General features: G+C 38.8%; 6 protein-coding genes and 3 long non-coding RNA genes across 9 annotated transcripts in view; 1 reads left to right on the forward strand and 8 right to left on the reverse strand.

The window, feature by feature from the left end:
- Positions 1-7072, forward strand: part of LOC146474601 (uncharacterized) — a 7810-nt gene extending 738 nt beyond the window's left edge. Inside the window, exons 3-4 of the long non-coding RNA XR_014866034.1 lie at positions 1681-1824; positions 6722-7072. This is a non-coding gene — a long non-coding RNA (uncharacterized LOC146474601). The remainder of the gene's footprint in view (positions 1-1680; positions 1825-6721) is intronic.
- Positions 7073-7971: 899 nt separating this feature from the next.
- LOC146474602 (uncharacterized) lies at positions 7972-10212 on the reverse strand. Its single transcript, XR_014866036.1, has 2 exons — positions 9661-10212; positions 7972-9482 (listed from the first exon to the last, which is right to left on the reverse strand). It is a non-coding gene; the product is annotated as an uncharacterized LOC146474602 (long non-coding RNA).
- A 3579-nt stretch (positions 10213-13791) lies between these two features.
- On the reverse strand, positions 13792-25501 carry LOC146474603 (uncharacterized). The gene is made up of 3 exons (XR_014866033.1): positions 25258-25501; positions 15186-15231; positions 13792-14279 (listed from the first exon to the last, which is right to left on the reverse strand). It is a non-coding gene; the product is annotated as an uncharacterized LOC146474603 (long non-coding RNA).
- A 3762-nt stretch (positions 25502-29263) lies between these two features.
- Positions 29264-30902, reverse strand: LOC146474604 (uncharacterized). Its single transcript, XM_085116378.1, has one exon. The coding sequence runs from the start codon at positions 30760-30762 to the stop codon at positions 29401-29403; it is 1362 nt and encodes a 453-aa protein (XP_084972504.1). The 5' UTR covers positions 30763-30902; the 3' UTR covers positions 29264-29400.
- Positions 30903-32088: 1186 nt separating this feature from the next.
- Positions 32089-34317, reverse strand: LOC146474605 (uncharacterized). The gene is made up of 2 exons (XM_085116381.1): positions 34111-34317; positions 32089-33079 (listed from the first exon to the last, which is right to left on the reverse strand). Exon 2 carries the CDS (start codon positions 33066-33068, stop codon positions 32613-32615), a length of 456 nt encoding a protein of 151 aa, XP_084972507.1. The 5' UTR covers positions 33069-33079; positions 34111-34317; the 3' UTR covers positions 32089-32612.
- A 1180-nt stretch (positions 34318-35497) lies between these two features.
- On the reverse strand, positions 35498-54062 carry LOC146474606 (uncharacterized). The gene is made up of 14 exons (XM_085116366.1): positions 53874-54062; positions 48725-48919; positions 46187-46482; positions 45263-45359; positions 44497-44787; positions 43798-43871; positions 43256-43438; positions 42681-42854; positions 41327-41473; positions 40552-40632; positions 39446-39620; positions 38548-38608; positions 38356-38422; positions 35498-37828 (listed from the first exon to the last, which is right to left on the reverse strand). Exons 1-14 carry the CDS (start codon positions 54000-54002, stop codon positions 37780-37782), a joined length of 2019 nt encoding a protein of 672 aa, XP_084972492.1. The 5' UTR covers positions 54003-54062; the 3' UTR covers positions 35498-37779.
- Positions 54063-58276: 4214 nt separating this feature from the next.
- On the reverse strand, positions 58277-59203 carry LOC146474607 (histamine N-methyltransferase-like). Its single transcript, XM_085116832.1, has one exon. It carries the CDS (start codon positions 59201-59203, stop codon positions 58277-58279), a length of 927 nt encoding a protein of 308 aa, XP_084972958.1.
- Positions 59204-61084: 1881 nt separating this feature from the next.
- LOC146474608 (histamine N-methyltransferase-like) lies at positions 61085-62023 on the reverse strand. The gene has a single exon (XM_085116833.1). The coding sequence runs from the start codon at positions 62021-62023 to the stop codon at positions 61085-61087; it is 939 nt and encodes a 312-aa protein (XP_084972959.1).
- Positions 62024-66327: 4304 nt separating this feature from the next.
- Positions 66328-71329, reverse strand: part of LOC146474609 (diamine oxidase [copper-containing]-like) — an 8129-nt gene continuing 3127 nt past the window's right edge. Inside the window, exons 2-3 of the mRNA XM_085116362.1 lie at positions 68762-70877; positions 66328-68126 (exon numbers count right to left, since the gene is read on the reverse strand). Of these exons, the coding sequence (XP_084972488.1) occupies positions 67806-68126; positions 68762-70877 (2437 nt within the window). The 3' untranslated portion in view covers positions 66328-67805. The remainder of the gene's footprint in view (positions 68127-68761; positions 70878-71329) is intronic.

Consider the following 71329-nt stretch of genomic DNA (forward strand, 5'->3'; position numbering starts at 1 on the left):
TTATCTAGTATAGTTGACAAGCGTAACAATTTATATTAGTACAGTGCGCGTGCCTTAACATTATAAACACAGCAGTCTCCAGTAAAAAGTTTTTTTGCACCACGTAAGTTTTTTTATTTTTGTGTACAGAATAAAAATGAACACCACACGGGGCAGTCTGTTTCGCAGTGGAATAAGCTAAAATGGTATACATTTTGAAAAGTCGAGAACTACAAACTGGTTTGTTAAACGTGAACTAATATTTTTCATCTTGGTTCAGAGGAATGCTAACCGGGAATCACTTAAATTCTAAAATCATTGTTATTATAATATGTGATCGTGTTGCTCACCTCGATAATTGGAAGGTTCTTTGATATTGACTTTCCCGTCTATAAACGTGGACTAAAATTGATAACTTGCAAGAATCATTTCGTTTTACAGCAGACCAAAGAAGTCCTCAGAGTTCTCGATCAGAGTACATTTATCGCGACAAACTTCAAACATCCAAGCGGCAACACACAGTTGGAGACAATCCAAAGGAACAGTCTGTTGTTTACAAAACGGCCGGGTGCAGATCTTCGCTTCAGAAAAGCAAACATTAAACTGTTTCGCAAAGTGATAAGAGAAGATACTTCGCATTGAAAACGTTCCCGCTCTTCTAAGTCAAATTATCAACAGTCAAGTTTATTTTCAGGACAATTTTTGTAATGCGATCAGGAAGAGGTAATTCGAAACAGGTTCATGATATTTGGCCAATAAGATTAAACACGCAGATGTCTCAAGAGACCTTGTAGAAAAAATTCCGGCACGCACGTGTCACGGAATTCGGAGAAAAGGCGTTATTTTTCTCGAAACTGAAGTTAGAATCGTATCTAATGGTAATATTTTTCAGTGCTTCGTCGGGAACATGCAAAAAAGCAGCCTTGAATTTTCGACTTGGATCGAGTAAGTGAAATGAATCGAGCATAGAAGGCAACATATGCTACAACATATCAGGATTGAATTTGCATTTGATCGTCCAAAATGTAAATATTCATTCTTAGTCGTTTAAAAAGCTGATGTAAAATGTTGTACAGGACTGATGAACGGAGAGAAAACACGTGAAACCATGAAACCTGTGAGTTAAAGATTGAACGACACGCAGTAAAGAAAGATTCAATTGTCCCGAGTTTTAAGCGCGGTTAAAGTCACGGTGCCCGCTAATGACTGATTATTGAACCACATCTTTAATTTACTAGAATAAGAGATTTTTTACTCCATTAGTGTTACAGATATTTTGGACCATTTGAATGAGATTTATATGCAGTTTCATTGTTTTTGTTGTCCAATTTTACTCTAATGAATAATGTTTGGACAGTTAAGCCATCACCGATCATACGTGATCACGCCATCACTGTAGAGAATCACGGTCACTGGAGTGATCACACCGTGATCACGGGTGTGATCACTCCAATCACGCCTTGCTGAAGGCGTGATCAAGGTGAAAGGAGTGATCACGCCCGTGATCACGGGCGTGATCTGTGATCACGCTGTGATCACAAAATATTTGTACTGGGGTTGCTTTCTTTTCTTTGTGACGCGAAATTTGGACTGTTTATTCTTGTTTTATTGCAATTTTTGTCCTGCTCTGAGCTGTTTTCGGTAGAAATGAGAAATATCGAGAAGCAATGTTTTGTTTATGTTCGTGCTTCTTGGTTCTAGATAATGGACGATTCCAGTTCGGGGAAAAGACATCACATAGAAAGTGCGACAACACTTAATAAGCCAGAGAAAAAGCGATCAACGGTACATTGTACGTGTGATGCGTCCAGTAAAACCCTGTTGACTGAAAGGCCTCTATCAGACGTAGGACACTGTACATGAACCAACATTTAATAACAATGAAGCTTATCCATTTATTATTGTCATCTGTAAATCCGCTCTGATCTTTAAACAGATTAACAAGTACAATTCTTTATATATTACTGTGTTTTGTTATGGATCAGGTCAATTTCTTGATGATCAAGTTTGTAATTTGAAACAACTGCTTAAGAGTGATTGTCAGTAAAAATCAAAGAAATCGTGGCCACGGACAAAAAATCGATTTCGCTCATACTTTGTCAGTTTGAAGGCCTAGGTAAGTAACTGAAGGATATGAGGTTAGTTTTTTGAAATATTCCATTTAACGGCAGAAAACCACGAAAAACGGTCACCCTACCAGAAGCTGGGATTTCACCTAGCGGAAACTCGAAATTTTACACTTTTCAGCTTCTCGCTACACAGATGTTTACGTAGCTGTGAATCTTTCTTAAGTATAATTGAATACATTGATTCTTCCTTAGTCAAACCATGACAATAATTTTTATCTCTACTCATTTGTGAGCGAACTGAGACCCGATTAACAAGACGCACTTTTCTCATTTACGCGAAGGTGTAAAATAATCCAAACTCAGCGGCGAAAAAACCTGACCGGTAGTTCTTCAAATCCTCTGATATTATAACCAAAGACAGTTCAGTCATTGAGTTTTAGGTCTACGTTTTTAAATCTTTAGGATCTAGTAGCACTTTTGCATGAACGCCGATCAAAATTCGATAAAATTCCAATTGAGCGCCTTTGAAATCTACAACTTTACATAACAAAGCACCATTGAATAAATTAACTCCTCGGCCAAAATTTGTACATAAAACATGAGGGTTTTACTTTTTTAGCGGTTTGAACCGTTTTAAAGGATTTATTGATGTTAAATATTGTCTACACAGGTAAAACAAACCATGAAACGCCAAAATTACCACGAGCTGAAATTAAATCTCACAGGCTCGCTCCCTAATCTGTGTCACGCACGAGCGACTTAGCTACAATTAGTACAGTAACAAACAGATATTTACATCTGTTGATTTAAAACAAGTCTTATTTAAAAATATCTTACTCAACGATGTGCCAGGTTCCCCAGTTAACTTGCTGAAATAAAAATAAAAGAAAATATCAATTCAAACTGAAACGATTAGAATTGATTTTATTAAGAATGAGAAGCTTTATGCCGTCGATAGCCAATCAGAAGTACCTGTTCTCACGAAAAGTGCATCGTTCTCTAAATAAATAAATAAATAAATAAATAATAGATAAATAAATAAATCGAATTATCTTTATCTGTGAAACATTGCATCTAAAACCAGAGTTTATTGTCGGGGAAGTTCATAGAACAACGATGTCTTGTTCGTTCTTGAATATTGTTGGTGGGATTTGCGGCGCAGACGAACGCACAAGTTCTTCAACTTCCGTCACGCCACTCACGCGGTGTAACAGGGATATCAAAAATCACAAAAAGTCGTTGAAATTTTCCGGAATTGAAACGGAGGTAGAATTAATTTTGGCGAGATGTGGATGTTTTCAGAAGCCGGCGAATTTATTGGATAAGACTATCTGTCCGGTTCATCGTGCCAAGTTAGGTATAGGTTGGCGAAGGACGGGTAATCTTTGCACCATCCCAGAAGTTGTTTCTGGTCACTGCAAGGAGCTGAGGAAGGCACCCGCACTGGAAAAAGGAATAGATTTATTCCAATCCATGAAGATATTTGAGCTTTCAAAACAGCTGGTCCCTGTGGGCTCAGGTAAGCAACCAACTACTTGATGTTCTACCAAACAGAAACTGTCTCCAATGAATTATTTTTAGTCTATTCATTCTGATAACTTAAGATTATATAAAAGAATCATTTGTTTAAACGACGGAGAGAAATAAGTAGGGGTGGTGAGGGTCATTTCATTACTTATCTCTTCATTCAGTTATCCAATCCAATATTTTTATAACAACCTTTATTTCATGCTTCTCATTTTTTTTATAGATTGCCCTTATATTAGTGTGTGCACTGTATAGTGCCCTACCCACTTTGTCCTCAGGTATGTGAGTGAGTGAGTGAGTGAGTGTCCATAACAAACAGGTCCGCAGCGCGTGCACAGCACTACCCACATGTATGCAATGTGTTTTTTTTTATCTCTCAGTTCGTACGCGCAGCCCGCTGAACTTTAAGTAGTTTCCATTACCGTGCGCCCGATTGACCTCACACACATAATAAATATCTTACTAGCCTCGTTTCACGGTCCGTAACTTACAGTACGGACCTGGAATTCGGTTAGTAGGAGTTAATTTACTTTGCTTAAAAATATTTCAATTTCGTCTCGCAAAAAACCTCTGATACCACCGATATTTCATATTGTATAATAAAGGAATAATCAAATATTTTAAACAAAGTAAATTAACTCCTACTAACCGAATTCCAGGTCCGCACTGTAAGTTACAGACCGTGAAACGAGGCTAGTAAGATATTTATTATGTGTGTGAGGTCAACCGGGCGCGCGGGAATGGAAACTAGTTAAAGTTCAGCGGGCTGCGCGTACGAACTGAGAGATAAAAAAAAGACACACACACATTGCGTACATGTGGGTAGTGCTGTGCACGCGCTGCGGACCTGTTTGTTATGGACACTCACTCACTCGCTCACTTGCTCACTCACTCACTCACTCACATACCTGGCGACAAAGTGGGTAGGGCACTATACAGTGCACACACTAATATAAGGGCAATCCATAAAAAAAAATAAATAAAAAAAAATGAGAGGCATGAAATAAAGGTTGTTATAAAAATATTGGATTGGATAACTGAATGAAGAGATAAGTAATGAAATGACCCTCACCACCCCTACTTATTTCTCTCCGTCGTTTAAACAAATGATTCTTTTATATAATCTTAAGTTATCAGAATGAATAGACTAAAAATAATTCATTGGAGACAGTTTCTGTTTGGTAGAACATCAAGTAGTTGGTTGCTTACCTGAGCCCACAGGGACCAGCTGTTTTGAAAGCTCAAATATCTTCATGGATTGGAATAAATCTATTCCTTTTTCCAGTGCGGGTGCCTTCCTCAGCTCCTTGCAGTGACCAGAAACAATTTCTGGGATGGTGCAAAGATTACCCGTCCTTCGCCAACCTATACCTAACTTGGCACGATGAACCGGACAGATAGTCATATCCAATAAATTCGCCGGCTTCTGAAAACATCCACATCTCGCCAAAATTAATTCTACCTCCGTTTCAATTCCGGAAAATTTCAACGACTTTTTGTGATTTTTGATATCCCTGTTACACCGCGTGAGTGGCGTGACGGAAGTTGAAGAACTTGTGCGTTCGTCTGCGCCGCAAATCCCACCAACAATATTCAAGAACGAACAAGACATCGTTGTTCTATGAACTTCCCCGACAATAAACTCTGGTTTTAGATGCAATGTTTCACAGATAAAGATAATTCGATTTATTTATTCATTTATTTATTTATTTATTTATTTATTTAGAGAACGATGCAATTTTCGTGAGAACAAGGACTTCTGATTGGCTATCGACGGCATAAAGCTTCTCATTCTTAATAAAATCAATTCTAATCGTTTCAGTTTGAATTGATGTTTTCTTTTATTTTTATTTCAGCAAGTTAACTGGGGAACCTGGCACATCGTTGAGTAAGATATTTTTAAATAAGACTTGTTTTAAATCAACAGATGTAAATATCTGTTTGTTACTGTACTAATTGTAGCTAAGTCGCTCGTGCATGACACAGATTAGGGAGCGAGCCTGTGAGATTTAATTTCAGCTTGTGGTAATTTTGGCGTTTCATGGTTTGTTTTACCTGTGTAGGCAATATTTAACATCAATAAATACTTTAAAACGGTTCAAACCGCTAAAAAAGTAAAACCGTCATGTTTTATGTACAAATTTTGGCTGAGGAGTTAATTTATTCAATGGTGCTTTGTTATGTAGAGTTGTAGATTTCAAAGGCGCTCAATTGGAATTTTATCGAATTTTGATCGGCGTTCATGCAAAAGTGCTACTAGATCCTAAAGATTTAAAAACGTAGACCTAAAACTCAATGACTGAACTGTCTTTGGTTATAATATCAGAGGATTTGAAGAACTACCGGTCAGGTTTTTTCGCCGCTGAGTTTGGATTATTTTACACCTTCGCGTAAATGAGAAAAGTGTGTCTTGTTAATCGGGTCTCAGTTCGCTCACAAATTTATTGCCATGGTTTGACTAAGGAAGAATCAATGTATTCAATTATACTTAAGAAAGATTCACAGCTACGTAAACGTCTGTGTAGCGAGAAGCTGAAAAGTGTAAAATTTCGAGTTTCCGCTAGGTGAAATCCCAGCTTCTGGTAGGGTGACCGTTTTTCGTGGTTTTCTGCCGTTAAATGGAATATTTCAAAAAACTAACCTCATATCCTTCAGTTACTTACCTAGGCCTTCAAACTGACAAAGTATGAGCGAAATCGATTTTTTGACCGTGGCCACGTTTTTTGAATTTTGCTCGATTTTTACTGACATTTACTCTTAAATCATGTTTCCTAAAATAAGACCTTGAAACATTTGTTTAGACTGTTTGAATTTTTCTCTTTCATTGCATTTCCTCTTCAGTATTGTGAACTTAGAACTTTTCATAATAGTGATTATTTCAGTTTTTTATGACACAAACTTGACTTGGCTCTATTAACACATTTCCATAAACAAGGCATCATTAGGGACTCTAATTTAATTTGGCAGTGAACAAGGAGTAAATGAATTTTTACCTTCTCACACAAGTTATTTCTAGCTTAGTTCCAGTGGCCATGAGCCAGAGGAGTTAATGGTTACCAACCTCAATACTATGATTGAGCATGACTGCTTTTTCGTTGAGGAAATACTTGACAATAAGGTTTTGTTCCTCTTGTTTTTTGGTCTAGACCCATCAGTGGCATCAGAGGATTTTCCAGTGAAACTGTGATTGAGGTGACAACCAACATTGAGTGTCAAGAGTTTCGGCGTTGCCAAAATGTGGAGATTGGCTATGAAGAGAACCCCCGTGGTTCAGAAACTGATGATCTAGAATGCCTCTTTTGCATGTGCCACAGCTGGCTAGGCCTAATTTTACACTGAAAGAGTTCAAATTCAAATGGAGAAAAATTGAGCGGTATGCACGTGAAGACCAAAATTGAACTTATTGAAGTTATGTGCACTTGAGGAGGCTAGAAATGATTTTCAAATTTGGAGCAGATGGCATAATGAAAAAAAAAAAAAAAAATAGGGAAATATTTTCAACAATACTACTACATTGACAACTGAGTGCCTCCTTGTCTTTTGGTTCGAAAGCCACCAATAATCATAACTTTTTTCAGACAATATAAGAATCATTTGAAAATAGTTTGGTCAACAGCTGATAATCCTCCTTACACGAATACAAGTACAAATCTTAATGATGCTGCAAATGATAACCCTGCTAAAAATCCATACCGGCTTCACCAACTTGTGCGAAACACAAGAGAAGACAGCTCAATTTTCACTGCAGGAAGGTCATTCTTACCAGCAAGAGATAGAGTGTCAACCAGGCAAAGATTTCATCGATTTGACGTTGATTTACCTCCTGTCATTTAATCAATCTGACAAGTTATACTAATACTGCCTCCTCCACAGCCTTTTTTTGGAGATTTCTTGGGGATAAGATTTATTGGAAACATCTATACCAATAGACTAGCCAGTAAGCTATGAACATCTCATTAATACAAAAACGAAATTAAGTCAGTCATTGAAGACTAAACATGATTTACCAAGCTGGTGAAAGGTTACCATAGTTACCTCCAATGTTCAAACTGGTGACCTGTATGTGACACGATGTGATATTGTGTAAATCTTGTGTAAGTTGAAGTAAACATACTGTTTATGTACCGTCGAAAATGATATATCTTTATGGATTTCTTACTCTGATACGATATTTAATTGTATGTTTGAACATTCAGAGGAAACTAATTAACAGGAATTTACAGACTTGCCTTTTTCCTGTTTATGCGAGGCAAGTGCAAAACCTTTCATATGAAAATGATGATTTTAGTCACTTGCAAATAAGAGTCATTTTCATAACAAAGGATTTACTGTACTCTTTGACACATGCAAATGGAAACTCTAAATGGCCTATTGTGGAAGAAAAATGGTTCATCTGTTGAGTTGTTTGGACAGTTTATTTCCTTTACTCCAATGGTTACTTTAAACAAAAAATGGTGGTTTCTAAACTGCCTCACAATTTTGCAAGCTGACATCATTTTCCTAATTTAATATAACAAATTCCAAACAAAATTTTAAACAATTTATGGCTACAATGAGCATGGGGATCATTGATGGTTCACAAAAAGAGAATAATTAGACCCCCCCCCCCCCCCCCCTGGAAAGTGTCAATCCTTTTGGACGAGTAGAAATTCACTGATAAATTCGCTAAGAATGAAATGTCCAACTCGGTATTATCATGACTGCCCTACTGAGTTACTGGAAATCCAAATCTACACAGGGCCAGTACAGGCAACGTCGTGGAGTGTGCCATCCTCATTGATAGTTTACGATTCTATTTGTCATGTTGTACACGTAGTCAGTGTGCGAATAAATTTATAACATGGATTCATCTATTTTACCAATCGTCAGTAATTGATGGCACATTTATCGATCAACTACCAATATTGATTGACTTTACTTGGTGCAACTTTGCTGGGAGTTTGATGTGATGTCCCCCTTACCCTACATTAACAATGTAAAGAACTTCCACACTGCTGGCAATGGGCAGAGGAAAGTATATTTTTATGGCCTGATTACATGAACCAGGCTGGCTTGGTTTGCTGGGATCTCAGCACATGAGAACCTACTCATCCCGGATAGCCAGGTTCTCAGTACCCGTGCTAGACTGGCTCATGTAAATCACGACTCAGGACCTAAATGTCATCATTATGCTGGTTATCACGAGGCAATCATTTACAAGTCTTGGTGACTAATACTGATGCTGCGTAGACCCGAGTAGCAGCGTCTGACATTAGAGCCTGGCATTTAATGTTTTTGAATTTGATAATTTTTACTTCATTGTTTCTAATAGCCACAGTAAACTTTCGCACTTGTTCCTTTGGGATATATCCAATCCTATCCCACTGATCATTGACTTTGGCTTGAATAATGAGTGCATTTTTGTCCCTCACATTATCAGGTTCGGGCAGGGCTCTCAGTTCAATTTCCTCTTTACTGCAGAGTTTATCTCGGCACTTCATAAGAGTGCTCTAGCAGTCTTCGTGCCAAGAACTGCCACGTAATCCGACATACTCTGTAAACACTGGAACTGAATCCTCTTCCTTGTCACCCTGCTCGTCGTCTAGCTCAGCTACATCATTTTCTTCGTGTTCTTCACGGCCTTGTTCCTTATCTAAATGCTCCGATCCGTCCTCTGATGATCCATCTTCGTACACACTGTCAATATCAGGCCTAACTGAATTTATGAGGACACTTCCTAGAGCAGGAAATTTACACTGGCATGTCGTAAATTCGAGCCACGGCCAGCAAATTATCGGGAAGGGGATCTTCCGCCAAAGAATTTTCCAACTCTTCCATCGATTTTGGTTGAGGAAATCTTGTGGGGGCGCTTGTGGAGGACACAATGTCGAAATCGACGATAAATGAAATTTTTCTTTCAGTAGATTCCTATTGTAGAGTCGGGAGAACAAGCAAATTATTATAGCTTAAAGTAAAGCTTAGTGGTGAAACGATTGAAGAATATGTAGAACAAACGAAAGCGACATTACAGTACGAATCGAACTGCCGCGGTACGGGTAAATGGCGAATAAATAACGTATAAGATAAAGGAAATATTATTACTTACCGTGAAATAACAGGATGATTTCACATTCAGAAGTACTGGACTTCGAGCAGCCGACAGTTTCCCTTCAGACCGCGCTCCACACAAAACAACAAATGCGTCGAACAGCAAGCTCGCTCGGAAAACTAACATGCGGCTTGCCCAAGCACATATAAGATTTCCATACAAAGGAAAATTGTAATTGGTACAAATTTCTTGGTCCTCTCATCGATAGAGTGAAGATAAACTAGCTTGTTTACTTCAAAAGGACAGTCGGAGCGCTCGACAATGCGTACTGCATTCATTGTGTTTGAGTCAAAATGTGAGATCACGTGAGCAACGACCGGTGATGACATAGTTGGAAGCAATGCATCATGGGAATGGCCTTATGGATCCAAGCATTTCACCGGAAGTTGCATGATGTCATCGCTTTTCGGAGCCGAGCGGTCCTGATTCACGCGCGTGTGCATCGCGCGCTTGCCCTGCTGACTAAATACGCGTGTTTCGCTATGTTTTGTAGCCACCTCAAGCTTTACAGTAATTTACCGGTTTCTCCTGTTTGTCGTGGTACGGTCGTTCCTGAACTTTATACAACAAGAATTTACTACGTCAGGGACTTGGGAAGGAAGAGGAGACAAACTTGGAATTGGGATAGGATCCAAAGGAGAGACGGAGGGAGACAAGGATTCCACCTAGCCTGCGTAGCTGGCGGTTTTTGTAGGTGGGCGGGAAAGTTGGGCCGAAACGAGTGGTGCGGCTGCGGGGGAAATGGGGCGAGTGTACCATTGCAGTTATGTCCTCCGTTGCAGACATGTCCTCTGACGTTACCTCTGACGTCATGTGATATGATGGGCCAATCACATAATGCGATCTATCTTGGCCCACGCGAATTAAGACTGGTAAAGAGACTCCGTTGCAGATCGGTCTTCGAGCAAAATTGGTTATTCGACGGGGTGAGGGTAAGTGGCAAATATATTTGACTTGATTTGAAAGCGACGTAACTGAGCGGCTTACATCGACCGACTTCGTTTAAAAATCGAAAGCAACAGTGTGTGCGTTGGTGTTCAGTTTCCATAAGCCTCTAAAGTCTTGTTCATACTATCCTCGTAAATAAGAGGATAAATCAGAGAAGGAAATGCTAACATTGAGCTTACGAGCTAACCGACAACAGGTCACAAGAAGGAGAACGCTTCTTTCCCGACAAATGGGAGAGCTTCAAACTCAACGATTCTCCTTGATCTTCGTATCATAGCATTCCAATTTTCTCTAGAAACCTATTGCACCCAAATTAAAAAGCAAAATTGCTGTGACTTAGAGCGCAATATGTTCGGCAACGTTCTGAAGTTTTATTACAATAGTACCGTTTCAATTGTTCAGTTGTGTCCTTAGTCTATATACATTTTTGGGACATCAGTTGTCCGGTTTTCAGTACCATTTATTTGTCGCAAACAAACACTCAGGGAGCCCAAAGGAGAAGCGCAACACAAATCTCAGTACTCACGTCTGTCTCATGTTTTTAATCTACCGTCGCCTTACTTCTGTTACTTTAAAACTAACTAGCGGAATTTGCAGATTTATGTCTTTTTGTCTTCACTGAGAGCGTTTTTTTAAGTCGTTTTATACGAAAGTCATAAAGCGCTTTGTGATGTTTTATCTGACAATTACCACAGTGCGCTTTGTGGTTTTGTATGTGAAGCCATAAAGTGCTTTGTGGTCAGTTTTAGGGCATTCAACAATGAAAACTGGGTGTTTCCTTGACACCTACAAGCATATCACACGATCTTGTGAACATTATATGATTTTTCCAATTTTATCACCAGAGAGCGCTTTGTGGACTAAAGAAGGTGGCACAGAGCGCTTTGTGGCCTAATCAAAACACCACAAAGCGCTCTGTGGCGCGGTTATTACAACTGGAGATACTAGTGAATATGGGGTCTCCGCGGATAAGCCTAGAAAGGCTTGTGAGCTTTCCAGCTCAATATCATGACTTTTGTTAACCCTTTAAGCCCCGATAGTGCCATATGGCACAAGATGCAATTACATGCTCAATATTCAGTCAATTTGTGTGAAATTTGCACAACTAAAAGATCTTGGAAAGATCTGCATATGGAAGGCATAATATCATGCCCCACTCCTATACAAGACTTGATTTACCACCCCTGCAACTTTTGGAACTTTTTATCTTTGTACTTTTTAGGCCAAGTTAATATCTGACAACAACCAATGTACTGAGAGCTGCAAATTAAGCTACAGTTTAGGGACATACCCAATCTGTACAAGGAACAGGAAAATTTTAAACATTTTTATTTTTTCATTTTGGGCACTCTTCAATTCAACCTGTGACCTCCTCCATTTCTTTCGGTGTGATTTATAGCATACCCCAGAAAACACCTTTCAAATGGTATATCACGTGTGGTCTCCTGGTTTATAGTTACCGATTTAGAAAAATTTGGCATTTCCCTCGGGGCTTAAAGGGTTAAGAAATACTAATGTAACGATACCTGTCAGTGATTTTGGGCAATAAATAAAGTTGAAAAGTTAAGTTGAAAGTGCGTTGCTTTGTGGCACCTAGTGAGTCCAATTCAGACTGAGTAATTCGGAACACTTGAAACAGCACTGAGAAAGGAGCTCAGCAATTGGCAGCACGATGAACTATCAGTCAATTATTTCATTTTTTTTCCATTATAATCCAGTTTTTCAAGTGATTTCAAATCAGATAAATCACTGCCACCCAGCGCAAGTTTTATTTTTTATTTTGGAGGGAGGTGAAGGGGAGTGGAAATAACAGGCTCTTCTACAGCACCGGCCGATTTCTTTGACCCTCGAGCAAAGTTGTTTTACGATGACGTACTTTTTGGTAATTCGGTTCTCATCAGAACAGCAATCTGTTGTTATCTGATTGACTTCTTAACAATGTGCGATAGGCCCTTCATCAGTACAGATATCATCCTGTTATTTGTTTGTACGTTTTGTATTTGCTGCTGCTTCCCAGTCGTAAATGATTATACTTTGTCGGGAAAAATGGTCTACTATCGGAGCACGAATTAAGTTCTCATGATGATTTGCCATACCTTGTAATCAAATGATCGAAAATCATGTATTTACTGGTAAAATAGCCTCACTCAACGCGTGAAGAATGACACTGAGCTTAACCAATCAGGGAGATCCAGTTTCTTAGGATCAAAGCCGTCGTAATACCTGGGCGCTGAAAGCCCCGGGAAAATAAAAACAAGATGGGCTATTTACATCATCCAAAAAACCTCAACTTCGTGAATCAAAAAAATATCGAAAAGCAAAAGGACTCGAATGACAAATGAAAGGGCCCAGTAGTTTACGCCATAAATGAGTGAAGGTGTACACGCTCTCCCCTTTTTCCCCTAGTCATACTTTTCCCCACACGTTAACTTTTCCTCCCCCTCCTTCACTCTCTGATCACTCGGAATACTGTGGCTTCTAGGCGGAACCCTTAGCACATTGTACAAGCCACAACTTGTCTAGTAAAACGCAGAGAAAATGGTATTACAAATCCTCTGTGTTATAGACAGCACTGAATTCTGGTAGCCAAGATATATTTGGGCAACAAAAATTCTAAAACCGTCTCTGTTCACAAACGACTAACAAGTTCCATTAAATTGCGTTCAGCGCCCCTTACAAAGTTTTGTCCGCGCGCCGGTGTCTACCAACAGCGTTGGTCAATAGGGTTGCTTATGACGATCAATAGAAGTCTTTCCTCTCTTCAATTAATGAAAAAGTGTGTTCAGCATTGAAGCCAGCTGGAACATCATGAAAGTTAATATATTCACAGATAGAAAGGAAAATCGTACCTCAATCGAATTTTACAACTCATTACTCGAACGTTTAGCGGGTTAAAGAGGCCTCATCAAAGCAAAACCGGCCGCTGATTTTCGTTAGCATTACGAGCAAGAATGGAAAACTACTAAGAGCCTTCATAAATAGTTCTTTCCGCAAACCAATATTTTTCCTTTTGCAAATCTACTGTTCAGCTAACTCAACGGGACAAATAACATATGGTCGATGGCTGGTGAGATCCCTCAAGAATTTGTGCCAGTGAGATGATCTTTTCATGTTCCCTGACTCATCAATAGCTCAAAATCTTGAGCCCCTCCTAGACATGATATGACTGTCTATCTCCAAAACCTTTCAACTCTCTGTTTATTCTGTTATCTATGACATTTGCAACATTTATCAGTGCACCAAGCGCTGCAAAACAAGCTATAAATAAGTGTATGGATATAGATGGCGACTTCTTACGTTTAAAGCAAATTTATTCCAAAGCTATAAAGACTTCATTCAATTTTGATGTGTTTATTTGTTTGTTTGTTTTAAAATCTCGTAAAAAAATGGCTCTCTTGGTACGGGCGAAAGGATCAACTAAAAGAATTAACGAATCGCTTAAAGTTTAAAAGTGTGAATGGTTTACAAGCAGCGATTCTCTCAGAATGGTACAATAGATTGACTTCAACTTGATGCTGGCCGTTCAATGTGAGTTTCTTTAATTCAACAAACTTTTTTGCACAAAGTTCCATTATTTTCATTATGTCCTCATAATCTGCCTCTTAGTCTTCTTATGTATCTTCTGCGGTGCTTCATCCAATTATAACTCCAGTTATGTTTCTGTCAATCTATTTCAGAAAAGCGAAATAAATTAATCAAAAAATATCCTCACTACGCACACAGATAAGTTTTCAACCAGTATTGAGTTAGGAAAAGTACGTTTGTAGCCCACGTGGCAGTTATTGGAGGGATGGTGAAAATTAGAGTTTGTGTATTAGTCCCTAAAGTGGAAAACGGTCTTCGGAGCGAGGTAATGTCTATTTTGTCTAACATTCCCTTCAGCAAGGGTAACGGCTGGTAAGTATTGACCAAGCGTGAATCTGACAATGACAAGTTCTGTTAATATAGTTGCGTTGCCGTTTTAGCCAAGGTTAAGTATACCCAGGTGTGATGTCACAAGGCATTGAATGACCTATGTTGCTAAGAAAATGGTTGGAGGACAATGTCAGTTACTTTAAGTAACACTTTCATTGAAGTACCTAGATGCACTTTCACACATGCAAGCCCAAAAATGAAGGTTGCAGTTTTGTTAAAAGTTACAACACTATAGTGTACACTGTGATTACACGTAATTACAAGTCTGGCTACAGATGGCGAGGATAGAAGTGGGTTGTAACTTGAAAAAAACGGCCAACTTTTTCAAGTCCTCTTGTGTCTTTGAAAAATTGCTAAAAATTGAAAACTTGACATCTTCTTTTTATTGGTGCTTTTGGGGGCATTTCATAAACAGGAATAGGTACTTAGATTCAGTTGCAGCACAATTCTTGATCAAAACACATAAAAATCCCCATGATATAGCCCCTTTAAAATGGATTGACTTTTCATAATTAACTTACTGCTCTCTGTGAGGTAGTGAATTGTCTATAATGCATTTACAATAGTTTCGTTAGATAGGAGCTACTGCCGAACACTTACAACTACTGTTTATTTGATCTGACTACTTTGTCCTAAGTAGCTTCCATGTTTGAACTAACCTGTTCAGCTAATTCTTGATCCCAATGTCATCCATCTGCCCTTAATCTACATAAAATCAGAAATATCAAGAAACTTAATTGATAAGAAGATGATAATGATGATGATGATGATTAAGATTGGTTATTATTATTTCAGAGTGGCCTATCTGAATAGACAGGTTATTTTTCATCAACAATGATTGAATTCTTGACTTGACAAAGCAGACAAAGTGCACCAAATGGCCTAAGGAAAACAAACCCTGCAGTCTTTTATTTTGCCTCTTGTAGATTATAAAGTTATTTCCTTTTTTTTTTATTGTAAAACAGTCTACATGATTTCCTTTTCCGAGTATGCCTGTTTCACTCACCGAATAATACAGCATTCTCGGTCTAGATGTAGGTGAAAACTTTTATTTGCTCAATATACAGAGAAATTCAGGTTGCATAAATCCCAAGCTGTTTAACATGATTTTTGTCTTTGCTGTTCAAGAGTAGGACAGTTTCATGCAGCACATGCACAGTTCACTAAAAGTTGAGACTGACCATAAAAAGAGAACTGGTCAATTTCTTATGGATGTCTGCATGTATAAAAGATAGAAACTTTAGTACACTTGGAAGTGAAGAACTTTAGAAAAGTGAGTGACCTAGCTGAAAAATAATTTATAAAGGAATATTTAAGTTATTAAATCTGAAGATCATAGCATGAAAACATTTTTAAAAAACATAGCTAAAAACCTATTTGGTATACATAATAAACACACACGAATAATATTATTATTCTGACTTGTATTGTATTAACAGTGATCAGTATCAAATTTCCCCTAGTAATATCAATGCTTATTCCACCCCTGAGGTCATGAGAATTAAGGATATGATAACCCAAAATGAAATTTCTTGATATTTTAATAACGTCTCCCAAGTACTTTTATAGGAAAAGTATGGGAAAAAGGTAGGAGAATTTGTTCTTTGATATTAAGGGTTAATAATTCCAGTGTTGGTTTGTGTTATTGGCATTCTTCCCAATATTATACAGTTGCACAGCATTCTATCTAAAAAAGGTGACCACCCAAGGTTGTCTTCTGGCCAATCTTCTGATAATAAGTTTACCAAAAATACATGTATTTAGTCTATCACTAGGTCAATTAATATCCACAAACTTACAGGGCCCCTATGGATACCAGCCTTGCTGCTGACTGGGCCACCCTGTAAAGATAAAGTTTATTAGCCCAACCCAAGGGAGTATCATTATTTGATCTAGGGTTGGGGTTTGAAGTTATTTGATATTGGTCAAGCTCTTTTTTACCAGTCAGACAATTTACATTACCCTAGCTACATATACCCTGTCTCCTGACTAGTTCAGTTTCTTGTTTAAAGAATTCATGATGTTCTATCTGGAAAAAAAAGTATCCGGTTTTTTTCACAGAAAATCTTCAGTGAATAAGTCAAACTTTTCGTTGACTTTGATTTTACAGATAGCCTCAAAAATCTCTAGCCGTTTTTAGGGGACTCGTATTACCTCGTAATACGAGTCCCCTAAAAACGACTGCGTGGGAGGCTACAAAAATCTCTGGACTCATTAAAAATTCTTGACTCATGTTTCATGTAAATCAAACTTACAACTTGTTGTGCATGACATATAAAATATTGTAGGATTGTGAAACATATTTTAAAATCCTATATGTATGACAGTCATAGTTGTAGGCAATGGGCATGTTGAATGACGAGAGTTGTGTACAATTTTTTTCATGACGTGAGCAGCGCACAAAAAAGAAATTGCATGCAACAGTCATAAGCAAAAGCTGTACTGTCTAAATTGGCCTTAAAAAATAGAGCGCCTATAGCACTCATTCTACTGAAGATTTTGCGGGCTATAATAAATTCAAATTTTTACAGTACAAGTGTATTGAGTGACCTCCATTGCTTTTCATTGTGATCAGGATCATTGACAAAAATTGCCATCACAGCACAGTCAGTGTTCTTACAATTTTACCCAGTCACCTTGAAATGCATGGGTTGTTGTTAGGAAGTGCTGCTTTCTTGCACAAGAAACTTATGCAACACAAATCTCTTTGCTGAAGGCAACAATTATTATTTTATTGTAAACTTTGGGAACATATTTGTTCTTTCAACAGGGCTAATGAAGTTTGGTTGGTCTAAATAGATTGTTCCCAAATTTTATGATTTTTATTACTTAAGAGTACAGAATCTTAAATTTTATTAGTACTACAAAAGTTGTTATTGAGATCACTACACAGTACATCTCCAGAACAATGGCTGCCAAGTAGACTAACAGCCTGTTTACATGGATCACTTCTCATTCTGGGACAAGTTCAGCTTGGTGTCCAGTCATTTCCATGATGTTGTTTACATGGTTTTGCTCTCAGATTAGCTCATCCCAGAATTATTTCACCCGTGTTTAACAGTGTAAGGACTGGCATGAACTGTGACAAACGTTTTCAGACTGCAGAAATCATGTCAAGCCTTTGAGGTCTCTATTAAGTCCAAACTTTTGGCCTAGTCACTCTGGTTTTCTGTCATTAGACCGGTTTTGATAGTGCACATATCATTTTTAAAATAAATTAAAAACTGAAAGCCAAAAATGAGCCCACTGCACCAAGGCAAAACAATTTCTTATAAGCTTGAGAGCCTCGATGGAGTAATGTTTTGAATCTATGCTTAATAAGACTTCATCACACACCTCCACTTTTAGAATGCTAAAGCAAACACACTTTGAGGAATACTTGACAGCTTAAACATGGAATTAAGAGTCAGAGTTAAAAGCAAAGAAATCATTCTTTGATAACTGACTTATGATGTATTATTCTAGAAAGTGACACAGGCACACTCGGAAAAAAGAAATCTGAGTGCTCCTATCAGGAGTTGAGCCTAAGACCTTCCGAATACTAGTTCAGATGCTCTACCACTGAGCTACAGGAGACTCATAGGAGCAAAAGCCATTAAACTAGGTTCATGGGGCAAATATCCTTCATACTGCTAGGATTTGAATGTTGAACATGTGGTACAGTGTATATTGGCCTAAGCTCCCACGAGTCTCCTATAGCTCAGTGGTAGAGCATCTGAACTAGTAATCGGAAGGTCTCCTGATCGGAGCACTTGGATTTCTTTTTTCTGAGCATGCCTGTGTCACTTTCTAGAATAATACATCAATTTCTCATTCATTCACTAGGCTTGAAATATACCATCACATTTATTTCAAATAATCATTCTGCCTTTGAAAAACAATTGAAGGGCTGAGAGCATAACCGACTTATGTCGAATTTTAGCCCGGTTTCCGAATTTTTGCTCTTCCAGGTTTAAAAAACATTTCGCGGTTTTGCAATCGTGCACAAAACTCCTTGAGAAAACCATACACGAACAGCGCAAAAACCACTTGCTTACGATTTCTCTCTTGTTAAACTTTACTTCTCTCTCCCACCCCCTCCCCCTATGCAATGACAACTGAAAACAGATGGAAAAACCACTCACTTACTGTTATCTCTTCGTAATTCTACCACAGTTACTTCTCCCTCCCCCCCTCCCCCTTATGCAATGTTGATTTGGAAGGTGATGCTTGCCAGGAGACTGTTCGTGACCTAGAAAACAACACTGAGTTGGGGGGGGGGGGGGGGGATGTGGTGGTTTGCTTGTTTACCAGTGAACGCACTTGGAAGGGTAATGTTGTTAGAGATGTTGTCCACGTCGTACTCGTCGGTTAAGAGGACTCGGACCGCGCGTTCTTGTTGTAAGGTGACCGTGCCTATTTGGGAAGCGGAAACATTGTAAAGTAAGTTACGGCTTGCGGTCAGCCAAGTCGTATGGTGCATATTTTTGCTTTGTGCATTAACGAAGTCAAGAAAGTTACTTTTTAGCCGTAGGTTAAGTGTGGCGCAAATAGCTTTAGCGTGATTTCACCAAAATGCTAGCTCCAATTTTGTGTTTTCCCTTCGAGGCGATAGAACCAACTAGTGGCTGTAACGTTTCACTTAACCGTTAGGGAAAATAACTGCACTTCATACGAAGACCGCTCTCTTGAAAGCCAGTAAAGCCGTAAGTCACGCAGTGCGTGACATAGAACTTAGTTTTCTTTCAATGCGTAACAGTTCTCGCCCTCAGTTCTTGCTTATTCAAATCGTGTTGCAGGGAAGGAAATGGCTTGTTTCGAGATCAGTTTTCTCTCAATGAAAAACCGATTTGTTGCCCTTCTATTCTACCCCTTTTGATCACAGCAAAAGTGCATCTTAGTACTTTGGCAACAGTTCTCACCCATGTCGCAATAAAGAAATTAATAGAATTTTGAATTATTTTTACGTAATGGGGTGAGAACTGTTCGAAAATAGATTTTCTCTGTGAAACACATTTAGGAAAGCATTTCAACATGGTGATCAAACGATAAACAAAGCATTTATGTGCTGCTAAAGGTAATACATTGCCAGCGAACATATAAAAATGACTTTTTAGTGGTGAGAACTGTGGCCAAGAAATGTGCTGACATTTTGATGACGTATTGTATCTGTTTGTGCGTTTCTTACATTCCTGTCACGCATGTAGTAGTTTGTAACAGAATCAAATAAAAGCATAACAGAATTCTTTTCGTTTCTCCCTCGAGAAAGACCGCTTTCGTGTCCCATGGTTCAAAGACCACAAGTTTATATTTAATACAAATATTAATACTCAATGCATTGTCCTTTTGGTCATCCATATTGACTATCATGTTATCGATTTTTCTTTAGAAGATGGTAGCTATTCCCAATACGAAACACAAATCGGCGGAAAAAAACACTGGACAATGTTTTTCAATCGAATTGACGTTCACATGCAAAAATTCGGACAAATCCAAGCAAAATCGAAAAACGGGCTGAAATCCGTTATGCTCCCAGCCCTTCAATTGACTGATTCTTTGTGTTCCTAAATTACAGCTTTTCCATAAGTTTTGAAAGAAGTGCATAGTTCTGGTGAGGAAATGCCTTTCAAAATGATTCACACAACAATTCAAATGACTTGCGTGTACCTTTACTCAACAGTGAAAATTGAAGGCCTCAGTGGTATCGAGATGGAAGCAGTTACTGATATCTGAATTCCGAAATTTTCCATTTAGGGGAAGCTTGTTGCTGTTGTTGGGTAAACACTAATTTGAAGCCATAGGACTTGGCCTGAATTTGAAGGGTGTCTCAGAAACAGATACTGGTTACAAACATTTTGCCATAACAATATCAGGCTGCAGTGACCAGATACTCCTAAAATGCACAATTAGCCATCAAACAAGGCAAACAAACACTTCAGTAAAAGGCTTGAAAGCCATAAATATTTAACACAAGTTGAAAATAATCCTTTGGTGACAACAACTAGTTTAGAAACAAAAAACACTAATAGCATAATTTTCAAGGTCACAGTGGTGCTAGGTCCTGTTAATAATAAAATCTGGCTGTGTGTCACCTAACTCAGCACTAAAGAAAAGTTTTAAAATGCCTAAATACCATTGAATTGAATTTACGATAGCGGTGCGGTAGATCACCCCAAACAGATAAAATTAGTATATACCACACAAGTGAATAGTACTTCTCGCATGTACTGATTGGTTAGTTTGGAGGTCATTAGCCAAGTACTACCCGTTTTGCCATGGTTACTCAATAAACAAGGTGGCTGTTAAAAAAATACATAAATGGCAACAACTGTAGGAACTAAACAACTGTCTCCAAAAGTTTTATTTGTCTGCAAGGAAGCGAGACAGAACTTTCTACTGCATGAGAAATTGCTTACCGCGTGGTGTGCAAGATTTTTTAAATTTCATACCATTTTGTCAGTATTATCTGAATAAAATAAATATTGTCAGAAATAAAATAATTTTGTGGTCCACTGGTTATTCAGCTTGTGTGGTATATACTAAAACAATTATTCACCTCAGTGTCGGTGAAAGTGATGGATATTTACCTCACCGCTTTGCGACTGGGTAAATATCCATCACTATTCACCTCCACTTCGGTGAATGATCAACTATCACCAGTCTTAACAATTAACATTTTGTATTTGTAAAATTTAGCTTTTGGTTGATCATCAATGTTGTGACAGGAAGCTAAGTCCCAAAATGATCTTTAAGGGGGTCTGAGCTTTTCCAGGGTCTGAGGTCTGAGTTTTTCAGACACCCTGAATTTGAAACTACAGTATATCCAAGCAAATATGAGCATACTCCATAAAACACAATTTCTGCAGAGCCTTTCTTTCTTCCTGTGGAGTTAAGAAAAGCTCTGCCTGCAGGGTACGTGGTTTCCAGCAAGGACAAGATGGAAATAATTTTGGGTCAGATAAAGTTTATCATGCATGGTGAGATGACTTTCATCCTGCCCAGGGGCATGGTCAATCAGTAAGTTTTTATTGTTCTCGAGCTGAAGTCGAACTTATGATACTTGTAAAACCAGGAAAACGTGCATCAGGTAATAAAGTGTTCCGCAGTTTAAGTTCCACAGAAACATTGCACAGATCTCGAAATTAAAACTAGCACATCTAGCAAAAGGACGACAGCTTTGCGTCAGCCATCCGGGTTTCAACTGGCATCGAATGTAGTTTACAGTACAAAGAAAAGTCCTGCAAAACACTGCACGAAAATAATACAAAGGCCGTAATTACTAAAACAAGGAATGACCTAAAATGATCTAAAATGACCTTAAATGACCTAATATGAATCTAAAATGACCTAAAATGATCTAAAATGACCTAAAATGATCTAAAATGATTTTATTTTTTTAATTTTATAACAAAGACTGGGTTTCGACAAAACGCTGACCCCCTACTGACCCCCAACTGACCCCCTAACTGACCCCCTCAAAAAATCTCAGTGAAAAACAAAAAATCTTAAATTAAAGTTATAAAGTTAACCTGCAAGATGAAACAGCGCAAATGTCGAGTGAGTTACCACTCAATTTAACGTTTGACTGTTGACTGTTGTCACGAAATAACATCTGGAAACAATTCCCACGGTAAAATACAGCAGAAAGTAGATTCTAGGTCCCGCTCTGGTTCGCTATTCCCGCGCTGACGGATTCCCTCGCTGGCGATCTCGGGTGTGTAGTTTATTTTGATTGATTTATTTATTTTTCAAAATTTCTTCCTAAATTTGCTTCCGTTCTAATCTTACATTGGTCATCTTTAGCTTGTTTAAGGGATCACTGCTTTGTAGTATTAGAAATGGCTTATAACAAAAAACCTCACAAAATTACCCGACGCATTTTCCTGAAATCATGTGTTACAGTTTAGAGTCTATAACCCCTTTCCGTAACGACAGATTGTTTTGACGAAAACAATTCGCTCCTGTCAGAAAATTGACTTTCGAACATCAGTTTCGATCATCGGCTTTTGAAGCTTACTGAAGTTTTTTTTTAAAGTTACCTAGTGGAACTGGGATTTTTTTTTTCGAACAGACGCTTGATTCTTTGATTGCAATCAAAAATCTTCTGTCTAGCGGCGATTTTGGCTATTTGAATGGTTGTCAACTTCATGATGATATTATGAATCCCTTTCAAACTATTTTGGTCACAACGAGAACTGGGTGCATCGGAACGTTGGTTTATGGTGAGAAACAGGTGTATCCGTTCCTCATGATTTGTGTTGCATTTCGTCATCTTGGAAATTTCAGGTTGGTTTATAACTTTAATTTAACATTTATTTGTTTTTCCCTGAGATTTTTTGAGGGGGTCAGTTAGGGGGTCAGCTGACCCGGGGGTCAGCGTTTTGTCGAAACCCACAAAGACTAGTGAGCAGCACAACAGAAGACTTCTTGTAGTTTATTTCCGACGCGTTTCGTCTCTACCGGAGACTTCTTCAGGGAAATTCCCGATAATTACTGTATTACAACCGCGGCTTTGATTGATGCAAAGTGTCTAGTTTTTCCCCAGCAACGTGGTTTTGATTGGTGCGAAGTTCCAAGTTTCGCTCAGCAACGCAGTTTTGATTGGTACGAAGCGAAGTTCTATTTTTCGCCCAGCAACGCGGTTTTGACTGATGCAGCTATTTTATATGGAACTGGCACAGAGTTATCTTTTATTCATGCGTTACCCTTGATTTGTTAACTGCGTGTTTATTTAAGGAAATAGGCTTTATCACGGTCAGTTTTCGGCGCCATTTTGACGAGTAGGCAAACAGGCTTGAAAAAACAGCGTTTGTATGGAAATCCGATGTCAAATAATTTTGATAAAACTGATCGCTTCTAAAAAATTCATGAATTGGAAACTTTTGGCACTAGAAAGAGGATTAAAAAAAAATTGGAGGGACGTAGCTGTGCCAGAAAGCGTCTAGTCGTATTTTGAATTTTTCATACATTTGTCTGCATAGCGAACCAGCCGTGAACTGCTACTACAAATAGTTCGCGGGAAAAAATACCGAAAATCGTGATAAGGACTATTGATGCACAGATATGCCTTTACATTGTTTACAAAAGCGTTTTATCAGTGCCGATATTTTTCGGTAAGGGTAAAAGACGGAAAGATTTTGCGGAATGGTATGTGGAATGGCGTGCGGAATGGCATAATTATGCGAAATACGATTTACGCGGGGAATAAATTAACTGGAGAGCGCATCCTGTTTTCGCGCCAATTTTATAAGAGCAGCAGTTTTTTTCGATTTTGCAGACTATAAAACAACCAAACAACAGATCGAGGATTAGAAAATATACGCCTGGGATAGAACATGTCTGATCGCTGGTTCGGAAGTGACAGTGAAGAAATCGATGAAGTTTCGCATTCAAGGAACTAAGAATAAATTAAATTTCTAGTTGACAAAAAGAACGTAACAGCGAGTAGCCTAGACAAAAAGCAACACCAGACTGGAGAAATAACATCAGTCCAAGGCCAAAACTATTATCAGTGAGGAATTTTAAATTTAAACTCGGTCATTTTATCAGACTCTTTGACGGTTACAATTTGTACAACTCATGGGAAAAATATGTTCTACTTTTTCTCACCTTACATTTTCGTCGAGCGACGAGTACGCAAGTCAATGTTGAGCTGCTGAGCTAGCTACCTAGCTATTTAATACGGCGATTCAGGTAGCTATAGTTCAGTTACGCGTTATCTAACTAAACATATCCGTCTTTGATTAAGGCCTTTCAGTGCCAGACGTCCCAACCTAAAATGAGATTTAAAAGCGAAAAAGCCCTAGAGCAAAAAAGCAGATGACAAGCATGGTGTCTAATTATCGACACTGGTTGTTTGAAAGGTTGTGAAACTATTCTTATCACAAATGCATTTTGGTCAAATTGTTGTTCATTTTCCCGCTCATGATAAATGAATCATCGAGCATACAGGGTATGAGAATTGATCTTTTACCGAGGGTTTAAAAAAAAAAAAGAAAAAAATGTTTATTATTTGCCCTCGGTAAAGGATCAATCTTTGTCCTGAGAAGACTTCACGCTGCCACGTTATTTTTGTCAACCGAAGTCGCATGGAGTAAAGTGAACATGAAATTTAATTTACTACGGATTTACTCATAGTTCCTTGAATGCGAAAACTATAAACAGTTTTCATTGCTTTCTTTACCCTCACTTCTTCCAAATCAACAATCAGACGATCAAATCCTCGAATTGTTGTTAATATTTAGCAAGAGTCCGCAGCATCAAAAAAGCTGCTGCTCTTATAAAATTGGCGCAAAAACATGACGCGCTCTTCAGTTAATTTATTTCCCGCGTAAATCGTATTTCGCATAATTATGCCATTCCGCACGCCATTCCACATACCATTCCACAAAATCTTTCCGCCTTTTACCCTCACCGGATATTTTTGGGTCTTTCAGACCGACCAAAAAAAAAAAAAGATTCGCTCTAGTGCGGTTTGTTTACGCAACTTTGTCATCGCAACCATCGGCACTTTTCGAGTCTTCTTCTGTCTTTCCGGCAGTTCACAGCAGCTTCCTGGTATCAGCCTTTACTTTGGTAAGCACTCAGTTCTGTAATTCTGTAATTTTATCTTGGTTTCACTTCATTTAGATCATTTAAGAATATTTCAGATTTGTTTTAGATCATTTAAGGTCATTTTAGGTCATTTTAGATCATTTTAGATCATTTTAGGTCATTCCTTGTTTTAGTAACTACGATACAAAGGCTGCTTACCTGCAATTCACGAGTCATCTCGCGATGGTTCAGTTCAGTTCGTGTTTAGTTCAAAATGGCGACTTCTTAATGCTTATCGCCGGCGAAAGTCGACCAAGTTGATCCCCTCCCTTGTCAAAATAATCACAGAGGACACGATCACAACGCAGTTTCATTGGTGGAAAGAAGAACGTTCATTATTGGTTACAAGGTGAGAAGACATATCTGCCACGAAGACCAAACTGCAACGCTACAAACGAGCGGCGAATTCGTCGCTCTCGCCCCATTTCCCCGCGGCTTGGCCACTCGTTTTGGCCTTTGTGCCTGCTTTCCCGCGAGCCCAACAACAAAAAGGCTAACAAGGATAAGACTGTATTCTGAGAAAGACATATTTAACAACTTTTCCACGAGTGCACGTTGGATGTGAGATGGTAGTTAGCCATCGACGCGCGTAGCGCCGAGCTGGCTATAATCGTCTCATATCCAACAAGGGCGAATGGAATAATTGTTTTATTAAAAAAAAAAAAATTGGAAATATTGCTAGATCTTGTTGATAACGCTTTGTGAGAACAACCAGAAGAAAATTTAATGGTCGTTATTTCTCGGGCATGGCGTGCGTTTCTCAAAACTCCCGAAAACTTTTCGGGCCCGAAAAGCTCCCCGTAAAGCTCCCGAAAACGCTTTCTGGTGTTTCTCAAAGCGCATGAACTTTTCGGGCCCGAGAAAAGTCACATAATTTTCCCCCGATAATTTTCGGGTGCTAGAAATGGATAGAAAGCTCCCGAAATGCATTTTCGGGAATGTTTTTTCAGTTTAATGGTTGTATTGCGTTACTATTATCAAGGAAAAAGTTATCCAAAACGAGAGTTTGAGTTAATTGGCAGATACTGGGCTAGACTCAAGCTAAAAATGTTTAAAAACCAAGAGAAAATTTCTGAAAATCTCACGGGTTTACATGCGTTAGTGCGCGCAAGAACTTCGCATAGATGAACTTAAAGATTTTGTTGATTCCAGTAAATTTACGAAGGTGACTCTTACAAATCAGTTATTTTCAGTTGAACTTTCAAAAAATGACGACTGACAAGGCAAAATAAGTGAAATTCGTACTTAAAAACTGGATTTTTGAGAGACTATGGACCAAATAAAGACAGTTTGATAGTTTCCTCAGCGGTTCGCATATTGCCGAGTTTGATAGTGTGGTTAAATTTTATATTTTAAGTGTATAACGGACAATTAATTCTGTCTCTTTTAACGTACGTAAATCGGTTGAGAAGAAGCTCAACTTCAAAACCTACAAATGTAGTCAAATGTTTTCAAACTGAAATTGGCCTATTTACTCGCCGAGATTGCGAAAACTGTAACTGATTCATGGCGCTCGCTTTCGTGCTTTAAGAATTATTAATGTAAAATAGAAAGCTTTCACTAAGGATATATAAGTCTTCATACAGTGGATAACGTTGGCCTAAGTTTTGTATTGGCTTAGGACAATTGGCTTAAACCGCAACCGAAGGCCTCATTCAAACAGTTATTACCGTTTGTGCATGCATCCATGGTGCATGGTAAGTAAGCGCTAGCTTAAGACGCAGGCTACTGAAATTTATCCTCAGTGACTTATATCTAGACTTAGGTATCTCTTAATTTATCATTTCATCCTCAGGTAATGTAGAAAAAGTATTCGCCAAACAGGTTGTACAGCAACTTTGTAACTGAAAGAAAATCAAAAACAACAACTAAAAAAACATGAGATACCCACCTTGTCTGATTCTGGAAAACTTTCACCGGACAACGCTACGCCGCAAATGTGATAAGCCATTTTCTTGCAGTACAACTTATTTCTTATATAATTATCAGCCTCCACCTCGAAATTTCGAGTTCATGGTAATGCGGTGTCCGAGGACGCTAAAACTTGCTCAAAACCAAAACATCCCTTGATTTTTTGGGGATTTGCGAGCAACGTTTTCAGTTCATTCAAACGTGTAGCCAATAGTATCATGGAAACTTTGACAAGGCTTGACGGTTTGACAGATATATGGAAACATTGACAAACTGCAACAACGGTGAATTAAGGTCAAGATTAAAATAGAAACCAAACAGTCTACACGTTGTGCACCAGTTAGCTCAGTAGTATCTGCGCTGAAATCTGTTTTTAAGAACAGCATTTACCCGTAAGTTTATTTTACAAATACAGTTACAGAAATTAAAGTTGTAATAAAAAAACCGTGTTCTAAAATAATCTTTCCAGCTCTAACATGAAAAGATTCCCGAAAATATCGGGAGACAATTCGGGGCACTTTCGGGTGCTCTGAGAAACACTTTTTCGGGACCCGAGAAAAACACCCGAAAAACGCCCCGTAATGTTTTCGGGCCCGAAAAGTTCTTGGGAGTTTTGAGAATACACCATGGCCGCTAAGCAAATCAAATCCCTAGAATTACATTATACGATGATCCAGTTACTGTAGTTTATATGGACTCTCTAACACCAGTCGACCGCCACCACCGTCTCACAAATATTTTCACTTTCTTCGTGTGACGCAAACAATTGTTCAATCAGATTGTTTTTTTTTGGCATTTTTCTTTAGAATTTTTTGTTTTACGTTACTTTTTCGCAGCGCTAAGAAACAAACCACTTTCGGCAGTCGGTAGCGTGCTGTTTTGCATTTTGTATAAGCCCGTACAAAGTATTAAGGAGGGAATGTGAAATGGTAGATAGAGCAGTTTTCACACCATAACCAAAGGAATTTTTCTGTCCAGTTCCTACAGACAGAAGAAGCGATGAGCTAATCAGAATTCAAAGCAATAACATATAGCCGGATCCAAGCGCGGGCCGTGGAACGCACGCGGGCAGAACACGATTGGGTTTGATTCTTGTTGCTTATTGTTTGAGAAAGTGGCGAGCAAAGCAAAACTAAAGTAAACGCGAAATTACTTTCAATACTTATTTTAAAACCACTCTAAGCTCTAGGGTGAGAATTTCAGAATCCAGACCAGTTTTATCAGTTAAGGACTTTTTCGTCCATCTCACCCGTTTACTCGTAAGGAAATAATTTGAAACTCCCCATCGATAAGTAGGTGGGTGGGAAGCGCAGTAAAGAGAGAAAAAATGCAACTCTTCACACTTTGGGAGAATTTGTAGTTTGCTACAAGCAATTACATCAGCACTGGAGACATCCATTGCAAACAGGGTCTTTTCATTTCCATTTAAACAAAGATGCATTTTTAATCTTATGATTTTATTGAACTTTGAACTATTAGACTTTCCAAACTGATAACTGTTTAATAATCTTTTAAACCTAGTGTTGATGTCTCTTTCACTCTTTTCTTGTTAATGCCGTGAAACTTGTAGTTAATCGAATAAATTTCTGCGAATTAAGTCGAATCACTCAATCTCTCTCACTCTGTGCTGGGGGGATGGTCAAGGGATGTAGACCTGACAATGAGGAAGCTCTTTGGCAGCAGGGGTTATGACGCATTGAGAAGGATGCAGAAGGCTACCATCTCGAGTTCTCTCAACATAGTGAGAACTTTCAAAGCTACCGTCAATTGACTTAATAGCATAGGAGCTCAAGGTAGTTTTAGTAGTAGAGAGCTTTAGATTGTCTATAAGATTTTTATATTTTATCGCTAATTTTTTTTAACTCAGCAGTTTTTTTTATAGTTCCTTCAGATCGCATAGGTTACGCTGCGCGCCCTATGTGGTTCTATTTAGCATCCATACGTTTATCAACTGCACATAATAATAATAAAAATAATAATAATAATAATAATAATAATAATAATAAAAATAATAATGATAATAATAATAATAATAATAATAATAATAATAAAAATAATAATAATAATAATAATAATAATAATAATAATAATAATAATAATAATAATAATAATAATAATGACAATGTTCTTTGAGTGTCAAGAACTCAAGTTGTTACAGGATAATAATGAACCGAGAAAGGAAAGTTCCTTGGAGATGCGTGACACTTGAAAATGATTTCGGATTGGATTGATATAAAAAACATTATCAAAAAGTGTCAAAAATGGTTTGAAAGAAACACAGACGTTTCGGGTATATAACCCTTCTTCAGTGTAGAGAAAACCGTTGAAATACGCTACTGGAAACACGCGCGCATATAAATAGTAGCGCGCGCAGGCATTGAAAGTTACAATTCAAACATAGTTAAAATTGATGTTAAGTCCATCCGGCTGAACAGTCCCAAGTTGGAAAATCAACCTCATTTCACACTGCTTTCGCTGGAGGTTTGTCCCATTGCATAACCTCATACCCCGCACCCGGATATCTGAAATACTGTGATCCGTGGAGTTGAAATGTTGGGCCACAGGGAACCCTGGAGTGTTGTTGCGGATGCTGCGTAAGTGCTCGCTAAAACGGCTCCTGAGGGTCCGCCCGGTTTCACCAATGTAAAGAATGGTAGGGCATCGGTTACAGGATATGCAGTACACAAGATTACTGGACTGGCAGGTGAAATGGCCACGGACAGAAAAAGAGTAGCGAGGGCCTCGTATCTCGGTGTCTTGGCTGATGTACTGGCAAGTATGGTAACGGGGGCGTTGACACGCATGTGATCCATACTGGTCAGTGGAAGAGTGGTCGTGAGAGCGTACAAGCATGTTTCTTAGGTTGAGGTCGCGTTTGTATGCCACGAAAGGCGGTTGTGGGAAGATATCTCGCGTTTGCTGATCAGTTGCTAGAATTTGGAAGTTCTGAAGTAGAAACCGTTTGATTTGGGTGTTAAACGGGTGGTAGGTGAGAACCAGAGGTACTCTATCAACGATTCCGTCGTACTGCTCAGACGAGCGTAGGGCATCAGGACGGTTGATAGTTGCTACCCTCCGTAGATCGTTTTCAAGGGAAGAACAAGGATAATCACGTTGTGAGAAGAAGGTAAGCATCTCTCTAGATCTCACGAGGAAGTCATCATCGTCGGAGCAGAGTCGACGCAGGCGGAGAAACTGGCTGTAAGGGATAGCACGTTTGCAGTGATCAGCGTGGAAAGAAGAAAAATGGAGGTAGTTGTGAGTATCTGTTTCCTTGTAGTAGACGGAGGTTTGAATCTTGTCATCAGAGATGTGTAGGTTAATGTCCAAAAACGGTAGTTCTGTTTCAGTGATAGTAGATGTAAATTGGAGTGCTGGATGGAAGTTTGAAACGAATTTAATGAAGGCTTCGAGTTCTTCCCTTCTACATGACGCTGCTCCAACAATTTCGTCTATGTATCTCTTGTGTAGCTGTGGTGTAAAGCCTGTGTATTGTTCGCAGATTTGCTGTTCCACATAACCAACGAATAAGCAGGCATAGTTTGGCCCCATTTTGCTTCCCATTGCAACCCCACCAATTTGACGATAGTATTCGTTGTTAAAGGAGAAGGAGTTCAAGGTGAGTATCAGTTCAGCGAGTCTTGTAAGCGTACACGTGGAGGGTTCTTTTATGTCACGCTTATCCAAGAAGTATGTTAAAGCTTGCAGTCCACAGTCATTAGGAATAACTGTGTACAGCGACTTAACGTCCATGGTGAACAGAAAGCAATGTCCAGGATCAGTGGTATCAAAGCTAAAAGAGTTAAATATGTTAAGTGCGTGGTTTGTGTCCTTAACATAAGTGGGAAGAGTTCTGACAAAAGGAGCCAGGACTTCATCCAGATAGGCAGAGATGTTTTCCGTAGGGCAACTGCACGCGGAAACAGGATAAGGCTACTAAAACTATAACTTAAAAAATAAATCTACCATGAAGCACGGAAATTTTAGGAGTTTTATTTTGCAGATTGGCAATTTTTTGTGGTTTGTGGGAACAAGTTTTCGCGGTTCGAGATGACTGAAATTTCTGCTGGGAACTAATTTTTGTGATTCGCTGTTCAAGCAGCAGAACATTAAGTGGAAGAAACCTTAATATTTTCCATTTTTATTGTACAGTGTGTTAAGTGACAGTTCACTCTACTTACATATTACACTGTAATATACCTTACCGCGCAAAGAGACTGAACAACAACGAAACAAAAAGCTGATTTGTTGATTTGTTGGCAAAGAGTGAGATCTTTGATGGCATAGCCATTGTTTGTCATCCCCCTAGGGAGGAAATTTTGGAAAATGGATGTAGCTAAGACGTGCTTTTCTTTATTCTGAGTAGAAATGTGACGCATTGTGATTTTTAGTGAATATTAGAGAGCCAAAAAAACTTGGTTTTGAAATTTGTTGCAAATTATGACTGTTATGTCATTAAGGAATAGACAGGTATAATAATAATTAATTTATTGAAAACCACTGTAATTATAATATTTGAAGGGTCAGTTGTTTTAGTTCTTAAATATAAAAAAAATAGCCAGGGCCCGGTTGTTCGAAAGCCGATTAACGCTAATCCACGATTAAAAGTTAACCGAGGTTTTCATCTCGCTCACAATTAAAAGTTAACCGAGGTGGTCATCTCGCTCATTAAAAATGATTTTAAAGGCTCATTTTTAGCTAATGGTAAAGAAAGGTCGAAGGCAAAACTGAGGAACAAAAATCTTTTGGACGAATCCTTACGGATTAGTAAATATACTCGAATCAAAGTTCACGTTAACCCAGGGTTAACTTAATCGGGCTTTGAAAAACTGGGCTGCTCAGGACATCAGTTTTTCATCCAAATTCAGCTTGGTTCCAAATCAGGGCAAGTAAATGACGAAATCTGACAGTTGCTTTGTTTTTTAATGAAACCACAGGAAAAGGTTGACTACAAGAGAGTTACTTGTAGCTTTGAAGTTGCTAAATCTAAAACATGAAAAACTTTGAGCCACGCCCAACAATCTTTTGGTACCATTCAAGGGTTTTTAAAAACAAAATCTGACAATCATCCCAATCACATTTATGATTGAGTCCCCTAGGGGTAGGGGGGGGGGGCTTGATCTGTAACTCTTTGAAAGGCACTTATGAAGCTAAGTATGTACACATTAACTGTTTGTAAAGTTCACAAGCAAGGTGATAATAATCAAATCAATATGATAATTTTTTAAATTTATCTAAAAAGCGTTCTTTACATGACTGAGTGTGCGAGTACTAACTGTTGATTACTTATTTCTTCAAATCCTTTAAAATCGCACGTTTTTACGCCTTAGTATTCACTTATCGGAAGAGCTGACAAAAACATTCTCCTAAACAGGAGACCATTGAAAACGCGACGTCTTTAGTGTGGACGGCCGCGTGTTAAAACGAACACTCAGTCCGAAAACGCTAGTACGTGGTGTTAAAAGTTCTTTAAGAATCTCAGCTCATTTGAATTTTGATTTTACACCAGATTAAAAAAGTAAAACTTCAACTATTATTCAGACTGTACTCTTGTCACATTTAAAAGCGTTTAGAAACATTCAATGATTCAATAATAAAGCCCGTTATTTCTTTTTCTTGACAATTCCCTTGATAGTATCTGCAAGCTGTTCAACTTTTGGGTTTGCGCTCAGCTCCAGTGTTTCACTCACGTGGAAAATCCTTTTAGGCAATTTATCGTACAGCCATTTATCAGGTCTCCAGCCAAAATGAACTGTAATGACCCGTTGAATGACTTCATCCTGCTCGAGGAAAGCTTTGACGATACTGCCATCGAATACTACATATTCCTTGTCGAAATCAAACGCCCCTTCATCGAGGTGCTTCTCGCTGTCTTGCGTGTACACGAACACGACACACGCGCTTTGGAACAGCTCGTCTTCGACCGTGGAGTTGTCAGCGAGGGCATCACGCGCAGTTATGACGTTAACCAAGGATCCCAGCCTTTCTTGAAGGAAGTCTTTGAGTTCCACGCTGCGAGGTTGGTCGGCTTGTGTATAAAGAAACAGAACAGTAGACATGATCACTGATCCTAAGAAATCGAAAAAAATGACAGCGTGGTAGTGAGATAAGTAACGTTCAAACGACCCCTTGAATAGAGGCGCTGTTTCTTGGGTATGTATAAATTTAGTAAAATTGTTCACCAAGAAAAAGAACTCATAAAAAAAACTCATGCGACTCCCCCACATTCTCTTTTAAGTACATATTACATTAAATATGATATTGCGTGGCGTCTGAAACGGTTCTTGCAAGAATGCAACACACGCGTGCATACCCCGCGAGTGTAATTCTCTGTTAATGAAATAAGAACAATATAGTATTTAACCTTCTGACCCTTCATGCCGGTAGGCCATTTTGTGCAACCAACTACCGCAGCGCGAGTTCCTTCTGTTGACAGAAGAAACGCAAGATTCAAAGTCAGCCTTGTAAATTCGCTAATTAATGAATGCACCAGAATACTGAGGCAACGTCCGTGGATATCGGTTCGCTGTCGTTTCATTGTATCAGGACAACGAGAAAACAGATGTTTTCTCGTCACAATATTCAAGGTGGTATAAATCCTTTACGCCAAATCTATGCAGTTACTTCGAGACCAGCAAATAATTCTTCATGCCGCTGAAAACAAAAGATGATAAAGGAAAACGGAGGAAAGCATCCAGAAGTATTTGCTTGAATGGTTTTATTATCCAACTGAAGGGGTTTGAAAATCCATGTGACCATTCACATAAAAGCCCTTGAAGCTTTTTGAGCCATGCTTGAATATGGGTTATCTGTGCTGCTGTTTGGTTTCACTAGCGAACACATTAAGTATTTCCCTCCAATTTTGAATCAAGATACCCTTGGAAGCAACAGAGTTCAAATATTAAAGTTAACATAGAAAATGGATCATTGATTTAATGATAACACTGCTCTTAGGAAATGGCACAACAATGGCAAAAATAGTAAAAATAAGGTATAATGATTAAAACAACCAACGAGAAAAGGGATCACTTTAGCGCTTTGCTTTCTCAACTTTTAAGTCAAGATCCTGTGGTTAGTTTTCAAAACAAACTGATGGTTTACCTGTATACACTCGTATGTCCAATGTTGCACTGGCTTCGACAGCTTGTCTTGTGTTAAAGGTCTTTAATTTTGTAATCCGCTTCACGCAATACACCAGATTGACACTGAAGAGATCAAGTTATCCTATTGTTTTGTTTCCTCACCGGTCACTCACAGTAGGTGCCCTGACTAGGTGCCTTCATTTATTATTGACCAAATTTCTGCTTACATGATTGACATGCAGCCACGAGGCTCAACAAACGTGCTCTACTGGCACTCTCAGGGTTACTCAATAAAGTTTCATACATGGATGGCCTGCGTAGTGGCCGTAATCCGGGGGGGGGGGGGGGTGGGATGGGGAAGGAAGTGGGAGCGTGAAAAAGTGAGAGAAAACAGGGGGACTTCCCCATTCACAGACTCCCTTGCTCCCCCTCCCCCTCCCCCTCCCCCCCCCCTCCTCTTCCACGTTTACGCCTGCCAGGTACTAGGTAGGCTAATACAAGGACGGCTTTATGGTTTAACCCCTAACACCGTTCGGTCAGTTAACTCAAACATGTCTACAAATTAGAGTATTTAATCGCGAACATTCAAGCTTGTGCTTTTGTGTTAGTGTCAGTTCTCAATTGTCAGTGTTAGTTGAAGATTGTGAGTTGTTATTTCCTCCCGCACAAATCCAGGCGAGTGCTTAGCAATATGAAACTGAACAAGGCTTTTATTTAGCGCCTTTAAAAAAATACGTTGCCATGCAGGTTCGTTTAAATTTTTTGGCGCTTATTCGAGACGGGGCGCTTATTGCTTTTTTGAGAAACAACCGAATGTGCAAAACAAAACTTTAATATTGTAATTATTAAAAATGAAACAACAACAGAAACGGTAACAGTAACAAATATGAGGTGAATGTTCAGTAAACCTGGACGAATTTTGAAAAGCACTAGTATATTCGACGGCGATAGTTTCAGTGACACTTTCACCAAGAACAAAGCTTTCTGTTGCAGCAATTCATTGTGAGCAATTGAAGGAAGATGAAACACGCTTAATCTCGATGTTATCTGACAAAATTGAAACAGAACAGGGGCGCTTTTTGTAAAAAAGGCAAAACGTAATAAAACGTTGTATAACGTATTAGGGGCGCTTATTAGAATAGAAACTAGAATAGACGCGCTTATTAACAAAACCACATTCGAAAGGGGGGGGGGGGGTGCTAATTAGAAAGGAAGCGCTTATTAAAGAAGGGCGCTAAATCGAATCATCACAGTTATAGCTGGTACTCTTGGGCTGTACTCATGCTGTTTGGTGCAGTACCTGTCAGGTATCGTACCAACAACAGTGCTTCCCGGACACAAATGACTCGTCCGGCAAAGTCACAAGAATCTCAGGATGGATAGAAAATACCACCAGTTCACGGATATAGCACTTTCATATTTTTGCTTTAATTTGTGTCTCTTAGGAAATCTTTTACATTTATATTCGTTTTCATTTCACTCATCGTTGACTTGATAATGACGTTAGGTAAACGTCGAAACGTCGTCGCTTTTTTAAACTTTTAACCAAGATGGCTTTAAATTTTTTAAACTTTTCAACATTATCGCAATTTTTTGTAGTTTAATATTTATAACAACCCCAAGTTCCATATATGAACACTTTGGTATACATACGACTACAACTTTGTACACTTTAAACATATCGGGCTAAACTTCAGCGGTGACAAATTTTACGACCCCAGTGATGTTATGTAACTTGACTCGGTTTTGTCATAATAAATACATGCCTTTTTTGTTTCATTGCAGACTACACAATATATACCTAGCACATTTCAATACATACAATTCTTAATTCTTATCGTCGCTAGAGTTTAGAACGGTTTTCAGTTCAGTGTTGAAAAACCAAAACCAAATTAATTACTCTGGCCAATCACAACAGATGTAAACAACACAATCAGCCAATCAAAACTTGGAGTAAATACATGTAACCTACGTCAAGCGCGGGAAAACACGTGCGACCAGACACAATTGGTTTTGGTTCGGCTTCCCATTGGTTGAGAAAATGGCGCGAACTTTGCCAACCAATCATGGAGTCTAGTAAAGCAAAACCAAAGCAAACGCGAAATTACTTTCGACACTCGATTGAGAAGCGCTCTATCATCAGATATACATTTCACTGACGAAACACTTCTAAAATAACTATCCATTTCTCATTTTTCCAGCCTGAGGTGAATAAAACTCAGTAAAATTTATACACAGGGACACCCAGCAACGGTTCATTTCAGTGGCTTTTAAAATCGCCTGGCTACGTGAAAAAAAAAAAAAAAACAGGATTCATGGAAAGAACAAATTAACTACCAAGAAATGGTAGAAATTAAGAAATGGTTTTAACGATTGTACACAATATTCAGCCTAAATAACGCTAGGTTTTAACTTGTAAATAAAAACACGGCTTATTTTATTTTACTTCTACACTAGCACAGCCATGTGGACTAACGTTACAAAGACTGCTTACTCACCACTATGATCCATCGTGCACATCAGCTGTCATCTACCCCTACTACGTTTTCTGATGAGTGCAACAAGTTCCACTCTACGTTCCTCAACCTCGACCAACCAATTAATTTGATCAATTCAGCGATCAACAAGTTTTTGCATAATATCGACAACATCGATGCAGACAGGAATACAATGGATGACAGCTCTACCATCATGGTCCCACTACCATTTAAAGATCAGCAATCAGCTAACTCCATCAAGAAGCAAATGCAAAATTTGAGCGCCAACATTGGAGTCCAAATTAAACCCGTCTTTCAGTCTAAGAAGATTGGCCAAATTCTCGCTCTAAAAGAGAAGAAGCCCCCTATTGTCAACAATCAACGCGTGGTCTACAAATTTGAATGTGATCTGTGCGACGCAGATTATGTTGGATACACCACTCGTCATTTACACCAGCGCATTAATGAACACAAATATTCTGTAATCGGGGGGCACCTTGAGCAACACGGTCTATCGAAGGCTGATTTAGCCGACAAGCAATTCTCTGTTCTAAAGAAATGTAGATCAAAGTTCGACTGCCTGATCTTTGAGAATTGAACCCTGAGTTAAATACTCAGAAAGACTCTATTCGCGCCAAACTCTTTACATGACTCTGCGTGCGAATAATTCATTATGATCTCATATTTTCGCTTTTATTTGTCTCTAAGGAATTCTTTTACATTTATATTCGTTTTCATTTCGCTCATCACTGACTTGATAATGACGTTGAGCAAACGTCGAAACGTCGTCGCTTTTCAAACTTCTAAACCAAGATGGTTTTAAATTTTTTAAATTTTTCAACATTATCGCAATTTTTTATAGTTAAATTATTTTAAATAAAAGTATTAAATAAAATAATTATGACTTAAATTACACTAAAATACCTGACAATACCTTAGCCTACGAATAATAGAAGAAACACCATATTTCCTGAAAGAAATGTGATGGTATATTTTCCATATTTCCTCTTTCCGTTTGTATCGGCACCTGCTTTATTCGTTGCACGCTGTATTTGGCACTCATCTTCTTCAACAACTCATTGAAAGACCATGTAACTCTGTACAATGTAAAAATTCTATAAATTGTCTGCATATGCGACCAGGTTCTGTCGTTGTACATAGTCGACATTCTTGCTCACGGCTTTTGAAAGCCTGAGCGAAACACTCTTTCTTTATTCTTTTCCCTGTCTCATCTGTTTTACCATCTTTCTCATCATATCCCTGCACAAAGTAACAAATCCAGAAAGTTACTGAAGCCGACAGTAAATCATTTTTTCATCCAGTGATTTGGTCAGCCGGACTATTTTGAGCCAATAAGTCAGTCAGTCAGTCAGTCAGTCAGTCAGTCAGTCAGTCAGTCAGTCAGTCAGTCAGTCAGTCAGTCAGTCAGTCAGTCAGTCAGTCAGTCAGCCAGCCAGCCAGCCAGCCAGCCAGCCAGCCAGCCAGCCAGCCAGTCAGTCAGTCAGTCAGTCAGTCAGTCAGTCAGTCAGTCAGTCAGTCAGTCAGTCAGTCAGTCAGTCAGCCAGCCAGCCAGCCAGTTGGCCAGTTAGTCAGCCAGCCAGCCAGCCAGCCAGACAGGCAGTCAGCCAGCCATCCACATGGTCAGTGGATCGGCCAGGTAGCCAATCGGTCGGTCAGTCAGTCAGTGATTTAGTCACAACCAGTGAGCCAGGAGTCATGCATGTACCAGTCTCCAAATATACGAGATATTCAGTCAAACAGTCAAACAAACGGCAAGTGACTCGTACCTGATTGCATTTAGTTTCTCCTCAACCGACTCCCAAGGGTGACGATCTTCACTGAACTCAAGAAGCTCTACAGGAGAAAAAAAATTAACGAACCGAGTCGTCACAGGGCACTGAGTTGAACAATGAAAAGGGAAAAAGTAAACGCGTAATTGTGTCCTGCAAGATAAATGCCTAACAAGCTTCACTTCCAACCTTTTGCAAGTTTCATTTCACTGATCCAATCGCCCTCTTTGTAATACTTCACACGCAAGTTCTGCAAGGAAAACAGTGTACAAAACATTTGACTTTGAAGCATAGGACCGTTAGGCAGGCCTATTTACTTTCTGAGTCTGACTATTCTGCTATAAGCTGAATATATCGAGTCCTTTTCTTACATGAACTACAAAGGAACAATTAGAAAGGGTCTAGGTGGCGTTAACAATCTATTAAAACATACACTTGTAATGTTAGTTTTTGTACGTTTTGTCGATAGCAGTGTTTTTTGCCTAAATGATTACAAACGTTTACACTATACTCTGGGAAAGAGAAACGGAATCCTCTGATTGGAGTTTGGTTAAAACAAAGACCCCTGCTTCACTGGTGAGGTCATTAACAAAGATAAGACATTTGTGCCTAACTGGTTCATATTGAGATCACAGACAAAGACAAAAGCTTTTCTGTGTTTCCCACAAGCTGCCGTTTATCCTGAATTGAAGTCTGATATTTCGAGGACGACTCCATATGCCAGCGATGGTCTGGGGTTGAGCATTGTTGGAACTGATTGATGCACGCTTTTTTCAAGAACAATATGTTAGTCCCAAGCTCGTGGCAACATGAACATTCATCTTTAATCCTAGTACATGGTCGCCACCAGTCTCCCAATGGCATCCGACCCAACCTCGTTCCCAGGGTCCCTCCCCTTAAAAATCCTGGGGACCCCGGGAACAAGGCTGCATCCAACCAGTGTACGAATTCCGCCGGGGACTGGGATTTTTTCCGTCTCATGCTCGTAACAAGATTGAAATTTCATGTTTTCGAAGCTTTCATCCCTGGCTAGTGCACCGATGATCCATAACCCTCGCACACTCCACCCTTCCCAAATGTGACTTACAAGAAGCGGAAATCTTTCCATGCGAGTGAGCAGTAAAATACGATCCACATCAAACTCAAGGCGAGCGACCCTCTTGGCCTGCGTATAGGTTGTACTCATCTGTGCTATGAGGATGTTTAATAGAATCACGATCACCGTACCCATGTACGCTAACATCAACAAGATTGACAACCAGCTGTGAAGATACACAATAACAGTAAATAGAAGTTTTCAAGAACACATATGTAGTTCTCTCATTCTTCCAGATCACACCCGTGTGGTATCAATTTTTTTGAGGGTTTAATTAATTGTAAAAGGGGAGGTTTTCGATGAACAATTTAAAACAAAAATAAGTGATGACATAGCAATGATGAATGACGTTTGCACTCTAAGTCATCATTTTCAAATTCGTGTCCGATTATAGTGAAAAGCGTGCGAAAGTTTAGTTGCTTGTGATTAAAAATACAATGTGTCAATTATGAGTTAAGTAGTTTTACTTTAATAGAGTCAGATTGATTGTTCAGTTATACTGCACGCCACATTGTACTTTTAATCACATGCAACTAAACTTTCGCACGCTTTTCACTATATAACTAGCTCGCATAATCAGACTTAAGCAGCCGCTACACGTTGAAACTTTTAGCTGAAACTTATGTGCAACAACAACAACAACAATATACTTGAAACTGTCGACTCCTATATTGAAGTGGAAACGATAATTGACCAAAATGAAAAACTGATCATCCATGTCCTTCTCATTTGCTAGTATAATCTGATTCTCCTTTTCCCCCTTCATCTCTTTTCTATTGTAATATTAATGATAATAAAAATTACATATAATTTACTTTAATTTTGTTGCATAGCCTTATCTAAATCTGCGTTACTATGTAAAGTTAAGTTTTTTCCATTTTCCAGCATGTTTGTAATTTCTTGTATTTTTTTCCATTATGTTCTCGTGCTCGTCTTGTCCCGCCTCGACTAGTTTTGTGGCTATTTGCGGAACAAGCCCCTTATATCGTCTGAATTTGTAAATAAATACAATTGTTGTTGTTGTTGTTGTTGTTGTTAAATCTCTCCAATGTCATAGATACGGTATTTCACGCTCTACATTATAAATGAAAACTTACTTGAAACCACTGTAATCTTCTGCAATCGGTTGTTGCTCAGACAAAGCACGAAAACCACTCAACAGCACGTCTGCAAAGCGACTAGAATGAGAAAACGAATGTAAATAGGAAAGCGTGTCACTGTCAGTGTTACACTTGTGACTTAGTTCCCCGCATGGTGCTGCAAAAAGTGCCGTCAAATGCTGAAATTTAGGGAATTATCTATGCTTAAATTGAAAGTTTTATAACATGGCTAAGTATTTCTACTTCTTAGTTCACTGTTAGTTGTAATTTTTATAGAGAGTTTTCCACTGAAGCAATCACACATACACACAAAACACCCCCACCCCGCCTCCTCCCCCACCTGGAAGATATTCTTTAGGGAGTCAACGTGTAAATATGAAGAAATCTCCAAGAAGGCTTCGAGGGATTCTGCAGGGATGACAGGAAAAAGAACTTAAAGATTATACGTAGTGATTTTTTTAATCACTTTATGTATTTAGCACAGTGCACTTATTGGGGACACTCTCCAGATCGAATTGGAATTTGGAAGTGTTGGGGTTTTTTTAGGAGAGGGGAAAACCGGAGTACCCAGAGAAAAACCTCTTGGAGCAAGGACGAGAACCAACAACAAACTCAACCCACATATGACGCAAAGTCTGGGAATCGAACCCGCCGGGCCACACTGGTGGGAGGCGAGTGCTCTCACCACTGTACTATCCCTGCACCCCATTTCCTAAGAAATCTTGTGTCTGACTCTTCTTCAAAGTCCCAGCGAACGATCAAACGTACCTACCTTAAGTGTTGGCTTTGCTTGGAAAAACCGACAGACAAGAAAAGTGAACCACAGAAGGAGAAGAACACCCATGCAAAAACAACCATGAATCTTGTCACGTCTTGATTGATGATCTTTGCCAATGTTTTCGTGTATAAGCCTGTAGTCCTGAAAAAAGACAACCATGCAGGCCTTTTCAGTCCTTTGATGGATCAGGGAATTTTAAAACTCTGCAGTGTATGTTAAAGTGCTAAACTGAACCCATAAATTTCCCAATGAGCGTTAGCCCTAGTAAGGAATGGGAGATGCCATAATCAAATGTACAGAAGAAATCTCCGAACTCGGCGGGAATCGTACCCACGATCTGCGGATTTGATCGTCCGTTGCTGACTGAGCTTTGAGGACAGACGTGAGTGTGCGATCTCCCATTTCCTTCATACTAGGGCTAACGCTCAGTGGAAAATTCATGGGTTAGCACTTAAACATAGACTGCAGAGTTAATTCTCTCATCCATCATTTGTGTCCTTGGTGCTAGCGGCACAACATCCACTTGTACCCTTCACACTACTTTCCACTCTCAGGGAAAGGACGAGAATTAACAACAACCAAATGAGTCCCACAGTCATCTATGGCATTCCTTGTTTAGCATTGCTCGACACTCTCGATAACTTATCAGGCAACTACCAATCAATCAATCAATCAATCAATCAATCAATCAATCAATCTTTATTTGTACTCACTTTTGCTCAAAACCAAAATTACAACAAAGAAAATATTAAAAGTACTAATTAGAGCATTGGCTGCCTGCCTACCAGTAAATTTGTCCAGTAAATATCAATAAGTTTTAGAGTGTTTCTCAAATCTTCTCTTAACTTCAATCCCTTTACTTTTTGTAATAATTAGTCCTAGCCCGGTATCTTACCGGAACTTAACTGTGATGTTATACAAACTCGGTCACATTATACTGCAAAGTTCCAGAAATTCACGTGAGTTCGGAGAAACGCTGCCGTTTGCAGTCGAAAGACGGTGCTATAGCCCTAGGCGTTCTGAAGACTTTTGAGATACAGACTCCATGGGCAGGATTAGAGCGCTTGCTGAAGCGAGCCTTAATTTATGTAAGGGGAATAGCTTCTAAAGAAAGTGAAGTGCTGCGTCGGTGGGGAGTAGAAAGGATTGTTTGGGTTATCAACAGAGTTGATAACTAAAGGTAAATTGGCCACCGTAAATTAAGAGATCCTCGCACTCACGTTTCGAGCGTTAACCCTTCGTCGGCACTCGAATCTCTTCGCGCTGCCGATTTACCTTTACTTATCAACTCTGTTGATAAACCAAACATTCTTTAATATTTAGGTAAACTGTCAAGTTTGAAGGTTACCTCGTCACACAGGAGAACTTGAAAATCCTCAAGAAATTGAAAAGAAAAGCTAAGGAAGCTACCATCCACTGTCCTCTGCTGTCAGCATACCGCAAAGGAATTATGCACAAGATTAACAGCAGGCCTAACCAGTCAAACAAATTCATCCACTCTTTGAAGTAGGAATGTCTCTCCCTGAAAGACACGTGACAAAATAGAAAATAATTCAGTATCGGCTTTGGAAATGCCCTTCCTGGTTCCAGGATCCGGGAGGTTTTCCTCTCCGATGCGCGTCACTTGTGGTGACACGGACGTGTAGTCGTTAGCACGTCAGATGTCAGATCTGAAGGTTTTCGTTTTGACGCCTGACCTCCGCTGTCATGTTAAATTTCCTTAGGCGTTATTATTTTTTTGCGTTTTTCAGACGAGCGGAGGAGAGCGCGAGGCGCGAGTCACGCACCCCTCCCCAACAGAAGTTGTCTCCTCCACGTACAAGAGGTTCAAACTTATGGGAACAACATTCCTTTACAATACATTTCATGCATGTGAGTTTAAAATGTTCTTTAAATTAACTCAATTACAATCAAGCTATTTACTTTCTCATCTGATTGATTTCTTCACAGATGTAAAACACAGTCATAAGCAAGGTGACAATCTCACAGAAGCCACGTAGGAAATCAGCTGTGTCCTTATAATGGGTTGGGTCCACTGTTATTGAACTGTGTATTAAGGAGGCTGACAGGAGTAACAGAAAAATCACATAGCATATCGCTTGAAGGCTGAAAAAAAAAAAACAACAAAAATATTATGAAAATTACACCACAACTGATTACTGCGGTTTTTTTACATAGTCTATCCATGAATTTGAACAACTGAGCACTAAAATCTACCAGACACTTAATGGAAGAAGCCCGACCACCCCTCTCCCCTCCACCCACACGTTTTTGCTTGGAGCCCCCAAAGTTTTGCACCGTCAACTTTCCTTTGAGGGCAAGGGAGTGTAAGACATCTAGCTGTCTCGATCGATTCTTGTCTGGGGTTGTTGCCTGCATGAGCTCTGGTAATGTCCCCTTGCCATAATCTAATGCAACCTACACCTAATCACTTTAGCATTCAATACTTGTGGAATTTCTTTCACCTTAGGAACCAGTGTCCATAACTCTGCCATTTTGTTTTGATTAGCATTCTCACAACAGGGTGCTGCAAGGCATCCTGTAAAAATAATAATAATAATAATAATAATAATAATAATAATAATAATAATAATAATAATAATAATAATATATAAGAAAAATTCTTATCAAACTTAAGTCTCAGTTAATTTTCAGCAGCATAATGAACTTACATTAGTACTATTTCCCTCAGGATGGGATACTAGTCCACTAAAGAGTGCCAACAGCATTTTCCAGAAATTTTTTCGTTATGATTCACCAGTAGCCATTTACTATAATTATGTATTCTAGAGAGAGACAGAGTTGGAACAAGCTGGAATTGCCGATCTTCAGTTCAAAAGCCCGGGCAGTCATGTACTTACCTAATACACTGTTAGTATTAAAACCACTTGAAAAACCCTGCACATTTTTGGTCAAGACTTATAAAACATAGCCACACAATGGGTCTACTTGCAGAGGTGATAATATTTTCTGACAAGTAAAGCTGGTGATTTATGTGATTAGTGTATAGTCAATCCGATGCCTATTCAAGAAGTGATTTTTTCTGGCCAGAGCTCAAAGATGTTAATTTTCTGCACTGTAAAGAAATAATTTTGTTTGGAAGACGTTCTGGAATTGAGCTAATTAGCACTCTATTAAAGGGTGACATCTCTTAAGCTAATCACCTTATTCTTAGTCTTTGCAATAAGATGTAAGCAAGACTTGCCCTTCCTGTCAAAATGTTCATTATCGATTTGCTTGTCACCCTCCGAAGACAGCATCTTTGGTGGGCGGCCTGCCTGATCACCGTCCAGGATGTGGTAATAAAAGTGATAGTCCAGTGGATCATCTGGGATTGTGCGCCAAGCTCCTTCAAGTCCTTCTTCCTCTTCATGAGTATCATACTTGTCTTTGCGTTTTGGCAGATGGGGCCAATGAGGATTAACCATCTGATCTAACACAGCTACTACAGTTTTCTGTTGACCAAGAATGAAAATTGCAGAAAATATTGTTACTTAATATACATTAAACCACAAAAATGACCCCAAAATGATATGATTTGTGGTTTACACAAGTGGTTTGTCCCCACCCAGGAGTCTCAGTGATTACATGCAGCAATTTCTAGTGTGACAAGTTAGGTGACAGTAGTTGTTAAATTAAGGGCATTCAATTGAAATCTAAAACTACAACACAATTTTTTTCATACCTTGCTACAGTGGGATAATAAGTCACCAATGTCATAAATACAAAAAAAAAAAAAAACAAACATTACACAATAACAAACAAACAATCAAAAATGGGGGTCACTGGCTTCCTTTTGGAGCAAAGAGAAGGCATGAATTGTGACAAAGGTATGTCAAAAAGGAATTTAATTTTGTTTGTTTCAAAATCATATCCTGGTATATTAAAGAATTGTTGACAATTTAACAGTGTACAACTGTTACAATATACCTTCATTTTAGGATTCTCAATAATGGAGTTGAAACTGAAGTAAGATGGCTGTGGCTTCTTTAGATTGCCCGGTCTCCACGAAAACAAACTCTGAACTCTGAACAAAAAAACAGCATTACAATTTAAATTATAGATCAACTTCAAAACAGCAACTAAACTGATAGGAAAACTTACAAACAAAAAGATTATTGCTGTTGAAAGCAAGTTCATCATAAGCAAATGCACTTAAAAGCACTTCTTTATCAACAATATTAAAATGAACAAAAACTTGAGTTGTGAAAGTGATTACAAGTGTTTTTTCTTAATGGAGTGTGAGTGCACTTAAAGCATAGCATACATTTACGTTCACAAGAGATGCCAGACATAATAGATTATTGTTTAAGGCTGTGGCTGCATACAGTTTTTAGTCTAAAGATATCTATGACTCCTATTTCTAGTTGTTTTCTATGAAAGAATGCCCTGTTGTACAACTTTTAAAACTAATTGGTACGAAGAATCTCTACAACGCTTGACCAAAAGTCTCCGCCAATCTGAGTGTTCTTTTAAGGAATTTGAAGGTTGCTGCCAAAGTGTTCAAACAGACAGACTTAAACTGGTTTCTCCTATGTATATATTAAGGGATCATTCATTAGCCCAGGAAGGAGTTGTAAATTACACAACATTCCCTGGTTGACAGGCAAAAGTTTTCCAAAGGGAACTGGTTATCAACTGCTAATCATCAAGGAACTCTAAATATACACAGCTAACTGGATAGCATCATAAATAACAATTCAAGGGGTGCGTGGAAAAAAGCATTAAGTGACATCTGATCTCATGTCAAATTCTCCTTTGCTCATAGAAGGAAGAACAAGGTAATTTGCTAGGAGAATTAAGTAGTCTACCAGATGTCACTTAGGGCTTTTTTCCACACACCCCTTCAATTACCTTTCATGCCACATCATTCTAATCAAGTATGTCGCTACATCATCATTCTCTGCTATCAAAGCCAACTCCACTGGTAATAAACCTCTTTTCCTCTCAGGTTGTAGCTGAGCTTTTGTTCTTAAAGCCACCAGTCCTGGGCACTTCTTCACGAGTGTTTTGGAGACTTGCAAAAAATCTAATTCAGCAGCACAGTGGAGCAATGTCTTTTTCATTTTATCTTCTTCATCTCTGAATGTCTCGTATCTGTTGTCTTTGTTGAGTTCACTCTCCAGCAAAATCTCTAAAAATCTATTTATCTGCAAGATGACAACAGTGAACAGCTATTAACTGAAGGGTTGGGTTGTAAAGAAGGGAAAATTTTGATATGGCCTTATAATCTCCTGAAATTACTCCAAATTACCAGATCCACCAATTAAAAATAGAGAATCTGTTTTGAATGAAGATGGAGACCCAAATAACAGATGTTGTAAAAGGTGATTCTGATGAGAAGAAATTAGCCAAAGGATAATTTTTAAAAGTCAACTACATGTACTTCTGCCATATACTAAGTGCTGCTCCCAGTAGCCTGCTCTTCAGGCTACCAGCTAATGAAGAAAGCAATGACAAGAAAGTTAAACTCTCCAAAAATGTACATAATTATCCCTTGTCGTCTCCTCCAACACCCGGCCTTGTACACATCTGAGCAGAAAATCAATCAGAAAGTTTCAAAGTTGTTGCACATTAGATGCAATATTCCGTGGACAGACCGTATTCTGGGTGGGAGAGGAGGGAGGACAGTTGTCAATTGCCATGATGTCACTCAACAAAGCAATTAGCAAACTGAACTGCTTGAATGAGCTTGAAGTGTATTTTGGATGGAGAGTTGAAACATCTTTACTTCTTTCTCTAAAATCCCATGGTAAGTCAGTGAAAGTTACTGAAATGAGGCAATTTAAGGACATTCATTTCAGAGGCTATAATTCCCGGCATAGTAAATCGAACCCAATCAAACTGAATTTGAATCAAAGGAAATCAAACTCAATGGAACTCAATCCATGGATTGAGTTCGATTGAGTTCAGCAATCAAACAAAATCAAACTTACACAGAAAAAAATGGTGCAATCAAACTGAATCGAACATTCGATTTTGGAACTCTTGATTTTTGTAAAATTGGCATTGAAAATCAATAACAAGTTCTTGGAGGCTTGAGTATCACTTCAGTATACCTGGAAGTGTAGCATGTGTGTTTCGTAATGGAGAAATGGCTTCAGATGCGCTGTGGGTTGTCAGCTTTAAATGCGCAGTAAAAGGCTACCAGGATTGCTGCTTGGACGTGAAGGAGGGTGAAATTTTCAAAGTTTTAAAGAAAACTGGCAAGAAAGGCTGTGAGAAGCAATGAGAATGCTATATGGACATATACACTCTTAAACCTTTTGTTAACACTTTGTTTGATTTAGTGAGACATTCATTAACTTTAGGTTGCAAAATTCGGATTGCAGCATCCACATTTTAACTACCGATTTCCACAATCCTGATTCTAGTTTGAACCCTTCGAATATCTCCATCAGTTATTCAACGAGAACTAAGGTGTCGCCCATTACTAAAATCTTTCTCACATTTAACAGTTTCGGGTTGCGCCACTTTTTGGCAGTGAGATGTTCCCAGATGTCCAATATATTCTGACACTTGTGAACCTTTTTCTCTCCAAGTCACTTTAAATTGTCCTCGATGAATTTGAAAGAATCATGTATTAGTAAGATATCTTTCATAATCATCCAGCTGTTGTATGCCATTGCCAGTGTCATGGTTAACAATTTGCCAGTACTTTTCCATGAAAGCAACACTTCAAGTTGTCATTTTGCAATTGCAAGTTAACTTACAAATATGAAAATGGTCTGATAATCCCGGAATACGGAAAAACACAGGAAAACAATCACAATAGCTTTGTTCTGTTTTGTTTCTTTTACTGCCATGGACAGTTTATTTTTGTTATTGAATATTAAATTAGTAAAAAAAGGAGGAAAAACACCTGTTTTTGATGGGCTTGCTTTGTATGTATAGGTTTACCAGAGCTTGGGTGCAGTAACGGAGAAGGCAGTCAGACCACATTATTATAACATGTCAGCTTTGCTGAATAAAGTGAGTTCATTCACCGAACACAAATGGATTGTGTTCGAACTCAACCGAACTCAATCAAACACAATCTAATGGATTAAGTTTGATTGGGTTCGATTGAGTTTGATTGGTTTGGAAATTGAACTCACACAAAAGTTGGTGTTTGATTTCGTTTGATTGCCGAAATCAATTCAACTCAATCTACGGATATAGTTAGATTGAGTTTGATTCCTCAATGTTCAATTTACTATGCTGAGATGATTTGGATAAATGTTAAACATTGCTTTCTTGTGATATAACATGTACAGTGTACTGCTATGTATCAATATTTATCTTGTGACCTGACTTTTCCATGTTTCTCACCAAAAAACAAGCCATTCACAGAGTATAATTTACCACTAGAAGGAAAAAGTCATTTACGGATTATGTATAGTCCACACATACCAACTGTTCAAGGCTTGGAAGACGGTCTAAGTTATCTTTATACTGTTTTGCCATTGGCCACCTTTTTAACATCAATAATGCAGGGTCTTCATTCGGCATTTCTCCATTGTCTTTGTATTTTTGGATCAGCCTCTCAACACGCACCTCATCCATGGCCCTGTTCCATGTAGATCCCTCACCTTGCTTTTGACGTACCTGCATATTATAATTTAGAAAGCATGTTTAAAGTAAATTCAATATCAAAGAAAGAGAGAAACTGAGAGCAGAACAACTGAGATTACAGCAAGGAATTACCAGTGTAACAGCACTGGTTTATAAAATAAAACCAAAAGAATATAATAGAAACATTGACAATAATATAAAAAGGACAACGACAGGAAAAGTAGAAGTAGGAATTATAGTTTATTTATAACACATCCATGTATTGGCAACTAAATAAGTACAGAAAATCTGCCGCAGGTGAAAAGATGAGGTATATGTCGTGGGAAAGAACAATGGGGACTGGTTGCATTTCTAAAATTGACAATAATATTAAAAAATTGACAATAATATCAAAAGGACAATGACAGAAAAAGTAGAAGTGTGAATTATAGTTTATTTATAACACATCCATGTACCGGTATTACTAAATAAGTACAGAAAGTCTGCCGCAGGTGAAAAGATGAAGTATATGTCGCAGGAAAGAACAATGGGGACTGGTTGCATTTCTAAAATTGACAATAATATACAAAAAAAATTACAATAATATTAAAAGGACAACGACAGGAAAAGTAGAAGTAGGAATTGTAGTTTATTTATAACGCATCCGTGTACTGGTAACTAAATTAGTACAGAAAATCTGCCGCGGGTGACAAGACAAGGTATACCGCGGGAAAGAACAATGCAGACTGGTTGCATTTCTAAAATAAGTGTTAGCGTGTGTTAATACAATGCAAGTGTTTGTGGTGCGAGGAATCGGTGCTTAATCGAATATAATTTAAAGTCAAAATTATGGCGTTGGGTAGTTCGCGTATTCAAATGTTAAAATCCCGAATCTTTGACTTGTCGAACATTTGTATTCAGTCTTTCCAGAGACTAACAGTAACAGTAACAGTAACAGTAACTGACAATCCAACACTAGAAACAAGCTTGTTATCTCCAAAGGGTATGTTAAATACGCAGTGATATAAACACTCAGTGTATAACTTTATGAAAGAGAGTTTGCTGAATTATCACAACAAAATCCTTTCTTGTTTTGTATTTACAGTTTTCTTAATTTGTTCATTTCGATACAAGTGACGAAGGGCAAGTTACGTCTTGTAAAAAAAAAACAAAAAAAAAAAACGCTTTTATTATTAAAAAATAGACAGTTACAAGGTGTTTATATACCTACCCGCAAATAGCTGAAGCTAGTCGAGGCGGGTAGGTATGTTTATACTAAACTAAATACAAATACATTTGGTGTTTACAACTGAGTTGACTAAAATAAAAGTTGAATAAGTAGTAATCAAACAAGTGATGCTGTAAAGCGAACCAGCCGTGAAATGCTACTAACAATAGTTCGCAGGAAAAAAAACACAGGGAAATGTATGGAAAATTCAAAACACAACTGGACGCTTTCTGGCACAGCTACATCCCCCCAATTTTTTTCTTAAAATCCTTTTCCTAGTGCAAAAAGTTTCTAATTCATGAATTTTTCAGAAGCGATGTTTTATGAAAATTATTTGACATCAAATTTCCATACAAACCCTGTTATTTCAAGCCTGTTTGCCTACTCGTCAAAATGGCGTCGAAAATCATGACAAGGCCCGTTGTACAGGTGTATCTGTGGAAATTCATAGGATTTCTTTAACAGTACATGGGGTATACAACATTTAATTTATGGCAGACAATCTTTGTCTAGTCTTTGCAATCCCTGACATAGCTTTTATGGCTTGGAATGTTCACTCATGCAAAGTGTGCTCTCAAGCACTAAGCCAGCTTTATTACCAATGAATTTAACCATTAAGTAAAGACAAAGACAGGTTTACAAGATATCTACCTAATAAATTTATAAGCTTGCTTATTCTAGACCTGTCATCGTCTACATGTAACTTAAAAAAGAGGCACAAAAAAATCCTTGAAAGATGAATGAAAATCAACAAGAATCAACGAATGTGGAATAGTGTACGTAATTTATCAGGGTTACGTACACTATTCCACATTACATCTACTTCACATTATGGCATCTGACGTCTACTGGTCAGGATTAGCTATTTCAGGATTAATAAATAGCATTCCACCTTGTAGGTCAGGTTGATTGTTAAATTTGGGTAAAGCTTTTGGGTGCCAGATTAAAAAAAAATTCAGCCTGGTGATGAACAGGCCCCAGTTGTTCAAAGGCCGGATAACTTTATCCGCTGGATAAGGCACCATTCAGGGTCTAAAATATACTTCACATTAAACGTTGTCCAAGGTTTTCGTACACTCCCAAACTCTACTGTGGTTAGAGTGTGCATATTTGCTTGTACAAGAGGAAATACTGAAATCTTTGCACAGATTGAAACTGTCGGATAGTGACTTATCCACAGGATAAAGTTATCCGGCCTTTGAACAACTGGAGCCAGGAAAGAAGACTTGTCTAGTTAATTTACTGGGTTCTCGTTGATTTTCATTCATCTTTCAAGGATTTTTTTGTGCCTCTTTTTTAAGTTACATGTAGACGATGACAGGTCTAGAATAAGCAAGCTTATAAATTTATTAGGTAGATATCTTGTAAACCTGTCTTTGTCTTTACTTAATGGTTAAATTCATTGGTAATAAAGCTAGCTTAGTGCTTGAGAGCACACTTTGCATGAGTGAACATTCCAAGCCATAAAAGCTATGTCAGGGATTGCAAAGACTAGACAAAGATTGTCTGCCATAAATTAAATGTTGTATACCCCATGTACTGTTAAAGAAATCCTATGGATTTCCACAGATACACCTGTACAACGGGCCTTGTCACGATTTTCGACGCCATTTTGACGAGTAGGCAAACAGGCTTGAAATAACAGGGTTTGTATGGAAATCCTATGTCAAATAATTTTCATAAAACATTGCTTCTGACAAATTCATGAATTGGAAACTTTTGGCACTGGGAAAAGGATTTTAAGAAAAAAAACTGGAGGGATGTAGTTGTGCCAGAAAGTGTCCAGTCGTCTTTTGAGCTTTCATACATTTCCCTGTATTTTTTCCTACAAACTATTTTTTGTAGCAGCTCACAGCTGGTTCGGTATACAGACAAATGTAAAAATTGGAGGGATGTAGCTAAGCCAGAAAGCGTCCAGTCATGTTTTGAACTTTCCATACGTTTCCTTGTATTTTTTTCCAGTGAACTATTTTTGGTGGCAGTCCACAGCTGGATCGGTATACAGACAAATGTAAAATTGGAGGGATGTAGCTGTGCCAGAAAGTGTCCAGTCATGTTTTGAACTTTCCATACATTTCTTTGTATTTTTTTCCCGTGAACTATTTTTAGTAGCAGTTCACAGCTGGTTCAGTATACAGACAAATGTATGTAAAGTTCAAAATATGACAGGATGCTTTCTGGCACAGCTACATCCCCCCAATTGTTTTCTTAAAATCCTTTTCCTAGTGCCAAAAGTTTCCAATTCACGAATTTTTCAGAAGCAATGTTTTATGAAAATTATTTGACATCGGATTTCCATATATTATAAACACTGTTATTTCAAGCCTGTTTGCCTACTTGTCAAAATGGCGTCGAAAACCATGATAAGGCCTATATTGTTAGGGTTGTCAATTCTTGATTTCTTGTTTTGATCTGACAAACAGCTAGATCAGCCTTTTACCTTTGTACAGAAATTTTGAGCCTTTCAATTGCTATTGAAAAATGTTCTATATATATAAAAACAAACATTTTTGTGGATAATACAAGTGGCTTTATGGACAAATTAATACTCCAGGGATGGTCAGAATGATACTGGACAAATGTTAACAGAAATAGATGACTGTGGAATTTAAGTGGAAAATCAAGCATCTTTGGCTAACCAAGCCTGAAAAGTAAATAAATATTTCCAAATTTCAGAGGTCTTTTGAGTTTTCAACTATAAAATGATCGTTGCATAATTTTAAGGAGAGGATCTAGCAGACTTTAACAATTATTTCATGTTAATCCGAACATAATAATTTTTTCTGATGTGTTTAACTTTTTGATGACTGGCCGACTTCACCAAAATTAGATGGTGATTTAATAATAATAATGATAATAATAATAATAATAATAATAATAATAATAATGATAATGATAATGATAATGATAATGATAATGATAATAATAATAATGATAATAATAATAATAATATATATAATAATGGTTATAATAATATATAGTTTTAGTATTAGAGCGCTTTAGATTGTCTATAAGATTTTTATATTTTATCGCTGATTTTTTTTTAACTCAGCAGTTTTCTTTTTATAGTTCCTTCAGATCGCATAGGTTACGCTGTGCACCCTATGTGGTTCTATTTTAGCACCCATACTTTTATCAACTGCACATAATAATAATAATAAACTCGGAATTCTACTGATTCCTTTCAAGTGTATTTGATTTTTCTTCCATTTCATTCAAACATTTTTCAGAGTTAGTGAGCTTCGTGCACTTTGACATAATTGTTTCGTGAAGAGTAATTTCCAATTCTTTGCAGTTGTAAAATGATATTATCTGGGTTCCGAGTTATTTTTAACCCCAATATAAATGGCTTTCCATCAAAAAATTATCTACGTTTTTCCCCTAGCCTCCCAGGAATCCTGCAACAGTGAGGTTAGTGATTTGAAAAGAGACAAATGAAAAATGCAGTCTGTATCATCTGCAATTAAACAAAGCCGGCTGCACAGCATCCCGTAACTTGGAATTTTTTAACAAGTTTATGTTCCATACATTTTGTAATATAATATTGGCTTTCTATTATTAATCGAGTGGAATGCCTGCAGGAAACGGCTACATAGCCGAGAACTTGTCCGCTTCTGACAAGCTAAAAAAATTACAATGTTACTCTGAATAATGCCACTTTAAGCCTAAACAATTCTCAGAACAGAGTGCCTGTCGATCCGTCAAGACTAGAAATATCTTCTTTGCTTTTAGCTTTTCCCGATTTTTCTAGGAAGATCGACGGAGTCACATAATGCATACCTTGACCCAAAACTCTCTGTCAAACTCATCTTCCAGAATGTGGTGGGCATCACTGCCAACTTCGGGTTCTTCAAGTTGGTTCTCTCTTTCCTCTGTGAGCTCTAACAATACTTGTTCTTCTTTCTTCATGGTAAAGTATGAAAAAACCCTCAACAGATTATTAATATCTGTTACGCCCAGATTTTGGCGATTTTGCAGTGTTTTGGCGGTGTTTGACTTGAATTATTCTCGTTCCCAGTGCTCCAGGTTTTCTGTTTTTACAACTGCTGACCGCAAGAAACTAGAAACGAAGGCTCTAGACCTGCAGCAGGTGATTTTAAAGGGATAGTATCACGCTATTTTTAGCAACACATTGAAAATCGGAAAGACGCTATTCGGTTGATAGCAGCCAAGATATAATGACAAAACTCCATTAAAATAATATCAGAATGCAAAGAAGAAACTATCCCCGAATATTTTCCCCGGCAGATGACCAAGATAGAGAGGGGTTCAAATTTGAAAACGTCTGGCAGACGTTTTCAAATTTCGCTGTCGTAACGCACTAAAAATCGCTGATTGTACTAGTCTATATTTTGGTTCAACCTTTCGTCTTGGAATCACTATTAATATTTCTTTAAATTAGTGATTGAAAAATTAAGTAACTCAGTGTTCAAAGTTTAAAGTTGATGAATTTTGGCCAAAAATCATGATATCTCCCATCGATCTCCCATGATACTGCCCCTTTAATTTGACATGGTCAGTCAGCAATGGCTGACGTGGTGTCATTTTGAGCGAGGGCCTTGAATTGAAATCTCTAAACGCCTGAAATCCTGTGTATAAGTTCTACTTTTTAATCAACCTTAAGAAAATTTTTCAAAACACTCACCGGATCAAATCTTTCTTTCCTTACAAGGACCGCTTGAACCGTTCTAAGTAATCTAGAATCATTTACACAGCCGGTTGCTGGGACTGAAATGATTTTTACATCGGTAAAAAAAAAGCGACGACTTCACGACAGGAAAACTAAACGCTTCAAGGCCCTCGTTAAAAATGACAGCACGTCAGCCAAGAACCAAGAACCCGGGGGGGGGGGGGGGGCACTTGACCCATGTTTGGGCAGAGGGGTGCCGCTGGGGGTTTGAAACCCTGACCCTGTTTAGGACGAAAATAACCCGGTTAAATACGTACCCTGTGTAGGACAATGTCCTCAATTTTAAGACCCTATTTAGGACAGAGGACAACATCTAGCTCTTGTGTTACACAACTGTTTATTGGTAATAGTAATAACGTTAAAGGCCCACTGTCACTTACCGGACGTGATGTTCCACGCATTGAAACGCGAATACCAATCACAACAGATAAAATAATACACTTCCTAGAAGTGATGGCGAAAAATCCCAAAATTTCGCATTAACAGCGGTGAACCTTAAGTGGAAACTCAATTTACGTGAAGCATTGTTCACTAAAATAAATGCAGACTAACGTCTCTGATTTCGGATTGCCAAATACTCGACGACAGTCTTGCAACCATACCCTGTCTAGGACAGGTCCGGGACAGACTCGCTTGAAATTATATACCCTGTTCAGGGCAGAGGGGCCAAAAACCATACCCTATCCAGCGGAACGTCCCCGTATAGTCCATATAGGGGAGTACCCCCCCCCCCGGGGATGAATCGTAAATCCAGCTATCAGGATGTCAACGTCAGCACTGTGAGAAGCTGATGCTTTATTAAGTAGCTGTAGCTTTTTATAGATTCGTTTCATAAGTACTTAAATTATGATCATCTGGGCGAGTGTAGTCCTGAGAAGGACTCTTTGGAGTGACGTTGACTGACGTTTCGACAGCCTGAGCGGAAGTCATCTTCAGAGTCAAGTGGGTGACTCTGAAGATGACTTCCGCTCAGGTTGTCGAAACGTCAGTCAACGTCACCACAAACAGTCCTTCTCAGGACTACAGTCATTCGGATGATTATAATTTACGTACTTATGACATGCATGACTCCTGGGTTCAAACCATTTACAGTTATAGATTCATTGTTTAGATTGTTTTTCTTAATCTCGGTTCCAAGGGCCCGTTTCTCGAAAGTCCCGGTAACTTTTCGGGCCCGGTAAGTATATTTTTAAATGTTTCTTCGCCGATTACACTGTGATTACAGACATGGTACTTGGCCAATGTGTTTATAGAATTATAAGATTTTGAAACTTAGTATTCAAAGCTAACAAAAATTGAACTCTGTTAAGTAATATTTTTCACCAAAGACACTTATCGGGGCCGGTAAGTAACCGGGACTTTCGAGAAACGGGCCCCAGACCCCTTATCACTGTTATATACAAGTTGTAAAGAACAAAAAATTACGGTCACTTTTGAAAATGTATGTTGACTATACGAAAAGTCAAGTTATATAAAATGCGCAAGTTTATTATGTTTATCACCGCTGTTTGTATTTTATTTCCGATCAAGCTACGATGGCCCAAGAGCAAAAGTCCTTGATATTTTATGTAAAATCACTTATATTGTCCTCAACTATACAGTTAATGGTCCACTTTACCTACTGTAAGACGGGAGAACGGTCGACACAAGGAGCAATAGATTTGAGTAAAAGATTCACGAGTTTATTAATCACGCGGTAGAAAGGAATAAAAACGGGAACGAGCAACACAAGGGTTATTGATAAATTATAAACATCTGAATCATCTGAATTACGACTTGGGGACTTCAGTCCTGCTTGGTGACTTGCTCTTGTGAAACCGACTAATGAACTCAACTAACTGAGCCAAAAGAAGGCTAACTTATAGTAGTCTAAAGTACAAAATCTTAACCATAAAAGGCAAGGGTGATCTGTAACCTACTAAAACAGGATACGTGGGAGTACCTATTACACAACAAACTAAAGTGTGTGATGGAACCAGAAAATTCAGGAAAATAACTAAATAATGATTAATTCAGAATAATTAAACAATGCAAAAATAATTTAGACCTGAAATTAAAATAGACTTAATGTGACCCGGTCACACTACTTTACGTAGTAGAGCCTATACCTAACTTGCTTGGTATTCTTTACTTGGTTAGTGTACTTTACTTGCTTGGCGTACTTTTACTTACTTGGTACACTTCGCTTGCTTGGAGCACTTGAATTACTTTCTTGGTACACTTTACTTACTTGGTGTACTGTTTCTTGCTTGGTATACTTTTCTCTCTTGGTGTACTTTGCTTGCTTCGCTTCCTTTACTTGCTAGCTTTGGTGTACTTTACTTGATCCCAACCCCGAAATAATCCCCAACTAATTTTCGGAACGGAATACAAACAGGGGATTACGGATTGACAAAACACAGGTAAAGGTGACGTTGACAGAAAAGATCCATAAATAAAGTTAAAAATTGGAAGAACTGCTTTGATTTCTTCCAAGATTTGGGATGAGGTGTTAAAAAATAGTAATCATGTGGCTGAACAACCTAACGCACTAATTATAGCGTAAAGTCGTTGACATGGCTTACCGTTTGGAAAATAGGAAGATAGTAAAGTATGGCTTCTTAGGTAACTGCTGTTATTAACTTTGAGCCAGTGATTTTTTGGAAATTATACATCCAAATAATTGACGAATTTGTTATCCAAAATCATGTCTATCGGTCTTAAAACCCGCCAGACCTGTTCACGATCCCGCAGTGAAGCACGCCATTCCGTTCCGAAAATTATTTAGGGCGGATTATTTTGGGGTCAGCGCGAAAAACAAAAGGAGTTTCCCGGAAAATGATACTCTATTCTAGACAAAATACTGTCTGATTTCTAAACGTTATCCCAGACTGAACTGCTTGAAAACCATACCCTTCCCAGTGGCACACACCTGACCTTGAAATGATAGCTCATTAATTTTATTTGTTTGCTTTCTGTTCTTTCTTTTTCCTTTTTTCTTTTTAAGTTTGTATGTATAACTTGTTTTGTGTGTCGGTCACAAAAACTTCTGAGGCGGTTACGGGATAATCGCTCTGCCTATTCGTGTAGCCAAAAATGCGATGCAAAGGAACGTGCCAAATTATTTGTGTCAAGTAGAATACTTACATCGAACTTTTTTAGCCCAAGGGAAGTTATGTGTTGATGCACAGATGTTACAAGGCAAATGCATTCAAATCATACAATTAGCTTATGTCATGAGTGCGTGCCTTTCTCACGGACTTGTTGCCGAATGCGAAATCACAATGTATATGACAAAAAGTATGAAACAATGGCAAACGGATCCGGACAAGTGAACTGTGCAACGTGCCAATTGCTGTTCTTTGGTTTAGCAAAATAGTTTGTTATTCAAAAACCGTTGAAATCAAAAACATTATTAATGGACAATCGTGACCTCCATACAAAGTCCCTGAACACGATGTCTTGTATACTCTATACCGACAGAAACGGTAAAGCTTCAAACAAAGTTCAAATTCTACCTTCCTTTTAAAACTACGACAGTTTTCATTGGAACACTGATCATCCTTCGTCCGCGATCATCCACAGTACACTCATCAGCCCAAAAGTTAAGAATTTTCTGAAGATTTTCCCGGCTGGCAGTCAGTCTAATGTTAGCCCAGTGTGTAAGGAAAGCTAACAAATGATTTCCCTTCACAGAAGAACAATCAAATATGGCTGTTATATCACAGGTTTTGGGATCACCAGGACACTCAACATATTTCCAACCGTTCCTTTTAACCACATCTATGACATCTTTGCTGTTGTAGTAAGCTCCAGGATTCAAAATCAAACCTTGAGAAGAAAACGCACTGTAGTACTTTCCAATTGCACTCTCTTCACCTGCAATCGCACATACAATTATTCCGTTTGCCCCAAGCTCTTTATCATAGCAATGCTCAAGTGCCGTTTCAAGACCAACGTAGTATAGACTGTGAAAAAAGTGGACCACATCAAACTTGACGTCATTTTTTCCCTTTTGCTCAACGTACTCTTGAAAAGTCATGGGGCACCATTCAAATTCAATGTCAGCTCTCTTCTTCAAACTTTCAGGCAAATCTTCTGCTTTGTCACGAAATGCTTTCAACACGTTTTCGTCTGGTTCGATGGCGCGCTGAAAGAATTGACACTTTTCAGAGCTCTCACGTGGAACCGTTTTGCTAAGCATTTCAATGAAGGACAAATCATGGTCACCTTCACCGCTACCAACACCAAGAACACAAAATGGCAAATTTCCTCTGAGAAGTACGCCCACATAATCACTGATCAGGGCACTTACATGCTTCTCGATGCATTCTGAAGTAGGATGTCGACTAGGTTCTATTGTTGACGCATAAAAATATTTCAATGCTTGTAAGTAGGCTTTAGGACAACTTATTAGCGAGCGAGCCACAAGTTGAGCCATCTTGTAAAATAATGCCAACATGATAATCAGGAGGGATTTTAATGATCCCTAATCCCGTCATCCGTTACCGGAAACCGAACAAAAGGTCCTTTGGGAGCACCTTTGACATCGACCTTGACAAAGGAACATTAAAGTGAGGCGGCCTTTGTGAACTTTAATGTTCTTCAAATAAACTTTGACGCGGCACCTAAAGGTCTTTGAACGTGGGCTTTACTGAACGAAAATGGAACCATTATTCTGTTAAGCTCCATTAATGTAAATAAAAATATAGTTTATACTCTGATCTGAACAACTTAAGTTCGTCAACAAACATCGGACCTACCAGAAAGTACTATGAGGTTAAAACATATTTAAGCAACGTAAAAAATAAAATTGAACCCTCCGTAAGTTTTATTCCAAAAAGAGTTCGTTGCTAGCTTAATCATGCGCCTGGGTTAGTAATTTTGAAACCTTTAGACTGTTTCGTGACTTCGTATTCAGTGTACTGCAGAGTATCTTAATTAGCTCAGTACGTAGGCATTAATGTTTTAAAACACAATGTATTGAAACAAAATAAAACTCACGATTGACAAATGACGGTACAACATTACTTTATTATTCTTTTGTTTTCTTATTTGACTTCTAGACAGCTAATCGGGCTGTGCAGAGGTAGCTTTTAACACTTCGACTATTCTTTTGTCACTCAAAGCTAATTTTACTTATAGTCAAAGCCAACAATAGCGAGGTACACAATCAAAATAAAACAAGAAGCAAAATTATTTTTGCATAAAACGAATATGAGCTCCTACAGTTTTTAAATCTTCGAGGAGGTACCGATGTTTAATTTCATGGAAAGGACCTATTGAATGATAAAAAGTTCACACGACAAAAAGCATGGTTGAAAAAATCGAACTACGTACAGTTGTTATGAAAAGAAGCCCTTTCTATAGACCTTGGATTTTGCCAGCTGGGAAATTTCTTTAAAATGGTCATTTCCTATTTTTCAGTGTCCTATGTGGCTGTTTGTCGATAAAGTCAGCCTGGGCAAGAGTATAGAGTTTATAGAGTGAAAACAAAACGAACTCCGAAATTAGGGGGCACGTGTTTTGTTGCGGGATTGGGGGCCGGGTGGAGGTCAGGAGTTCAGTTCCAACGGCTTCTCTGTAGCGTTGTTTACCTGAAACTTAACCTTTTTCGTCTACTTGAACCAGTACAACCTCATAAACTTACCAAAAGTTTATTTCATTAGCTTTTAGATGAAGGTCCTTTCACTGGAAATAAGACTCAAAACAACGCAGTAAATCTAAAGAATCAATGGTCAATGGGCATGCACGAAGAAGGTCCGAAAATTGGGCTGGAACGGGATTCGAACTCATGACCCATGTGTTACCGGTGTATAACTGAACTATCAAGCCAACTGGGAGCTGGAGTTGATAGAATCAAACATTCGTTACTAATTCAACAATAACACAGCACTACAGTTTCCCCACCTCAGAAACTATTTTTCTTTTACCCAAAGGTGGTCATTTTTGTGAGTTAACGTTCGTAATATACTCGCAGTTGCTTAAGTTTTGAGTGTACATGACTGTGTTGGTCCTTCATCTGTAAAATATATCACCTGAAGTTCACATCTATGATATAGATTGTATATACAAATCCAACTTTTACCATAAGGGTTAAGTTAAGTTACAATCAGAAGACGACTTCTTTATCATTTGAAATTCCTTACCAGTAAACTATATACGCGAATCACAATCTACCAAACACAAAAGCTGGTAGGACAGCGTTCAAGGAAAGGGTCTTCCTTTAGAGTCTGAAAACATTCAGTTGACTGAGTTCTATAAATCATCTGAGGGTATTGAGGATGGCTTAATGTAAGAACAAAACATGTCTACAAGTAAATCACATCCCTTTTATAATCATCACAGCTCTTGTTTTCCATGTTAGCATCTTCCTTCCACGACCGTCCTCAATGCATTGGTCTTTCCAAAAGCTGAGAATTTTCTGTTGATTTTCTTGGCTTGAAGTCAGTCTAATGTTCGCCCAATGTGTTAGGAAATCCAACAAATGATTTCCCTCCACAGAGGAACGATCAAAGATGGGTGTTATATCACAGGTTTTGATATCGCTAGGACATTTGACATATTTCCATCCGTTCTTTTTCGCAACATCTGTGATGTCTTTGCTGTCGTGGTAAGCTTCACGATTCAAAATCATACCACGGGAAGAAAACGCTTGGTAGTACTTCGACATCGCACTTTGCTCATCATTTATGAAACACAGAATGACTCCTTTTGCCCCAAGCTCTTTCTCGTAGGAGTGCTCAAGTGCTGTTTCAAGGCCAGCGTAGTAGAGGCTGTGAAAAAAGTGAACTACGTCAAATTTCACATCATGTTTGTTCTTTTGCTTAACGTACTCTTGGAAAGTCATGGGGCACCATTCAAATTCAATGTCAGCTCTGGTCTTCATACTGTCAGGTAAATCTCCTGCTTTGGCACGAAATACTTGCAGCACTTTTTTGTCTGGTTCGATGGTGCGCTGAAGGAATTGACTCTTGGTGTCGAGTCTTTCATGGCGGTCTTTAATCAGGATTTCAATAAAGGACAAGTCACTGCTGCCATCACCACTTCCAACAGCAAGAATACAAAATGGCGAATGGTCTTCGAGAAGATCGCGGACATAATCTTTGATCAAAGTGGCGGCGTGCTCTTTAACGCACTTTGAAGTGGGGGTCGTGAAATTATTTTCCTGTTCTAGTGCTAGTGAGGCGTAGAAACTTTTCAGGGATTTTAAATAGTCTTCAGGACAAGTAATAAGAGAGTGACCTTCCCCTTCAGCCATGCTGTAGAGAGTTTGATTTATCGTGACTGAGGCCTTCTTTTTATAAGCGAGGTTTTTAATCAGTTAATGCATTGACTCAAATGAGAAACAAAAAGAACAATAGAGCAATATGTGCCTTTATCCAAGCTTTATTTTCTTACTGTGTATTTCGCTTGTATTTATAAAACAATGCCTACTGCACTAAGATCTGCTTGTACAAATCAGAAAGCTCGAAATAGTTTAAGGTCTGTGTACCCTCCGTCCATTCGATTTTCATAAAAGCAAGACGCTTTTTAGCGCGTTACGCGGGATGGTTGGGTCGATGAAAACATAACTTTGAATTGAATGGTTCATCACCTGCTGGAGTTCGAGATTAGAGGTTAGCTCTTAATGATACCGCGAAATAACAGCAATCTGACAGATACCGGAAATTCTTGTGATTGTTACGAGCATGGATTACAAACCTTTGCGTCAGCACTAATTGCTTTCACCAAACAAACAGAAAGACAAACAGACACAAAGCTTTCCTAGGGTGCCTGGTGCGACTGTAAAGCTTATGTTCGGGAGATGTTTACTCGATCGTAACCAAAGGCCGAATGAGTGATTGCACATTTTTACCCAGCACCCTTTGTGGGTGGTGACGCCACACCGCCTGAAGCTTTCCTAAATGAAAACCTTTAGTAGAAATTGACAATAAAACCTTTACTTTTTTGTTAGGTCGATTACTAGTAGCGCTTAGGCATCCGTTCGACAAAGTCTGCAGCGTCACGTACCAGTAATGATCTTGCTATGACCTCTGGTCTAGTTTCCTTTGCATTGAATTATTCGATCTCTTTGTCATAGCGTAATTTCTTCGCCGTGAACTCGCCAATTTCCACCGTCTAAACTGTTGAGTACTACTTAGAAGTTATTCTTTCGATTTACCGCTTTAAAAAGGTTTGTTTCTTTCTGAAAACGGCAGATTAGAGTGTTAAATTCATGCATGTGGACGCCATTTTGAAAAACCTTGAGGCCCCAGGTCGTGGCTGACGTGACACAGGTAGGGGTGAGTGGGTCCCCTCCCTCGTGATATACGCGCCGATAATGGATTTTGATTGGGCCGTTTTTGTTAAAGACAGTCAGAACAATAGATCCCTTCTAGGAGAGAGCAGAGTTTAATGCAGGTTTAATGAATAAATTAATGTGCAATTAATGTGCAGATTTGTAGCTACCATGAAGATATTTAGACACGGTCTGCCCATAGGGCATCCCGGGTAATAAATTTTTGAAAATTAAAAAATACAAATCTTGATTTTCTTGTTTTCACAGTCGGGTTTCAGGTAACGGGTAGCGGGTAACGGGATTACGGTTTATTAAAATTTTTTCCGGTTGCCATGTTCGCAAGATTCAATTTCCAATTTATATGCCTTCAAAAGGCTCTTATAATTTCTTTTTTCTTTTTTTTTCCGTGGCGTACACGTAAACTAGCCTTTTTAGCTAAGCGTACTGACCACATTAAACATATTGATTGATTGATTGATTGATTGATTGATGGCTCAACTTGTGTCTTGCTCACAAATAAGTTGTCCACCTTAAGCCTTTTACAAGTCGTGAAATGTTTTTATGCGTCAATTATCGAATCTGGTCGACATCCTACTTAAGAATGCATCGAAAACTGGCATGTCAATGGTCTGATCAGTAATTATTTGAGCGAGCTTCTCGCAGAACATTTACCATTTAGTGTTTTTGGTATTGGGAACGATGATGGTGTCCATTATTTATCCTTCATTGAAATGTTGAGCAAAACAGTTGCGCGTTAGAGAGCTGGCAAGTGTCAATTCTTTCAGCGCGCCATCGAACCAGATGAAAACGTGTTGAAGAAATCATTTCGCAATAAAGCAAAAGATTTGCCTGATAGTTTGACGAAGAGAACTGACATTGAATTTCAATGGCGCCCATGACTTTTCAAGAGCGGCAGGTTTCTTTTACAGGTTACAGTTCACAGGTCACAACTTCAGGTCACTTTGAGAATTGTATATAAACAAGCTAAACAGGGTCTCCAAGCCTTAACCTCACACTAACAGCTAATTCAGGCCTAGGGCACGCTAACCCTCTTGGTTATATACCAGTACAATTAAGTGACCTTTACTTGTGACCTGTGGAATGTGACCTGTAAAAAGGACCTATCCTACCAAAAAATGTGGCGACAGGTAAAATTACCCATAATTCTTAGCGTACGAAAACCCTAACTCAGAACGCTCATAAAAAATGCATAAAAGTTCTAAAAACGTGAAACCTAGCATATAAAATGTTCTTGGTATAGGGGCGAACTTCGCAAAAAAAGTCTGGCTTTCTACGTGCCTATTGGCTCTCCTCGGTTCGCAAGGCATTGTGATAACATGTCCCGCCATCTTTTTCCATACAGTGGATTGGAAAGTACTACAGTACATTTTCTTCCCTAGGTTTGATTTTGAATCCTCGAGCCTACTACAACAGTAACGATACCACAGATGTGGCTAAAAGAAAAGGCTGGAAATATGTCGAGTGTCCTTGTGATCCCAAAACCTGTGAAATAACCGCCATCTTTGATCGCTCCCAAACTCACTGGGAAAATATTAGACTGCAAACCAGGACAAGATTATGTTCCTATAAAGACTGTCATAGTTTTTAAAAGGAATGTAAATTAGAACATTATTCGAAGCTTTGCCCATTCTGTCTGTTTATTATACAAGACAAGGAAAGACTTTGTTCTGAGTGAGTGAGGCTGCTTTGCCGATTGTTTATATGCATCAGCCAATTTTAGCAATGCCCATGCCCCCCGGGCAACCGTGGGGCATTTGCTCAAGTTGAAGTCCCGAGGGTGGGGCATTCGGGTACCCCAGGGCAATCCCACGGCATCTGACACACGTGGTTTCCAAATCGTGCGTACACGTGATGGAGGCGTTTATAGGCCAAGACCTGAACAACGTTGCAGATTGGCTAGTCCAACAAGGAGAAACTCGTGGATGTTTTTAAAGGTAAATGTTTTCTCTAGGTTACATATTTCTTCATTTCTTGCGTTGTAAAGCGTCTGAAAACAAAAACTTGAACTACGTCATATCACCTGTCGAGATGGAAAACAATCAACGCGATGAATACAACTATTAAAATATGCATTCCGCGTTCAATAATGAACATGAAACTCAACCTGGGGTGCACTTAAGAATTTAGGTTTGCGAATTTAAATGATGTTATCTTCAAGATGGAGCTTGTGATCTTAAATCTAATGAATCCTTTTCCTAAAATATCATTATCGTCTCCACAGAAAACTTTACCTGTGAATACTGGCGCCTTTCATCGTTCCCATGCAGTTGGGGGACTCGTCCGCCGCAATCTCAGTGTGTTTGCTTACTAGCTTTTCTTTTTGGTTTTTGATTCAACGAATTGTCAAATATTCAGGGAAAATTACTTAACAAGTTATCTACTACCAAACCGTTCAAAGGAAAATAAAAATAAATAAAAGGGTTCGGCCTTGAAGTCTTGTCTGCGTTAATAGGCGATGATCCCGGGGGCAGGGCATCTGCCCTCTTCCGGTTCGTCCCCATGCACCCCGAGATACTTGCTTCAAGTTCAGCTCTGACCGCTAGCTTGAGTTGTTTCTCGGTAATCCCGAGTTCAATCCCTCGGCCGCGTTTGTAAATAGCCAGATGATCTGCCTTGATCCTCACTGCTCCAGAGGCAGCTAGTCGGGCGGAAAGGATTTTCGTGGGCGAAAGTATACTACAAGAACCCCACTAGCTGCTCCTGGGTCTCCGAGGATGTTCTGCCTTCTGCTAGTTGGGATTTTTTAACCATGTTATGTTCAATTTAAATTATCTCTTTGTGAAGGTTAATGCTCGGCCCCACTAGCACTTGTACTATACACACTGCCGAGGGTTAGTTATGGTTTTGGACTTCAAGTATCAGTTGTAAAGGCATGCAGCGAAAACTAGCAAAGAAGTTTTGAAATATAAAGAGACTTTTCTTACATAATTTCTTTGACATGTAGCGCACTTATCTTTCCTGCTTCTTCCAGTGCTATAAACGAAAGTGAAATTCTCTTCTAGATTTTCCAGATTTTACGTGGACGAGACGCAGGCTTGGTTTCTGGTTTTCACTAGCGACGCAAGAAAATCAGGCTTAAGATTTGATACAATTTTTCGAAACGAAATGTCCTTTCACTTCACTCCGGGTTTGATTCCGTGAAATTCATTAGCAGCTATGAGAAACCATTCTTTCCAACAAAAGGTCCTTTGGAAGCACCTTTGGCAAAAAGCATTGTCGGTGGCCTTGCCAGAGGACGAAGACAAAATTAAAGTGGTGTAGGCGGCATTTGTGAACTTTTATGTTCTTCAAATAGCTTTTGACAGCACATTGAGGTTTGTAAAGATGGGATTAAGAAAAAAATGGAAACATTGGTCAATCAAGCTCCATTCATTTAGCTAAAAATATCAAAAATATAGTTTACACCGTGAACGACTTAAGTTCGTCTATAAACATCGGACCTGCCAGAAAGCACTACTAGGTTAAGACAGATTTAACTTAAATAAAGTTTCCTTAATTCCTCAAAGAAAAGTTTTATTATGAAATGTGGCCTTTAGTTCTAAGTATAACCACCTATAGTAGTATCCTTTGACAAATCCAAAGGAAATTTTTCTTGGAGTCAATTCCACGATAGAATTACAACAGCAAGTTACACAATAAAAATAAAGCATAAAGCAAAGGATTGTTCTGTAATGCGAATTTAAGTTTCTTTCAAAAAGTGCATTTAAAGTTACAGCGGCTCAGCACAAATACAGTTTAATCCCCGAAGAAGTTCCGTTCTTCGTTGAAAAGCGATCTTAATTATCATAAAATTTGGTGCACTTTCCTTGAGTTTCTCCAAGAATTGTTAATAGTTTGAGAAGCTATATCGAACACTCGAAAGAGTGTTTCCCCCGAATTCCAAACACCTCGAAGTCGGTTGAACAAACTTGGCTGCGTCTTGTTTTTTCTTTCCTATGAACCCTATGCAAAAATGGCGGACATTTTAATATCCTTTTGTCTGTATTGAAATAAGCCTCACTAGCCTCGTCCAAGGTGAAATATTCTTTTGATTTTTGAATTCAAGAACGAGTTTAGTAGGGATAATTTGAATACAAACAAAGAATAATTATTAAAATATGAGCCATTTTTACATTGATTCCAATTTGCCGGCCTCCTAATAGATCCCTTTATTTTCGCTGTTGCAAAGTTGATTCTGTCGTCTTCTTTCCTTGGGAAGAAAACACGAGTATCAAAGAGACGAGTGTAGTTTATCTAATCCCCTCCCCTCCCCTCCCTTTCAGTTGTTTTGTACTCTCCCTTAGTCTCGTGCAGTGTGCTTTTCAAGGTCGCAAATCCACGATCAAAAAGGCTATTTCCCAGGCAAAACGAACGACTGGTCGACTTCTAAGAAACGTGCATGTGGATGCGTGTAAAAGTAATTGGACAAGACTGAAATAGGTCGTAATTGTGATTGCATGGCTATCATTACCTAAAATCATGAAAATCAAAATCTCTTTCATGTAGACTAAAACGCAGCACTCGGACCAACATCATTCCCTGGGTCTCTCCTCTTCACCTCCAAGCAAGTTTCTCACTGACTGGAACGAGAAGAGGAGAGGCCCTGGGAACGAGGTTGCACTCGGAATTTACTTTAAAAGCAGACACACACTTAGTTAATGTTCCATCTGAAAATATTAAGACAAACTTCCTTGAAAGATGCAAACCAGTTTTGCTACAACAATTGCCATCCATCAGAAGGCCCTTGAAAAGCTAAAAGCTCCTATCCATAAAGGCCCTTGAAGTCGAACTTGTGTTCCTTTGGCACACACTGTGGGTCTTCCGGGGTACCGTACCGCTCCACCTTCTGACCGTAAAACCAAGGGTCTGTGGGCGTGATCAAGATGGCGTTAGTAGAAGCCATAGAAGGATCCTCGTCAAAGTAGTTGAAGGGCCTGATGAAGAAGTTGGCGGAGTTAGCAGCAGTAGCTGTGTTAGGTAGGTCCTCTGAGTGAGGGACATGCATTGCACCGATCGTTACCCAGGCAACCAGGTCCTCGTTTACGATTGAGTCGTCATCACGAAGATACTGACGAAAGTCAAGCTGTGTAAAGTGAAAATAACAATGATAATAAAAATAACAATGAGAAAAGGTCTCTGAGAGGACATGTGGTTCCTGGTACTTAGTACTGAATAGAAAGATTAAAGAATAGAAAAATAGAAAATCACCGAGTGAAGTTATTATTGAGGTTGAAAAACAATGCAGCGTAAATTGATCGTGTTGTCACATGGGCGGATTTGGTATGCACTGGAGGATTACATACATTTTTTTTGGTTTACATAAGATCGCGTAGTAGAAAACCTTACAGAAAATATCATGAAGGATCATAATCATATTAAGGTTCTTGAGAAGATAAAGATGACTTGGAATGAAACATAAGATTCGGCAAATAATTTCGCAAACTAGAGAAAAATTATCCCTTTTCCACGGACCTGTTAAACCTGTGAAGAGGGTTTACGATCATGATAGGGGTGAATAATTTAATAATTTCCTTTATCTTTACGCTGGATGTAAATCGGTTGTCTCCAAGGGCAGTGGTTTATGTAAGTAGGAAGTACCCCGATGCTCCGACAACCGGCTTTCCATCCTCAATAGCGATCCCATAATCTCTTCACAAACAAGCCTCTATATAGAATACTGTACCAAATTTCGATGTAACAACTGTATTGCCTACTAACCTGTGGATCAGTAGGCGAGTTTTGGTTATAGATGGAGCTGCTCTGTGTCTCGTTCTCTTTGTATTTAGTGACGGCCATTTGGTAGAGAGACCAGCTCATCATTGGCGTGATGATCCAATCTTCAGGATACAATTGTTTTAGAATACCTCCCAGCTGTATGCGATACCCTTTATTCACACCCATCCTGTTCTTTTTTTTATCATTGTAGAAGTTCAGATACTTTGGTGTATCGAAGTTAAACTTATAGGCGGCCTCCTTCTCCGTTGATTTCACGCTGCGTTTCAACACCTTTTGGACACGGCGTTTGTTCGGGAACCATCGCTCGGTAATGTTCTCGATTCCAATTTCAATCGTCTCATACGAATTTTTTCTTCCACCGATATCCAAGTCAACCTTGTAGTTGATCAGGTGATCATGTGTGCCACTGGTAAAATGCTCATGTAGTAGGTATGCATACGGACTAATGTTAGAGTCAAAGAACGTACCAAAGATGTACCCAGAAGCTGAGATCTTCACTTCTATAACGCCATTCTGAGAAAAGATGAAGTCAAACACATAATCATAGTTGTACACTGTTGCCACTGAGCGCAGAACTAACACATGATCGGTCATCCCGCCATAGAACGTGTACCCACCCATGAAGTTGTTATCGTAATGTCTGCGTAGTGGCAGCCCAGTGTTCAACTCGAATACGCAAACAGCATTGCGAAATGTTTGCGGGTGAGCAGCTCCGATCATGTGCACCAGGTCTAAAAAGGTAGCAGTGTTAGGACAATCCACTCCACGGACCATCTCGTAGCTACTCATACCCATTTTCCAGTTGCTGTCAAGGAAGTTGTTCCAGGAAGGATTTGGATAGTAACCCGCGTAAGTGGCAGCGGCCTCTTGAAGGCTGAGCTCGTAGATGATTCGTTCTCCGTTGAACTTTATGTCATAGATTTGCATTCCACTGTTAGAGTCCATTCGGAAATCAAAGGACCAAGACATGTAGCTAACATGGCGTCCCTTTACAGTATACCGTTTTCCATCAGGTTCGTATAGTTCAGGTCCTCGCATTGGTTTCGCTGGTTGTGGATCACCTCTGCGCTCATAGCTTGAGAATAGAGGGTGTTTCGTTGGCGCGTCTATCTTGATCTTATCAATGGTGCCATTGTTGTATTTCTCCATTAGCTCATCAACTGAAGCAAATGTTTGATTATTATAGATGACGTTAAGTATTTTCCATTTTGAGGCATCTGTTCCCGCATGATTAACTAGCAAAGACAAATCTACTGGATGTTGGTATTTACCGGTCAATTGTCGAAGAAAGAAAACCCAAGTGTAACGATCTTCACTCGTAAAGCCCATTGGTGAGGTGAACAGAAATTCAAAACACTTTGCATATACGGTGCAGTCAGGGTTATACGTGTAGCCATCATAACTTTCTCGCATCAACTTGGTGAGCTTTTGAGAAGCACCCTTCACAACTGCCTCATGCAATGCAGCTAACTCTATTACACTGTCAAAAGGACGGGCATTGAATGGGACAAAATCTTTCTCCCCACCAGGAATACTTCTGGTCGTGTGCTTGGTCGGATCAGCAACAGGACTGACTATATATTCCCTCACTACAGGAGGGTTATTAGCACCATGGAATACCACTGCAACAGCTTTACGTTCAGGCTTGTCTCCACTGCCGTCCAGGTAAGCTAGCGCCTCATCTTTGGACGGTGGTAACAACTGCACCGAATAGATGTAGTTGCTGTTGATAGTTGCCTTTTCGTATTTCGTGAGTTTTAGTTCATTTTGGTTCATCAGATAATCTCGAACAGCCTTGATTTCATCCACTGTGAGGTCGTCAAAAACACCAACGGACTTTGGTGGCTCATCTGGATTAGGCATACCACCTGCACAAGTCTGTACCTTGTCATCACCACTGGACACAGACTGGTTTTTGCTTGCGTTTGAATCTTTGCTGTTTGAAGATTTTGTGGCTACCACTATCAAAGCGATCAGGAGCGCTATGCTTATGATGATGAAGACAATTGCTAGCACCTTCCATATCAGAGGTGCATTACTTGGCGGGCTGGATTTCTCCTTTATCATGGGGTCGCTTGTATCCATCTCCTGTTTCATCCTGTACCCAAGGAAAAAATACAAGAGTAAGGAAGCAGTTTCAATCAAGAGCACAGTTCTTCACGTGTCACTGTTTGTTGTTATAATTTCGTACAAGAACTAAATTAACCCACTTTCGTCAGTCTTCGACAGATTTGACTGCGATATCGAGATATACAGTCATTTAATTTAGGAGTTTCATTAGTTTTTGTGGTAGGGTAAGGGTTTGTTCTTAATGGTGAATAGACGGGAACCACTCATTCATTTGTCTTGATTAGACTGGCTTTAAATCTCTCCAAAGCCAGGTTGGTTTTATTCAGAGTAAATGGATGGCAGTACCCGGGTCCTCGCTTCTAATAATAAAATAAAAATAAAATAAAAAATAAATAACCTTTGTTTACCCTCGGCAGGATACCCTACATTTACGGTTTATTAAATCACGCTTTGGAAAAACTCGAAGCACACAAAAAATCC

The sequence above is a fragment of the Pavona decussata genome, unplaced genomic scaffold, assembly GCF_977016875.1.
Source record: "Pavona decussata unplaced genomic scaffold, jaPavDecu1.1 SCAFFOLD_87, whole genome shotgun sequence".
Classification (NCBI taxonomy): Eukaryota; Metazoa; Cnidaria; class Anthozoa; order Scleractinia; family Agariciidae; genus Pavona; species Pavona decussata.

Bases quoted from the DNA above. Each gene is read 5' to 3' on its own strand.
- LOC146474604 (XM_085116378.1), bottom strand. From the start codon at position 30,762: ATGGACGTTAAGTCGCTGTACACAGTTATTCCTAATGACTGTGGACTG.
- LOC146474605 (XM_085116381.1), bottom strand. From the start codon at position 33,068: ATGTCTACTGTTCTGTTTCTTTATACACAAGCCGACCAACCTCGCAGC.
- LOC146474606 (XM_085116366.1), bottom strand. From the start codon at position 54,002: ATGAAGAAAGAAGAACAAGTATTGTTAGAGCTCACAGAGGAAAGAGAG. The intron at 44,788-45,262 runs GTATATTGTAAC...CTTGGTCAACAG, and splicing joins TTGAGAATCCTAAAATGAAG to AAAACTGTAGTAGCTGTGTT. The intron at 40,633-41,326 runs GTAGGTACGTTT...TTCTCATTCTAG, and splicing joins AAGCAAAGCCAACACTTAAG to TCGCTTTGCAGACGTGCTGT.
- LOC146474607 (XM_085116832.1), bottom strand. From the start codon at position 59,203: ATGGCTCAACTTGTGGCTCGCTCGCTAATAAGTTGTCCTAAAGCCTAC.
- LOC146474608 (XM_085116833.1), bottom strand. From the start codon at position 62,023: ATGGCTGAAGGGGAAGGTCACTCTCTTATTACTTGTCCTGAAGACTAT.